The following is a 72,089-nucleotide window of genomic DNA, read 5'->3' as shown; positions in this document are numbered from 1 at the left end:
GCAAGATACAATAACGCAGAAGGAAAGTTGATCGAAAAACTTGCAAGCAACCATTTACAGCTTGCATGAATGAAAATTAGAAAATTCTTGACTAGAATTATGAATGTAGCACTTGCAAGCAGTTATTTACAATAATGCAGAAGGAAAGTAGCACTTACAAACTGCCACGTACAATTTGCATCAATGAAAATACAATATACATTGATAGAATTATGAAAGTAGCACTTGCAAGCAGCCATTTACAATAATGCATCATGGAAGATTAGGAAATACACGCATATAATTATTTCGGTAATCCACCTCCATATATGCCTGCCATATTTCCGACAACGTGTGTGTCCGATTTAGATTTTTAACGTAGCTTTAAAATAAATTCAGTCATATCGCTACGATGCCTGCAATGTGGCAGTTTATAGTGATGTCTAGCACTGGGGCATCATGCTGCAGACATGTAGCATGATGTACCACACAGACACATTATCCTGACACCAGGCCGACCAGTCCTAAAACTAACCTTTTAATGCTGTGCGCCTAGCGAGGTGGCTGTTAGTACCATTTTTGTAAGTCTTTGGCATGACTCGGCCGGGGATCAAACCCACGATCTCCCGCATCCGAGGCGGGCGCTCTAACCACTAGGCCACTGGAGCGGTCCGACAACGCAAGCTTTCAATTTCTAGGTTATCTTTGTCCTTTGACGGTAAGTGAAAAATTAAGAAAACAAAGTCGTAATTACAAAATTTCTAAGTGCAAAAATTGTAATGTTGTTGAAGAGGATTTAGGTAATATATAGTTGTAAGTACGAATTACTGAGTTGTAAGTAAGGGGCTGTAAGTCGCTTCTTCTTCTTCTGTACATTCGCCTCCTGTTCCACATGAAACTTTGAGAAAAGTATTTGAATAAAAATAAAAAAAACCCTAGGTTCCACCGAGATTTCAACTCGGATTGCTGGATTCAAAGTCCAGAGTGCTAACCATTACACCATGGAACCTATCGGTTACAACGGGTCATCTTCTCAAAACTTATTAGTAGGTTGTAGTATATGCGTATTCTTTACTGTTTTGCTAAAACATGTGCATGAGGTAGTAGGAGCGAGGCGATAATACTCAATAGGAAGAGAGCTATTCCAGTATCCAATGGCAAGGACATGCGCAAACCGCAATATGTATGTGTGTGACGGGTTCGCACACACTGGCTGCTGAATGGAAAAGTAAAAATAAATATACACACATTTGGCGGGAAACGCTTTACAACGCAGGTTTGTTCTTTTCCTATCACCATCATATACGTCAATCAGAGGAATAATTTAGCAGTGAGTACCCTGTGGACACAAACTTTTGGTGTCCGCAATATAAAATGTTTCCATCAAGAAGGTTTATGCTTTGAATCCGTGTCCATAACGCATTAAATTGGAATACACAGAGTGGGGGAGAGAGAGAGAGAGAGAGAACAACTATAAAAGAAAAAGATCATATTTGTATAACAACAATGTGATCGTAAAGTGTACCTCTTATAACTTTGCACATTAGTGACATTTATAATAAATGTGTACGAATACAGTTTCTAAGGTATCGAGTGCTGGTCAGTATCAGTGTTGTCATGGTAGAGGTCACGTTATAGAAAAGGGATTCGCTATTTAAAATCGATATCGACTAATATATGCATATATTCATAATGAAACACATATAGTGCAGTGTAATTGACTCCTCGCGGAGAAAAGTGAGAAGAGGTAACGGTCCGCAGCCAATATCAAGACATAAAGGAAATGTGTTTACGTTGCGCAATTCTTTAATTGCAATTAATAAATCAAAGTCGAAATTACAAGATATCTTTGTTTTCAAATCGTAATGTAGTTGCAAAGAATTTGCGAGATTCCCCTTTTTAAGTGCGAATTATTGAATTGTCAGCAAGGAGCACTAGGTTGCAACTCTATTGCGAAACTAGATTCATATTTCGCACTAACCCATTTCCAAGCAATACTGTATGTCGTTAAATAGGTACATACAATGTATCCTCTCATACTCGCTTCTACTATTGTACATTTGTCTTCTGTTCGACATAAAACTTTAAGAAAAGGTATTTTTAGGATTAAAAAGATAAACTTAGGTTCCACCGAGATTTGAACTCGGATTGCTGGATTCAGAGTCCAGAGTGCTAACCATTACACCATGGAACCTATCGATGACACAGGGTCATATTCCAAAAACATGTTAGGAGGTAGTAATATATCAGTATTATATCAGCTTACCGTTGGACTCCCTTGTGTTCATTTATATTACCGATAAGGTGCATTCATGTTGTCAGAGATTTCGTCTTACTTTATTAATAAAACGTTACACACCTGTAATACACACAAACAAACACACACACACAGATTAATATGTATATATATATATATATATATATATATATATATATATATATATATATATATATATATATATATATATATATATATATATATATATATATATGAAAATAATAAAAGTGTATATGAAGATTAAAAGTGAAATGCCTAAAAGATTAGTACTATTACGTTCGAGTGGAATGTATATTAAATTAGTAAGATACATTGAAATATCTTAAAGTGATTAAATAAAATGAAATTATGCTGGCTAATTTAAAATCAAGTTATAAAGTTCACTTATGACTATCAGGCTAAATTTAGGCAGATCAATACTCTATATATAAATAATGATATAGTATGTTTTCCCCGAGATTTTAAAGTTCTAAATATGTCATCATTTAACCATCAAGGCGATATTTCTTCTATATTCCTGTCTACGTGAAAACCTCAGAGTCTGGGACTCTGTCTTGAAATCATATCCAGATGAGTTTCTTTAGGAAGCCCATTGAAAATGACATTATTTTATTGATGGAATTTAAGTCCTTTTACCGTCTTGAGTTTGGAACACTCATTACTAAAATTCGCACCTGACTCTTTGGTGCGGAATTGAAAGCACATGTTTCAAACACATACTGGTCCAGAAAATGCCGCGGCTCATATCCTTTCATCTGCACAAAAGCTGACATCCAGATTTCATCTATACCGATAAATATAGGTTTCATCTATACTTATAAATGTAGGTTTGATTATGAGCACTCACAATCTTTAAGTTGTTGAATTTTAAATATCATGGTGTTTACATAGGTTTACTATGGGAACTGAATTAGTACCGTGAGTTCTGTGGACTGAACACATTTGCTCGTGAGATGCCACAGGCCACTCTTGCTTTGGCAATTCTGGCATTTGTCTCATCATCGCTTTGGACTGCACGCGACTGCTACTGCCAAGACAGGTGATCTTGTCCACTGCCAGGTGGGTTTGGCCATTCACGGTGATGGTATCCTCTTGGTAACCAAAACAATAATTTCCTTTAACTTCGTCTTCGGCTGTAGTCTCCTCAGATTGAAAAACAATCCGGCCCACCGGCATCTGATATCGATATCATTGTCCTTACAGTATGGAGCGCTAGGCGATATGGGTACCGTAATGGCAAAAGATCACGTGATAACCAGCAGGCCGCGCCTTTTAAATTCTCAATTTCGAGGTCAATCCTATTGATCACACCTTGGAATATATGCCGATAACTGCAGTCGGATCACCTCACCTGTTTGAGAAAGAAGGATTGTCCGAAAAATTGCGAATGCATCTAACTACTTTTTCATTCGTAAGCTCTAGGTCAATCGTACAGACATTATCTTCGTAGAAACTGTCGAGGTAGTCCGAATAGATCAGGGTTTATTTGTTGTTTCGGAGACATTTTCAGCGAACAAAATTAAACATTTTTTTGTAAATTACTGACTTGAAAAATCCGAGGAAATATGGAAAGGTCGTTGAAAAATCCAATGACGTATGGTGAGGTCGATGAAAAATCCAAGGGCGTACGGAAATTTCTTTGAAAAATCCAAGGGCTATGGAAAGGTCTATATATGTATCAATAAACAACCATGTACAGCGATTAACTGACACTTACATAGAGACAGAGCTGATGATCCTCCGACAATATGAAGAAATTGTCATACTTCATTTTAGCTTCGAGCTTGTTTTATTTTGAATTTGTAACTCAACAATTGTGACAATTTATTCATACTTTGTTGAACTAACCGGTTTTCAAACTATGTTGTATGACGAAATAGACACACATAGGGATCATATTCGCTTCAATTTGCATACACCCACCTCATCTTTCGCATTAGGATTTACAAAAATAAAATAAAGTCTTTAAATTAATGTAAATAAGAAAGAACTTAAAATAATATTCAAGGTTCCACCGAGATTTGAACTCGGATTGCTGGATTCAAAGTCCAGAGTGCTAACCATTACACCATGGAACCATTGTAGCATGTGTCGACAAGACACTTGTAACAAGTGTCTCCACTGTTCTACGCCAAGTTCTGACAGCGGCCATTTAGTGGCCATGTTCTGATGACTTATGTTATTAGCAAAATCGCTAATTTTACCAGCCAACCAGATGAAGTCTTACACCTTCGCGTTTCGGAGACTGTGCGGTGTGCTAAAGATCGTCGTGGTGGGCCGAAAGATTGGAAATTTAAAATTTCTGAAAGCTGCATTTCCATTGGCTAATTCCAAAATTAGTAGAATATGACCTCTTAGCGGTCGCTCTCAGATCTTCACGTTAAGACAGAGGAGATTTGAATTTAATCAGATTGCCCCAGGCTTGTATCTATCAGTGTACATAGTTGCCTTATCTTATGTATACAGGAAGTGTAACTATGCAGTGGGAACACGTCACGAGTTGTAATTATATTGACACTAAATATGAAAAGAACTGTAACCCGACTGGGAATATTCTTATTCAATTTTTAGAAGGCAAATGAAGTATCTTTGTTGTTTAAGGTATAAAGTACATTCTGATTAACTTTTGTAAAAGAAACATCAAAGAAAACGCTGAATGTGGCTCTAAATTAATTGATTATGATAATGGTATCGATTCACATCTGAGAAGTGTAGATACATGTTCATTATTAGAATTTAGATAAAATTAAACAATGTTACATGTAACTGAGAGATGTGAGTCTTTAGTGCAGTTTCCAAATTTCACCCAGTAATACATACTAATCATCTGTAAACAATATTCTCTTATACATAGTTTTTTATATTTCTTCTATGAAATCCACTAGTAGTACGGAAAAGGGTCTCTTGTCTCATTCAATAACCTATGGGTCCCCGGACACCCATTCTGGCCTCTAACCCTTTGATAAGCTATCCACCACGCGACATATAGCTGTTTGGATACTTTTTCTTGATTTTTCTATGACGTCCATATGGCTTTTCGGATGTCTTCCCTGCTCTCATACGTAGAACCCTTGAGTTGGATCTGTATTCAATATATACACTGTACAAAAATGCTGACTTTTCGGAGAATTTATTTTGCGGGCAATAAAGAAAGTTCCTTGCTCTTGCTCTGAGCAAAAACCCATGAAAATGTTTATATTTTATTTGCTAATTAGTTATATCTGATACATTGACCCTCACAAAACTATTTTATTTATGAACCTGAGATGAAATTCTACATTTGGCCTCTTTCCCTAATGTAATTGTGCCTTCGAACAATGGACAAGGTATATTCCATAATTTAAATGTCTTAATCACTCAGCAAAGAGATAGAGAGAGAGAGAGAGAGACATTCACAAGCAAGTTAGTTTCTTCACAGAATAATAGAAACCACTAGCCAATTTCTGACTGCAGTTGTAAGATATCTGAGCAGAAAGTAACAGCTACTTTATAAGTATGCAAGTCAGTTTAATGTGAGTTATAGGCCACCAAGTAGTATTCCTCAGAGAAGATACAATTCTCGGTTTTAAAAATTAAAGCCACACAAGTACCAGTTTATTACTTTGTGAAAAATGGGTTCATTATGAGAAAATGGCGGCAACCGATGCACCTGCTGGTGAAAGTGTTGTTCCGAAGGCATATGGACAGGACATGCATAGTATAGCCCATAAAACCCCTTAAGCTGGTCATTTGGTGTCAGTAAGACTTATCACAAGATCCTGAATCGTTTTTATTTGCTGAAAATTAAAGTGATGTTTTTAAGTACCTTAGCTCATCTTACACTTGTCAAATGGTAGGAAATCCCAATCAGAAGATATCTAAGACACATCTGCAACCTATTCCTGCATTTGACCATTTGACAAGCCATCTAATAGAAAAATGGTAGACTCTCGGTTCTTTACCTAACACAAAGTCAAGCAAGCAACACTTGTTGACCATAATGTATGCGTCCCCAAGCTTTTCATAGGCAATTCCTTTAAAGAATATTAAAGCAAAACGTGTTCTAAAAGTTTAGGCAATGTTTTAACACTTGTTTGCCTCCCCAAATCTGTCCAGCAAATTTTATGTTTGATTATTTCCAACAACGTATGCAGGAAGTAGACATTCAATAGTTTAATTTTTGTATCTGTCACCCTGAAAGTAATGGGGCTAGCTCAAGACTGTCCGAAAACTCTCTCACCTACCCAGGATACATGTATACCATTATATTGAATCAAACCTTATAAAAGACAGTGATCAGTAAAATCCTGGATTGTATAATTATCGAGTAAGATCAGGAGAGTTTTTTAAAATATATAGTGTATCCCATATTGGTAATTATCACCAAATAAAAGACGCCATGACTACCCTAGGACAGCAAAAGACTGTCCCAAAACAACCTCAACTACCCATGATACATGTAGGCGATTAAATAGAACAAAACCAAATAAAAAGACAGCGATCTGTAAAATTCTACCCTGTATAATTATCGAGCAAGATCATTAGAGTTTATTCTTTTGTTGATACTTGCTGAAGACTGTCCCAAAACACACTCATCGACCGCAACATTCATATTTCAAAATATCTTTAAAGCTTCTTTCTTAAATCTTTAATATGACAAAGAGCAGCTGAATAATTACATCCTAAGAGTCCTATCTTTATATTTGCAAAATTCTTGAACCAAATTATTAATTTTAATTGGTTTGATAATGGCAAGAATTACAAAAAATGAAAGTAAAATCTCCTGTAAAATCTTTTGTCTCTGATTATTTTCAGTTTTAGAGACAAATGTTTTAATGGATGCAAAGTAGTTTTAAAGCTGTTTTTTGTTTTTGTTTTTTATATATATAAATACATTCAAAGGTTAAGGTTCCGTACATTAACAATACAAATTAAGTATTTGGGAACAACTGTACACTAAATCCAATACTTCTAATCGCAAGTAAATACTTTTATCATGATACGAACATGATTTTCCACAGTTTGATTATTTGGGGGTTTTTTTGCGGCAAAATATGTTCCAAAATGAAGATCATGATAAGAATAATAACACCTGTAAGGAATGATTAATTGTTTTTAATGTCATTTTACCTATAAACTTTTTTATGTGCTATTGATGTTGATCTGAATTATTTTATTTTCGCGGGAGCTTATGTACAATATTATCACAGGAAAAGAAAGACGTCTGTGAGGTGCGTCAAAATGGGTGACGTACAATACAATCCTTACAACCAGGGTTCGTCCGATGAATACTCGTTAAGAAGATTACGAGGGAATATATCATTGTCATTTCTGATCCTTACTTTGCTAAAATAACTAATGTTTCCAAGTAATGAGAGATGACACTAAGAAGTAGATTTCTTAAACTTTGAAGGTAAATACTTCAGTGCGTCAAAACTGGGGTTGAAAAAGATGGACCACCCTGTTGTAGTGTATGCGTTTTTGTTTTCGTAAGGTGCTATAAATCGCATAGATCTTCGAGAAAGCATATGGTTTTAGAGACGATTAAAACTGTTGGTAATGTACACCTCAAAAAAGGGGAGTGAAAGAGTTATCGACATAAAATGAATGCCGTAAAGGAAAAAATTTAGAAATTTAGAGAGACACGAGATGGACGACAAAGACGATACTGATAAAACTTAGTATTTACATTGTTGCAGGACCAAATCTGTATGAAAACAGCAGTTGGAATGATGTAATTGTAAAGTTCAGAAACAGAATATACAAAGTTTGTAGTAACTGACATTGCGTTTGTCATACGACAAACTACGGAATCAATTCAGTTGTCGGCAAATCGCAAGATACAATAACGCAGAAGGAAAGTTGATCGAAAAACTTGCAAGCAACCATTTACAGCTTGCATGAATGAAAATTAGAAAATTCTTGACTAGAATTATGAATGTAGCACTTGCAAGCAGTTATTTACAATAATGCAGAAGGAAAGTAGCACTTACAAACTGCCACGTACAATTTGCATCAATGAAAATACAATATACATTGATAGAATTATGAAAGTAGCACTTGCAAGCAGCCATTTACAATAATGCATCATGGAAGATTAGGAAATACACGCATATAATTATTTCGGTAATCCACCTCCATATATGCCTGCCATATTTCCGACAACGTGTGTGTCCGATTTAGATTTTTAACGTAGCTTTAAAATAAATTCAGTCATATCGCTACGATGCCTGCAATGTGGCAGTTTATAGTGATGTCTAGCACTGGGGCATCATGCTGCAGACATGTAGCATGATGTACCACACAGACACATTATCCTGACACCAGGCCGACCAGTCCTAAAACTAACCTTTTAATGCTGTGCGCCTAGCGAGGTGGCTGTTAGTACCATTTTTGTAAGTCTTTGGCATGACTCGGCCGGGGATCAAACCCACGATCTCCCGCATCCGAGGCGGGCGCTCTAACCACTAGGCCACTGGAGCGGTCCGACAACGCAAGCTTTCAATTTCTAGGTTATCTTTGTCCTTTGACGGTAAGTGAAAAATTAAGAAAACAAAGTCGTAATTACAAAATTTCTAAGTGCAAAAATTGTAATGTTGTTGAAGAGGATTTAGGTAATATATAGTTGTAAGTACGAATTACTGAGTTGTAAGTAAGGGGCTGTAAGTCGCTTCTTCTTCTTCTGTACATTCGCCTCCTGTTCCACATGAAACTTTGAGAAAAGTATTTGAATAAAAATAAAAAAAACCCTAGGTTCCACCGAGATTTCAACTCGGATTGCTGGATTCAAAGTCCAGAGTGCTAACCATTACACCATGGAACCTATCGGTTACAACGGGTCATCTTCTCAAAACTTATTAGTAGGTTGTAGTATATGCGTATTCTTTACTGTTTTGCTAAAACATGTGCATGAGGTAGTAGGAGCGAGGCGATAATACTCAATAGGAAGAGAGCTATTCCAGTATCCAATGGCAAGGACATGCGCAAACCGCAATATGTATGTGTGTGACGGGTTCGCACACACTGGCTGCTGAATGGAAAAGTAAAAATAAATATACACACATTTGGCGGGAAACGCTTTACAACGCAGGTTTGTTCTTTTCCTATCACCATCATATACGTCAATCAGAGGAATAATTTAGCAGTGAGTACCCTGTGGACACAAACTTTTGGTGTCCGCAATATAAAATGTTTCCATCAAGAAGGTTTATGCTTTGAATCCGTGTCCATAACGCATTAAATTGGAATACACAGAGTGGGGGAGAGAGAGAGAGAGAGAGAACAACTATAAAAGAAAAAGATCATATTTGTATAACAACAATGTGATCGTAAAGTGTACCTCTTATAACTTTGCACATTAGTGACATTTATAATAAATGTGTACGAATACAGTTTCTAAGGTATCGAGTGCTGGTCAGTATCAGTGTTGTCATGGTAGAGGTCACGTTATAGAAAAGGGATTCGCTATTTAAAATCGATATCGACTAATATATGCATATATTCATAATGAAACACATATAGTGCAGTGTAATTGACTCCTCGCGGAGAAAAGTGAGAAGAGGTAACGGTCCGCAGCCAATATCAAGACATAAAGGAAATGTGTTTACGTTGCGCAATTCTTTAATTGCAATTAATAAATCAAAGTCGAAATTACAAGATATCTTTGTTTTCAAATCGTAATGTAGTTGCAAAGAATTTGCGAGATTCCCCTTTTTAAGTGCGAATTATTGAATTGTCAGCAAGGAGCACTAGGTTGCAACTCTATTGCGAAACTAGATTCATATTTCGCACTAACCCATTTCCAAGCAATACTGTATGTCGTTAAATAGGTACATACAATGTATCCTCTCATACTCGCTTCTACTATTGTACATTTGTCTTCTGTTCGACATAAAACTTTAAGAAAAGGTATTTTTAGGATTAAAAAGATAAACTTAGGTTCCACCGAGATTTGAACTCGGATTGCTGGATTCAGAGTCCAGAGTGCTAACCATTACACCATGGAACCTATCGATGACACAGGGTCATATTCCAAAAACATGTTAGGAGGTAGTAATATATCAGTATTATATCAGCTTACCGTTGGACTCCCTTGTGTTCATTTATATTACCGATAAGGTGCATTCATGTTGTCAGAGATTTCGTCTTACTTTATTAATAAAACGTTACACACCTGTAATACACACAAACAAACACACACACACAGATTAATATGTATATATATATATATATATATATATATATATATATATATATATATATATATATATATATATATATATATATATATATATATATATATATATATATGAAAATAATAAAAGTGTATATGAAGATTAAAAGTGAAATGCCTAAAAGATTAGTACTATTACGTTCGAGTGGAATGTATATTAAATTAGTAAGATACATTGAAATATCTTAAAGTGATTAAATAAAATGAAATTATGCTGGCTAATTTAAAATCAAGTTATAAAGTTCACTTATGACTATCAGGCTAAATTTAGGCAGATCAATACTCTATATATAAATAATGATATAGTATGTTTTCCCCGAGATTTTAAAGTTCTAAATATGTCATCATTTAACCATCAAGGCGATATTTCTTCTATATTCCTGTCTACGTGAAAACCTCAGAGTCTGGGACTCTGTCTTGAAATCATATCCAGATGAGTTTCTTTAGGAAGCCCATTGAAAATGACATTATTTTATTGATGGAATTTAAGTCCTTTTACCGTCTTGAGTTTGGAACACTCATTACTAAAATTCGCACCTGACTCTTTGGTGCGGAATTGAAAGCACATGTTTCAAACACATACTGGTCCAGAAAATGCCGCGGCTCATATCCTTTCATCTGCACAAAAGCTGACATCCAGATTTCATCTATACCGATAAATATAGGTTTCATCTATACTTATAAATGTAGGTTTGATTATGAGCACTCACAATCTTTAAGTTGTTGAATTTTAAATATCATGGTGTTTACATAGGTTTACTATGGGAACTGAATTAGTACCGTGAGTTCTGTGGACTGAACACATTTGCTCGTGAGATGCCACAGGCCACTCTTGCTTTGGCAATTCTGGCATTTGTCTCATCATCGCTTTGGACTGCACGCGACTGCTACTGCCAAGACAGGTGATCTTGTCCACTGCCAGGTGGGTTTGGCCATTCACGGTGATGGTATCCTCTTGGTAACCAAAACAATAATTTCCTTTAACTTCGTCTTCGGCTGTAGTCTCCTCAGATTGAAAAACAATCCGGCCCACCGGCATCTGATATCGATATCATTGTCCTTACAGTATGGAGCGCTAGGCGATATGGGTACCGTAATGGCAAAAGATCACGTGATAACCAGCAGGCCGCGCCTTTTAAATTCTCAATTTCGAGGTCAATCCTATTGATCACACCTTGGAATATATGCCGATAACTGCAGTCGGATCACCTCACCTGTTTGCGAAAGAAGGATTGTCCGAAAAATTGCGAATGCATCTAACTACTTTTTCATTCGTAAGCTCTAGGTCAATCGTACAGTCATTATCTTCGTAGAAACTGTCGAGGTAGTCCGAATAGATCAGGGTTTATTTGTTGTTTCGGAGACATTTTCAGCGAACAAAATTAAACATTTTTTTGTAAATTACTGACTTGAAAAATCCGAGGAAATATGGAAAGGTCGTTGAAAAATCCAATGACGTATGGTGAGGTCGATGAAAAATCCAAGGGCGTACGGAAATTTCTTTGAAAAATCCAAGGGCTATGGAAAGGTCTATATATGTATCAATAAACAACCATGTACAGCGATTAACTGACACTTACATAGAGACAGAGCTGATGATCCTCCGACAATATGAAGAAATTGTCATACTTCATTTTAGCTTCGAGCTTGTTTTATTTTGAATTTGTAACTCAACAATTGTGACAATTTATTCATACTTTGTTGAACTAACCGGTTTTCAAACTATGTTGTATGACGAAATAGACACACATAGGGATCATATTCGCTTCAATTTGCATACACCCACCTCATCTTTCGCATTAGGATTTACAAAAATAAAATAAAGTCTTTAAATTAATGTAAATAAGAAAGAACTTAAAATAATATTCAAGGTTCCACCGAGATTTGAACTCGGATTGCTGGATTCAAAGTCCAGAGTGCTAACCATTACACCATGGAACCATTGTAGCATGTGTCGACAAGACACTTGTAACAAGTGTCTCCACTGTTCTACGCCAAGTTCTGACAGCGGCCATTTAGTGGCCATGTTCTGATGACTTATGTTATTAGCAAAATCGCTAATTTTACCAGCCAACCAGATGAAGTCTTACACCTTCGCGTTTCGGAGACTGTGCGGTGTGCTAAAGATCGTCGTGGTGGGCCGAAAGATTGGAAATTTAAAATTTCTGAAAGCTGCATTTCCATTGGCTAATTCCAAAATTAGTAGAATATGACCTCTTAGCGGTCGTTCTCAGATCTTCACGTTAAGACAGAGGAGATTTGAATTTAATCAGATTGCCCCAGGCTTGTATCTATCAGTGTACATAGTTGCCTTATCTTATGTATACAGGAAGTGTAACTATGCAGTGGGAACACGTCACGAGTTGTAATTATATTGACACTAAATATGAAAAGAACTGTAACCCGACTGGGAATATTCTTATTCAATTTTTAGTAGGCAAATGAAGTATCTTTGTTGTTTAAGGTATAAAGTACATTCTGATTAACTTTTGTAAAAGAAACATCAAAGAAAACGCTGAATGTGGCTCTAAATTAATTGATTATGATAATGGTATCGATTCACATCTGAGAAGTGTAGATACATGTTCACTATTAGAATTTAGATAAAATTAAACAATGTTACATGTAACTGAGACATGTGAGTCTTTAGTGCAGTTTCCAAATTTCACCCAGTAATACATACTAATCATCTGTAAACAATATTCTCTTATACATAGTTTTTTATATTTCTTCTATGAAATCCACTAGTAGTACGGAAAAGGGTCTCTTGTCTCATTCAATAACCTATGGGTCCCCGGACACCCATTCTGGCCTCTAACCCTTTGATAAGCTATCCACCACGCGACATATAGATCTTTGGATACTTTTTCTTGATTTTTCTATGACGTCCATATGGCTTTTCGGATGTCTTCCCTGCTCTCATACGTAGAACCCTTGAGTTGGATCTGTATTCAATATATACACTGTACAAAAATGCTGACTTTTCGGAGAATTTATTTTGCGGGCAATAAAGAAAGTTCCTTGCTCTTGCTCTGAGCAAAACCCATGAAAATGTTTATATTTTATTTGCTAATTAGTTATATCTGATACATTGACCCTCACAAAACTATTTTATTTATGAACCTGAGATGAAAGTCTACATTTGGCCTCTTTCCCTAATGTAATTGTGCCTTCGAACAATGGACAAGGTATATTCCATAATTTAAATGTCTTAATCACTCAGCAAAGAGAGGGAGAGAGAGAGAGAGAGAGAGAGAGAGAGAGAGAGAGAGAGAGAGAGATCCACAAGTAAGTTAGTTTCTTCACAGAATAATAGAAACCACTAGCCAATTTCTGACTGCAGTTGTAAGATATCTGAGCAGAAAGTAACAGCTACTTTATAAGTATGCAAGTCAGTTTAATGTGAGTTATAGGCCACCAAGTAGTATTCCTCAGAGAAGATACAATTCTCGGTTTTAAAAATTAAAGCCACACAAGTACCAGTTTATTACTTTGTGAAAAATGGGTTCATTATGAGAAAATGGCGGCAACCGATGCACCTGCTGGTGAAAGTGTTGTTCCGAAGGCATATGGACAGGACATGCATAGTATAGCCCATAAAACCCCTTAAGCTGGTCATTTGGTGTCAGTAAGACTTATCACAAGATCCTGAATCGTTTTTATTTGCTGAAAATTAAAGTGATGTTTTTAAGTACCTTAGCTCATCTTACACTTGTCAAATGGTAGGAAATCCCAATCAGAAGATATCTAAGGCACATCTGCAACCTGTTCCTGCATTTGACCATTTGACAAGCCATCTAATAGAAAAATGGTAGACTCTCGGTTGTATACCTAACACAAAGTCAAGCAAGCAACACTTGTTGACCATAATGTATGCGTCCCCAAGCTTTTCATAGGCAATTCCTTTAAAGAATATTAAAGCAAAACGTGTTCTAAAAGTTTAGGCAATGTTTTAACACTTGTTTGCCTCCCCAAATCTGTCCAGCAAATTTTATGTTTGATTATTTCCAACAACGTATGCAGGAAGTAGACATTCAATAGTTTAATTTTTGTATCTGTCACCCTGAAAGTAATGGGGCTAGCTCAAGACTGTCCGAAAACTCTCTCACCTACCCAGGATACATGTATACCATTATATTGAATCAAACCTTATAAAAGACAGTGATCAGTAAAATCCTGGATTGTATAATTATCGAGTAAGATCAGGAGAGTTTTTTAAAATATATAGTGTATCCCATATTGGTAATTATCACCAAATAAAAGACGCCATGACTACCCTAGGACAGCAAAAGACTGTCCCAAAACAACCTCAACTACCCATGATACATGTAGGCGATTAAATAGAACAAAACCAAATAAAAAGACAGCGATCTGTAAAATTCTACCCTGTATAATTATCGAGCAAGATCATTAGAGTTTATTCTTTTGTTGATACTTGCTGAAGACTGTCCCAAAACACACTCATCGACCGCAACATTCATATTTCAAAATATCTTTAAAGCTTCTTTCTTAAATCTTTAATATGACAAAGAGCAGCTGAATAATTACATCCTAAGAGTCCTATCTTTATATTTGCAAAATTCTTGAACCAAATTATTAATTTTAATTGGTTTGATAATGGCAAGAATTACAAAAAATGAAAGTAAAATCTCCTGTAAAATCTTTTGTCTCTGATTATTTTCAGTTTTAGAGACAAATGTTTTAATGGATGCAAAGTAGTTTTAAAGCTGTTTTTTGTTTTTGTTTTTTATATATATAAATACATTCAAAGGTTAAGGTTCCGTACATTAACAATACAAATTAAGTATTTGGGAACAACTGTACACTAAATCCAATACTTCTAATCGCAAGTAAATACTTTTATCATGATACGAACATGATTTTCCACAGTTTGATTATTTGGGGGTTTTTTTGCGGCAAAATATGTTCCAAAATGAAGATCATGATAAGAATAATAACACCTGTAAGGAATGATTAATTGTTTTTAATGTCATTTTACCTATAAACTTTTTTATGTGCTATTGATGTTGATCTGAATTATTTTATTTTCGCGGGAGCTTATGTACAATATTATCACAGGAAAAGAAAGACGTCTGTGAGGTGCGTCAAAATGGGTGACGTACAATACAATCCTTACAACCAGGGTTCGTCCGATGAATACTCGTTAAGAAGATTACGAGGGAATATATCATTGTCATTTCTGATCCTTACTTTGCTAAAATAACTAATGTTTCCAAGTAATGAGAGATGACACTAAGAAGTAGATTTCTTAAACTTTGAAGGTAAATACTTCAGTGCGTCAAAACTGGGGTTGAAAAAGATGGACCACCCTGTTGTAGTGTATGCGTTTTTGTTTTCGTAAGGTGCTATAAATCGCATAGATCTTCGAGAAAGCATATGGTTTTAGAGACGATTAAAACTGTTGGTAATGTACACCTCAAAAAAGGGGAGTGAAAGAGTTATCGACATAAAATGAATGCCGTAAAGGAAAAAATTTAGAAATTTAGAGAGACACGAGATGGACGACAAAGACGATACTGATAAAACTTAGTATTTACATTGTTGCAGGACCAAATCTGTATGAAAACAGCAGTTGGAATGATGTAATTGTAAAGTTCAGAAACAGAATATACAAAGTTTGTAGTAACTGACATTGCGTTTGTCATACGACAAACTACGGAATCAATTCAGTTGTCGGCAAATCGCAAGATACAATAACGCAGAAGGAAAGTTGATCGAAAAACTTGCAAGCAACCATTTACAGCTTGCATCAATGAAAATTAGAAAATTCTTGACTAGAATTATGAATGTAGCACTTGCAAGCAGTTATTTACAATAATGCAGAAGGAAAGTAGCACTTACAAACTGCCACGTACAATTTGCATCAATGAAAATACAATATACATTGATAGAATTATGAAAGTAGCACTTGCAAGCAGCCATTTACAATAATGCATCATGGAAGATTAGGAAATACACGCATATAATTATTTCGGTAATCCACCTCCATATATGCCTGCCATATTTCCGACAACGTGTGTGTCCGATTTAGATTTTTAACGTAGCTTTAAAATAAATTCAGTCATATCGCTACGATGCCTGCAATGTGGCAGTTTATAGTGATGTCTAGCACTGGGGCATCATGCTGCAGACATGTAGCATGATGTACCACACAGACACATTATCCTGACACCAGGCCGACCAGTCCTAAAACTAACCTCTTAATGCTGTGCGCCTAGCGAGGTGGCTGTTAGTACCATTTTTGTAAGTCTTTGGCATGACTCGGCCGGGGATCAAACCCACGATCTCCCGCATCCGAGGCGGGCGCTCTAACCACTAGGCCACTGGAGCGGTCCGACAACGCAAGCTTTCAATTTCTAGGTTATCTTTGTCCTTTGACGGTAAGTGAAAAATTAAGAAAACAAAGTCGTAATTACAAAATTTCTAAGTGCAAAAATTGTAATGTTGTTGAAGAGGATTTAGGTAATATATAGTTGTAAGTACGAATTACTGAGTTGTAAGTAAGGGGCTGTAAGTCGCTTCTTCTTCTTCTGTACATTCGCCTCCTGTTCCACATGAAACTTTGAGAAAAGTATTTGAATAAAAATAAAAAAAACCCTAGGTTCCACCGAGATTTCAACTCGGATTGCTGGATTCAAAGTCCAGAGTGCTAACCATTACACCATGGAACCTATCGGTTACAACGGGTCATCTTCTCAAAACTTATTAGTAGGTTGTAGTATATGCGTATTCTTTACTGTTTTGCTAAAACATGTGCATGAGGTAGTAGGAGCGAGGCGATAATACTCAATAGGAAGAGAGCTATTCCAGTATCCAATGGCAAGGACATGCGCAAACCGCAATATGTATGTGTGTGACGGGTTCGCACACACTGGCTGCTGAATGGAAAAGTAAAAATAAATATACACACATTTGGCGGGAAACGCTTTACAACGCAGGTTTGTTCTTTTCCTATCACCATCCTATACGTGAATCAGAGGAATAATTTAGCAGTGAGTACCCTGTGGACACAAACTTTTGGTGTCCGCAATATAAAATGTTTCCATCAAGAAGGTTTATGCTTTGAATCCGTGTCCATAACGCATTAAATTGGAATACACAGAGTGGGAGAGAGAGAGAGAGAGAGAGAGAACAACTATAAAAGAAAAAGATCATATTTGTATAACAACAATGTGATCGTAAAGTGTACCTCTTATCACTTTGCACATTAGTGACATTTATAATAAATGTGTACGAATACAGTTTCTAAGGTATCGAGTGCTGGTCAGTATCAGTGTTGTCATGGTAGAGGTCACGTTATAGAAAAGGGATTCGCTATTTAAAATCGATATCGACTAATATATGCATATATTCATAATGAAACACATATAGTGCAGTGTAATTGACTCCTCGCGGAGAAAAGTGAGAAAGAGGTAACGGTCCGCAGCCAATATCAAGACATAAAGGAAATGTGTTTACGTTGCGCAATTCTTTAATTGCAATTAATAAATCAAAGTCGAAATTACAAGATATCTTTGTTTTCAAATCGTAATGTAGTTGCAAAGAATTTGCGAGATTCCCCTTTTTAAGTGCGAATTATTGAATTGTCAGCAAGGAGCACTAGGTTGCAACTCTATTGCGAAACTAGATTCATATTTCGCACTAACCCATTTCCAAGCAATACTGTATGTCGTTAAATAGGTACATACAATGTATCCTCTCATACTCGCTTCTACTATTGTACATTTGTCTTCTGTTCGACATAAAACTTTAAGAAAAGGTATTTTTAGGATTAAAAAGATAAACTTAGGTTCCACCGAGATTTGAACTCGGATTGCTGGATTCAGAGTCCAGAGTGCTAACCATTACACCATGGAACCTATCGATGACACATGGTCATATTCCAAAAACATGTTAGGAGGTAGTAATATATCAGTATTATATCAGCTTACCGTTGGACTCCCTTGTGTTCATTTATATTACCGATAAGGTGCATTCATGTTGTCAGAGATTTCGTCTTACTTTATTAATAAAACGTTACACTCCTGTAATACACACAAACAAACACACACACACAGATTAATATATATATATATATATATATATATATATATATATATATATATATATATATATATATATATATATATATATATATATATATATATATATGAAAATAATAAAAGTGTATATGAAGATTAAAAGTGAAATGCCTAAAAGATTAGTACTATTACGTTCGAGTGGAATGTATATTAAATTAGTAAGATACATTGAAATATCTTAAAGTGATTAAATAAAATGAAATTATGCTGGCTAATTTAAAATCAAGTTATAAAGTTCACTTATGACTATCAGGCTAAATTTAGGCAGATCAATACTCTATATATAAATAATGATATAGTATGTTTTTCCCGAGATTTTAAAGTTCTAAATATGTCATCATTTAACCATCAAGGCGATATTTCTTCTATATTCCTGTCTACGTGAAAACCTCAGAGTCTGGGACTCTGTCTTGAAATCATATCCAGATGAGTTTCTTTAGGAAGCCCATTGAAAATGACATTATTTTATTGATAGAATTTAAGTCCTTTTACCGTCTTGAGTTTGGAACACTCATTACTAAAATTCGCACCTGACTCTTTGGTGCGGAATTGAAAGCACATGTTTCAAACACATACTGGTCCAGAAAATGCCGCGGCTCATATCCTTTCATCTGCACAAAAGCTGACATCCAGATTTCATCTATACCGATAAATATAGGTTTCACTATACTTATAAATGTAGGTTTGATTATGAGCACTCACAATCTTTAAGTTGTTGAATTTTAAATATCATGGTGTTTACATAGGTTTACTATGGGAACTGAATTAGTACCGTGAGTTTTGTGGACTGAACACATTTGCTCGTGAGATTCCACAGGCCACTCTTGCTTTGGCAATTCTGGCATTTGTCTCATCATCGCTTTGGACTGCACGCGACTGCTACTGCCAAGACAGGTGATCTTGTCCACTGCCAGGTGGGTTTGGCCATTCATGGTGATGGTATCCTCTTGGTAACCAAAACAATAATTTCCTTTAACTTCGTCTTCGGCTGTAGTCTCCTCAGATTGAAAAACAATCCGGCCCACCGGCATCTGATATCGATATCATTGTCCTTACAGTATGGAGCGCTGGGCGATATCGGTACCGTAATGGCAAAAGATCACGTGATAACCAGCAGGCCGCGCCTTTTAAATTCTCAATTTCGAGGTCAATCCTATTGATCACACCTTGGAATATATGCCGATAACTGCAGTCGGATCACCTCACCTGTTTGCGAAAGAAGGATTGTCCGAAAAATTGCGAATGCATCTAACTACTTTTTCATTTGTAAGCTCTAGGTCAATCGTACAGTCATTATCTTCGTAGAAACTGTCGAGGTAGTCCGAATAGATCAGGGTTTATTTGTTGTTTCGGAGACATTTTCAGCGAACAAAATTAAACATTTTTTGTAAATTACTGCGAAGACTTGAAAAATCCGAGGAAATATGGAAAGGTCGTTGAAAAATCCAATGACGTATGGTGAGGTCGTTGAAAAATCCAAGGGCGTACGGAAATTTCTTTGAAAAATCCAAGGGCTATGGAAAGGTCTATATATGTATGAACAAACAACCATGTACAGCGATTAACTGACACTTACATAGAGACAGAGCTGATGATCCTCCGACAATATGAAGAAATTGTCATACTTCATTTTAGCATCGAGCTTGTTTTATTTTTAATTTGTAACTCAACAATTGTGACAATTTATTCATACTTTGTTGAACTAACCGGTTTTCAAACTATGTTGTATGACGAAATAGACACACATAGGGATCATATTCGCTTCAATTTGCATACACCCACCTCATCTTTCGCATTAGGATTTACAAAAATAAAATAAAGTCTTTAAATTAATGTAAATAAGAAAGAACTTAAAATAATATTCAAGGTTCCACCGAGATTTGAACTCGGATCGCTGGATTCAAAGTCCAGAGTGCTAACCATTACACCATGGAACCATTGTAGCATGTGTCGACAAGACACTTGTAAAAAGTGTCTCCACTGTTCTAGGCCAAGTTCTGACAGCGGCCATTTAGGGGCCATGTTCTGATGACTTATGTTATTAGCAAAATCGCTAATTTTACCAGCCAACCAGATGAAGTCTTACACCTTCGCGTTTCGGAGACTGTGCGGTGTGCTAAAGATCGTCGGGGTGGGCCGAAAGATTGGAAATTTAAAATTTCTGAAAGCTGCATTTCCATTGGCTAATTCCAAAATTAGTAGAATATGACCTCTTAGAGGTCGCTCTCAGATCTTCACGTGAGACAGAGGAGATTTGAATTTAATCAGATTGCCCCAGGCTTGTATCTATCAGTGTACATAGTTGCCTTATCTTATGTATACAGGAAGTGTAACTATGCAGTGGGAACACGTCACGAGTTGTAATTATATTGACACCAAATATGAAAAGAACTGTAACCCGACTGGGAATATTCTTATTCAATTTTTAGAAGGCAAATGAAGTACCTTTGTTGTTTAAGGTATAAAGTACATTCTGATTAACTTTTGTAAAAGAAACATCAAAGAAAACGCTGAATGTGGCTCTAAATTAACTGATTATGATAATGGTATCGATCCACATCTGAGAAGTGTAGATACATGTTCATTATTAGAATTCAGATAAAATTAAACAATGTTACATGTAACTGAGAGATGTGAGTCTTTAGTGTAGTTTCCCAATTTCACCCAGTAATACATACTAATCATCTGTAAACAATATTCTCTTATACATAGTTTTTTATATTTCTTCTATGAAATCCACTAGTAGTACGGAAAAGGGTCTTTTGTCTCATTCAATAACCTATGGGTCCCCGGACACCCATTCTGGCCTCTAACCCTTTCATAAGCTATCCACCACGCGACATATAGATCTTTGGATACTTTTTCTTGATTTTTCTATGACGTCCATATGGCTTTTCGGATGTCTTCCCTGCTCTCATACGTAGAACCCTTGAGTTGGATCTGTATTCAATATATACACTGTACAAAAATGCTCACTTTTCGGAGAATTTATTTTGCGGGCAATAAAATAAGTTCCTTGCTCTTGCTATGAGCAAAAACCCATGAAAATGTTTATATTTTATTTGCTAATTAGTTATATCTGATACATTGACCCTCACAAAACTATTTTATTTATGAACCTGAGATGAAATTCTACATTTGGCCTCTTTCCCTAATGTAATTGTGCCTTCGAACAATGGACAAGGTATATTCCATAATTTAAATGTCTTAATCACTCAGCAAAGAGAGAGAGAGAGAGAGAGAGAGAGAGAGAGAGAGAGAGAGAGAGATTCACAAGTAAGTTAGTTTCTTCACAGAATAATAGAAACCACTAGCCAATTTCTGACTGCAGTTGTAAGATATCTGAGCAGAAAGTAACAGCTACTTTATAAGTATGCAAGTCAGTTTAATGTGAGTTATAGGCAACCAAGTAGTATTCCTCAGAGAAGACACAAGTCTCGGTTTTAAAAATTAAAGCCACACAAGTACCAGTTTATTACTTTGTGAAAAATGGGTTCATTATGAGAAAATGGCGGCAACCGATGCACCTGCTGGTGAAAGTGTTGTTCCGAAGGCATATGGACAGGACATGCATAGTATAGCCCATAAAACCCCTTAAGCTGGTCATTTGGTGTCAGTAAGACTTATCACAAGATCCTGAATCGTTTTTATTTGCTGAAAATTAAAGTGATGTTTTGAAGTACCTTAGCTCATCTTACACTTGTCAAATGGTATGAAATCCCAATCAGAAGATATCTAAGGCACATCTGCAACCTATTCCTGCATTTGACCATTTGACAAGCCATCTAATAGAAAAATGGTAGACTCTCGGTTCTTTACCTAACACAAAGTCAAGCAAGCAACACTTGTTGACCATAATGTATGCGTCCTCAAGCTTTTCATAGCCAATTCCTTTAAAGAATATTAAAGCAAAACGTGTTCTAAAAGTTTAGGCAATGTTTTAACACTTGTTTGCCTCCCCAAATCTGTCAGCAAATTTTATGTTTGATTATTTCCAACAACGTATGCAGGAAGTAGACATTCAATAGTTTAATTTTTCTATCTGTCACCCTGAAAGTAATGGGGCTATCTCAAGACTGTCCGAAAACTCTCTCACCTACCCAGGATACATGTATACCATTATATTGAATCAAACCTTATAAAAGACAGTGATCAGTAAAATCCTGGATTGTATAATTATCGAGTAAGATCAGGAGAGTTTTTTAAAATATATAGTGTATCCCATATTGGTAATTATCACCAAATAAAAGACGCCATGACTACCCTAGGACAGCAAAAGACTGTCCCAAAACACCCTCAACTACCCATGATACATGTAGGCGATTAAATAGAACAAAACCAAATGAAAAGACAGCGATCTGTAAAATTCTACCCTGTATAATTATCGAGCAAGATCATTAGAGTTTATTCTTTTGTTGATACTTGCTGAAGACTGTCCCAAAACACACTCATCGACAGCAACATTCATATTTCAAAATATCTTTAAAGCTTCTTTCTTAAGTCTTTAATATGACAAAGAGCAGCTGAATAATTACATCCTAAGGGTCCTATCTTTATATTTGCAAAATTCTTGAACCAAATTATTAATTTTAATTGGTTTGATAATGGCAAGAATTTCAAAAAAAATAAAAGTAAAATCTCCTGTAAAATCTTTTGTCTCTGATTATTTTCAGTTTTAGAGACAAATGTTTTAATGGATGCAAAGTAGTTTTAAAGCTGTTTTTTGTTTTTGTTTTTTATATATATAAATACATTCAAAGGTTAAGGTTCCGTACATTAACAATGCAAATTAAGTATTTGAGAACAACTGTACACTAAATCTAATAATTCTAATCGCAAGTAAATACTTTTATCATGATACGAACATGATTTTCCACAGTTTGATTATTTGGGGTTTTTTTTTTGCGGCAAAATATGTTCCAAAATGAAGATCATGATAAGAATAATAACACCTGTAAGGAATGATTAATTGTTTTTAATGTCATTTTACCTATAAACTTTTTTATGTGCTATTGATGTTGATCTGAATTATTTTATTTTCGCGGGAGCTTATGTACAATATTATCACAGGAAAAGAAAGACGTCTGTGAGGTGCGTCAAAATGGGTGACGTACAATACAATCCTTACAACCAGGGTTCGTCCGATGAATACTCGTTAAGAAGATTACGAGGGAATATATCATTGTTATTTCTGATCCTTACTTTGCTAAAATAACTAATGTTTCCAAGTAATGAGAGATGACACTAAGAAGTAGATTTCTTAAACTTTGAAGGTAAATACTTCAGTGCGTCAAAACTGGGGTTGAAAAAGATGGACCACCCTGTTGTTGTGGATGCGTTTTTGTTTTCGTAAGGTGCTATAAATCGCTTAGATCTTCGAGAAAGCATATGGTTTTAGAGACGATTAAAACTGTGTTGCTAACGTACACCTTAAAAAAGGGGAGTGAAAGAGTTATCGACATAAAATGAATGCCGTAAAGGAAAAAAATTAGAAATTTAGAGAGACACGAGATGGACAACAAAGACGATACTGATAAAACTTAGTATTTACATTGTTGCAGGACCAAATCTGTATGAAAACAGAAGTTGGAATGATGTAATTGTAAAGTTCAAAAACAGAATATACAAAGTTTGTAGTAACTGACATTGCGTTTGTCATACGACAAACTACGGAATCAATTCAGTTGTCGGCAAATCGCAAGATGCAATAACGCAGAAGGAAAGTAGATCGAAAAACTTGCAAGCAGCCATTTACAGCTTGCATCAATGAAAATTAGAAAATTCTTGACTAGAATTATGAATGTAGCACTTGCAAGCAGTCATTTACAATAATGCAGAAGGAAAGTAGCACTTACAAACTGCCACGTACAATTTGCATCAATGAAAATACAATATACATTGATAGAATTATGAAAGTATCATTTGCAAGCAGCCATTTACAATAATGCATCATAGAAGATTAGGAAATACACGCATATAATTATTTCGGTAATCCCCCTCCATATATGCCTGCCATATTTCCGACAACGTGTGTGTCCGATTTAGATTTTTAACGTAGCTTTAAAATAAATTCAGTCATATCGCTACGATGCCTGCAATGTGGCAGTTTATAGTGATGTCTAGCACTGGGGCATCATGCTGCAGACATGTAGCATGATGTTCCACCCAGACACATTATCCTGACACCAGGCCGAACAGTCCTAAAACTAACCTCTTAATGCTGTGCGACTAGCGAGGCAGCTGTTAGTACCTTTTTTGTAAGTCTTTGGTATGATGTGGCCGGGGATCAAACCCACGATCTCCCGCATCCGAGGCGGGCGCTCTAACCACTAGGCCACTGGAGCGGTTCGACAACGCAAGCTTTCAATTTCTAGGTTATCCTTGTCCTTTGACGATAAGTGAACAATTAAGAAAACAAAGTCGTAATTACAAAATTTCTAAGTGCAAAAATCGTAATGTAGTTGAAGAGGATTTAGATAATATATAGTTGTAAGTACGAATTACTGAGTTGTAAGTAAGGGGCTGTAAGTCGCTTCTTCTTCTTCTGTACATTCGCCTCCTGTTCCACATGAAACTTTGAGAAAAGTATTTGAATAAAAATAAAAACCCTAGGTTCCACCGAGATTTGAACTCGGATTGCTGGATTCAAAGTCCAGAGTGCTAACCATTACACCATGGAACCTATAGGTTACAACGGGTCATCTTCTCAAAACTTATTAGTAGGTTGTAGTATATGCGTATTCTTTACTGTTTTGCTAAAACATGTGCATGAGGTAGTAGGAGCGAGGCGATAATACTCAATAGGAAGAGAGCTATTCCAGTATCCAATGGCAAGGACATGCGCAAACCGCAATATGTATGTGTGTGACGGGTTCGCACACACTGGCTGCTGAATGGAAAAGTAAAAATAAATATACACACATTTGGCGGGAAACGCTTTACAACCCAGGTTTGTTCTTTTCCTATCACCATCATATACGTGAATCAGAGGAATAATTTAGCGGTGAGTACCCTGTGGACACCAACTTTTGGTGTCCTCAATATAAAATGTTTCCATCAAGAAGGTTTATGCTTTGAATCCGTGTCCATAACGCATTAAATTGGAATACACAGAGTGGGGAGAGAGAGAGAGAGAGAGAGAGAGAGAGAGAGAGAGAGAGAGAACAACTATAAAAGAAAAAGATCATATTTGTATAACAACAATGTGATCGTAAAGTGTACCTCTTAACACTTTGCACATTAGTGACATTTATAATAAATGTGTACGAATACAGTTTCTAAGGTATCGAGTGCTGGTCAGTATCAGTGTTGTCATGGTAGAGGTCACATTATAGAAAAGGGATTCGCTATTTAAAATCGATATCGACTAATATATGCATATATTGATAATGAAACACATATAGTGCAGTGTAATTGACTCCTCGCCTAGAAAAGTGAGAAAGAGGTAACGGTCCGCAGCCAATATCAAGACATAAAGGAAATGTGTTTACGTTGCGCAATTCTTTAATTGCAATTAATAAATCAAAGTCGAAATTACAAGATATCTTTGTTTTCAAATCGTAATGTAGTTGCAAAGAATTTGCGAGATTCCCCTTTTTAAGTGCGAATTATTGAATTGTCAGCAAGGAGCACTAGGTTGCAACTCTATTGCGAAACTAGATTCATATTTCGCACTAACCCATTTCCAAGCAATACTGTATGTCGTTAAATAGGTACATACAATGTATCCTCTCATACTCGCTTCTACTATTGTACATTTGTCTTCTGTTCGACATAAAACTTTAAGAAAAGGTATTTTTAGGATTAAAAAGATAAACTTTGGTTCCACCGAGATTTGAACTCGGATTGCTGGATTCAGAGTCCAGAGTGCTAACCATTACACCATGGAACCTATCGATGATACAGGGTCATATTCCAAAAACATGTTAGGAGGTAGTGATATATCAGTATTATATCAGCTTACCGTTGGACTCCCTTGTGTTCATTTATATTACCGATAAGGTGCATTCATGTTGTCAGAGATTTCGTCTTACTTTATTGATAAAACGTTACACTCCTGTAATACACACAAACATACACACACACACAGATGAATATGTATATATATATATATATATATATATATATATATATATATATATATATATATATATATATATATATATATATATATATATATATATATATATGAAAATAATAAAAGTGTATATGAAGATTAAAAGTGAAATGCCTAAAAGATTAGTACTATTACGTTCGAGTGGAATGTATGTTAAATTAGTAAGATACATTGAAATATCTTAAAGTGATTAAATAAAATGAAATTATGCTGGCTAATTTAAAATCAAGTTATAAAGTTCACTTATGACTATCAGGCTAAATTTAGGCAGATCAATACTCTATATATAAATAATGATATAGTATGTTTTTCCCGAGATTTTAAAGTTCTAAATATGTCATCATTTAACCATCAAGGCGATATTTCTTCTATATTCCTGTCTACGTGAAAACCTCAGAGTCTGGGACTCTGTCTTGAAATCATATCCAGATGAGTTTCTTTAGGAAGCCCATTGAAAATGACATTATTTTATTGATAGAATTTAAGTCCTTTTACCGTCTTGAGTTTGGAACACTCATTACTAAAATTCGCACCTGACTCTTTGGTGCGGAATTGAAAGCACATGTTTCAAACACATACTGGTCCAGAAAATGCCGCGGCTCATATCCTTTCATCTGCACAAAAGCTGACATCCAGATTTCATCTATACCGATAAATATAGGTTTCATCTATACTTATAAATGTAGGTTTGATTATGAGCACTCACAATCTTTAAGTTGTTGAATTTTAAATATCATGGTGTTTACATAGGTTTACTATGGGAACTGAATTAGTACCGTGAGTTTTGTGGACTGAACACATTTGCTCGTGAGATGCCACAGGCCACTCTTGCTTTGGCAATTCTGGCATTTGTCTCATCATCGCTTTGGACTGCACGCGACTGCTACTGCCAAGACAGGTGATCTTGTCCACTGCCAGGTGGGTTTGGCCATTCACGGTGATGGTATCCTCTTGGTAACCAAAACAATAATTTCCTTTAACTTCGTCTTCGGCTGTAGTCTCCTCAGATTGAAAAACAATCCGGCCCACCGGCATCTGATATCGATATCATTGTCCTTACAGTATGGAGCGCTGGGCGATATCGGTACCGTAATGGCAAAAGATCACGTGATAACCAGCAGGCCGCGCCTTTTAAATTCTCAATTTCGAGGTCAATCCTATTGATCACACCTTGGAATATATGCCGATAACTGCAGTCGGATCACCTCACCTGTTTGCGAAAGAAGGATTGTCCGAAAAATTGCGAATGCATCTAACTACTTTTTCATTCGTAAGCTCTAGGTCAATCGTACAGTCATTATCTTCGTAGAAACTGTCGAGGTAGTCCGAATAGATCAGGGTTTATTTGTTGTTTCGGAGACATTTTCAGCGAACAAAATTAAACATTTTTTGTAAATTACTGCGAAGACTTGAAAAATCCGAGGAAATATGGAAAGGTCGTTGAAAAATCCAATGACGTATGGTGAGGTCGTTGAAAAATCCAAGGGCGTACGGAAATTTCTTTGAAAAATCCAAGGGCTATGGAAAGGTCTATATATGTATGAACAAACAACCATGTACAGCGATTAACTGACACTTACATAGAGACAGAGCTGATGATCCTCCGACAATATGAAGAAATTGTCATACTTCATTTTAGCATCGAGCTTGTTTTATTTTTAATTTGTAACTCAACAATTGTGACAATTTATTCATACTTTGTTGAACTAACCGGTTTTCAAACTATGTTGTATGACGAAATAGACACACATAGGGATCATATTCGCTTCAATTTGCATACACCCACCTCATCTTTCGCATTAGGATTTACAAAAATAAAATAAAGTCTTTAAATTAATGTAAATAAGAAAGAACTTAAAATAATATTCAAGGTTCCACCGAGATTTGAACTCGGATCGCTGGATTCAAAGTCCAGAGTGCTAACCATTACACCATGGAACCATTGTAGCATGTGTCGACAAGACACTTGTAAAAAGTGTCTCCACTGTTCTAGGCCAAGTTCTGACAGCGGCCATTTAGGGGCCATGTTCTGATGACTTATGTTATTAGCAAAATCGCTAATTTTACCAGCCAACCAGATGAAGTCTTACACCTTCGCGTTTCGGAGACTGTGCGGTGTGCTAAAGATCGTCGGGGTGGGCCGAAAGATTGGAAATTTAAAATTTCTGAAAGCTGCATTTCCATTGGCTAATTCCAAAATTAGTAGAATATGACCTCTTAGAGGTCGCTCTCAGATCTTCACGTGAGACAGAGGAGATTTGAATTTAATCAGATTGCCCCAGGCTTGTATCTATCAGTGTACATAGTTGCCTTATCTTATGTATACAGGAAGTGTAACTATGCAGTGGGAACACGTCACGAGTTGTAATTATATTGACACCAAATATGAAAAGAACTGTAACCCGACTGGGAATATTCTTATTCAATTTTTAGAAGGCAAATGAAGTACCTTTGTTGTTTAAGGTATAAAGTACATTCTGATTAACTTTTGTAAAAGAAACATCAAAGAAAACGCTGAATGTGGCTCTAAATTAACTGATTATGATAATGGTATCGATCCACATCTGAGAAGTGTAGATACATGTTCATTATTAGAATTTAGATAAAATTAAACAATGTTACATGTAACTGAGAGATGTGAGTCTTTAGTGTAGTTTCCCAATTTCACCCAGTAATACATACTAATCATCTGTAAACAATATTCTCTTATACATAGTTTTTTATATTTCTTCTATGAAATCCACTAGTAGTACGGAAAAGGGTCTTTTGTCTCATTCAATAACCTATGGGTCCCCGGACACCCATTCTGGCCTCTAACCCTTTGATAAGCTATCCACCACGCGACATATAGATGTTTGGATACTTTTTCTTGATTTTTCTATGACGTCCATATGGCTTTTCGGATGTCTTCCCTGCTCTCATACGTAGAACCCTTGAGTTGGATCTGTATTCAATATATACACTGTACAAAAATGCTCACTTTTCGGAGAATTTATTTTGCGGGCAATAAAATAAGTTCCTTGCTCTTGCTATGAGCAAAAACCCATGAAAATGTTTATATTTTATTTGCTAATTAGTTATATCTGATACATTGACCCTCACAAAACTATTTTATTTATGAACCTGAGATGAAATTCTACATTTGGCCTCTTTCCCTAATGTAATTGTGCCTTCGAACAATGGACAAGGTATATTCCATAATTTAAATGTCTTAATCACTCAGCAAAGAGAGAGAGAGAGAGAGAGAGAGAGAGAGAGAGAGAGAGAGATTCACAAGTAAGTTAGTTTCTTCACAGAATAATAGAAACCACTAGCCAATTTCTGACTGCAGTTGTAAGATATCTGAGCAGAAAGTAACAGCTACTTTATAAGTATGCAAGTCCGTTTAATGTGAGTTATAGGCAACCAAGTAGTATTCCTCAGAGAAGACACAAGTCTCGGTTTTAAAAATTAAAGCCACACAAGTACCAGTTTATTACTTTGTGAAAAATGGGTTCATTATGAGAAAATGGCGGCAACCGATGCACCTGCTGGTGAAAGTGTTGTTCCGAAGGCATATGGACAGGACATGCATAGTATAGCCCATAAAACCCCTTAAGCTGGTCATTTGGTGTCAGTAAGACTTATCACAAGATCCTGAATCGTTTTTATTTGCTGAAAATTAAAGTGATGTTTTGAAGTACCTTAGCTCATCTTACACTTGTCAAATGGTATGAAATCCCAATCAGAAGATATCTAAGGCACATCTGCAACCTATTCCTGCATTTGACCATTTGACAAGCCATCTAATAGAAAAATGGTAGACTCTCGGTTCTTTACCTAACACAAAGTCAAGCAAGCAACACTTGTTGACCATAATGTATGCGTCCTCAAGCTTTTCATAGCCAATTCCTTTAAAGAATATTAAAGCAAAACGTGTTCTAAAAGTTTAGGCAATGTTTTAACACTTGTTTGCCTCCCCAAATCTGTCAGCAAATGTTATGTTTGATTATTTCCAACAACGTATGCAGGAAGTAGACATTCAATAGTTTAATTTTTCTATCTGTCACCCTGAAAGTAATGGGGCTATCTCAAGACTGTCCGAAAACTCTCTCACCTACCCAGGATACATGTATACCATTATATTGAATCAAACCTTATAAAAGACAGTGATCAGTAAAATCCTGGATTGTATAATTATCGAGTAAGATCAGGAGAGTTTTTTAAAATATATAGTGTATCCCATATTGGTAATTATCACCAAATAAAAGACGCCATGACTACCCTAGGACAGCAAAAGACTGTCCCAAAACACCCTCAACTACCCATGATACATGTAGGCGATTAAATAGAACAAAACCAAATGAAAAGACAGCGATCTGTAAAATTCTACCCTGTATAATTATCGAGCAAGATCATTAGAGTTTATTCTTTTGTTGATACTTGCTGAAGACCGTCCCAAAACACACTCATCGACAGCAACATTCATATTTCAAAATATCTTTAAAGCTTCTTTCTTAAGTCTTTAATATGACAAAGAGCAGCTGAATAATTACATCCTAAGGGTCCTATCTTTATATTTGCAAAATTCTTGAACCAAATTATTAATTTTAATTGGTTTGATAATGGCAAGAATTACAAAAAAATAAAAGTAAAATCTCCTGTAAAATCTTTTGTCTCTGATTATTTTCAGTTTTAGAGACAAATGTTTTAATGGATACAAGGTAGTTTTAAAGCTGTTTTTTGTTTTTGTTTTTGATATATATAAATACATTCAAAGGTTAAGGTTCCGTACATTAACAATGCAAATTAAGTATTTGAGAACAACTGTACACTAAATCTAATAATTCTAATCGCAAGTAAATACTTTTATCATGATACGAACATGATTTTCCACAGTTTGATTATTTGGGGGTTTTTTTGCGGCAAAATAACACCTGTAAGGAATGATTAATTGTTTTTAATGTCATTTTACCTATAAACTTTTTTATGTGCTATTGATGTTGATCTGAATTATTTTATTTTCGCGGGAGCTTATGTACAATATTATCACAGGAAAAGAAAGACGTCTGTGAGGTGCGTCAAAATGGGTGACGTACAATACAATCCTTACAACCAGGGTTCGTCCGATGAATACTCGTTAAGAAGATTACGAGGGAATATATCATTGTTATTTCTGATCCTTACTTTGCTAAAATAACTAATGTTTCCAAGTAATGAGAGATGACACTAAGAAGTAGATTTCTTAAACTTTGAAGGTAAATACTTCAGTGCGTCAAAACTGGGGTTGAAAAAGATGGACCACCCTGTTGTTGTGGATGCGTTTTTGTTTTCGTAAGGTGCTATAAATCGCTTAGATCTTCGAGAAAGCATATGGTTTTAGAGACGATTAAAACTGTGTTGCTAACGTACACCTTAAAAAAGGGGAGTGAAAGAGTTATCGACATAAAATGAATGCCGTAAAGGAAAAAAATTAGAAATTTAGAGAGACACGAGATGGACAACAAAGACGATACTGATAAAACTTAGTATTTACATTGTTGCAGGACCAAATCTGTATGAAAACAGCAGTTGGAATGATGTAATTGTAAAGTTCAAAAACAGAATATACAAAGTTTGTAGTAACTGACATTGCGTTTGTCATACGACAAACTACGGAATCAATTCAGTTGTCGGCAAATCGCAAGATACAATAACGCAGAAGGAAAGTAGATCGAAAAACTTGCAAGCAACCATTTACAGCTTGCATCAATGAAAATTAGAAAATTCTTGACTAGAATTATGAATGTAGCACTTGCAAGCAGTCATTTACAATAATGCAGAAGGAAAGTAGCACTTACAAACTGCCACGTACAATTTGCATCAATGAAAATACAATATACATTGATAGAATTATGAAAGTATCATTTGCAAGCAGCCATTTACAATAATGCATCATAGAAGATTAGGAAATACACGCATATAATTATTTCGGTAATCCCCCTCCATATATGCCTGCCATATTTCCGACAACGTGTGTGTCCGATTTAGATTTTTAACGTAGCTTTAAAATAAATTCAGTTATATCGCTACGATGCCTGCAATGTGGCAGTTTATAGTGATGTCTAGCACTGGGGCATCATGCTGCAGACATGTAGCATGATGTTCCACCCAGACACATTATCCTGACACCAGGCCGAACAGTCCTAAAACTAACCTCTTAATGCTGTGCGACTAGCGAGGCTGCTGTTAGTACCTTTTTTGTAAGTCTTTGGTATGATGTGGCCGGGGATCAAACCCACGATCTCCCGCATCCGAGGCGGGCGCTCTAACCACTAGGCCACTGGAGCGGTTCGACAACGCAAGCTTTCAATTTCTAGGTTATCCTTGTCCTTTGACGATAAGTGAACAATTAAGAAAACAAAGTCGTAATTACAAAATTTCTAAGTGCAAAAATCGTAATGTAGTTGAAGAGGATTTAGATAATATATAGTTGTAAGTACGAATTACTGAGTTGTAAGTAAGGGGCTGTAAGTCGCTTCTTCTTCTTCTGTACATTCGCCTCCTGTTCCACATGAAACTTTGAGAAAAGTATTTGAATAAAAATAAAAAACCTAGGTTCCACCGAGATTTGAACTCGGATTGCTGGATTCAAAGTCCAGAGTGCTAACCATTACACCATGGAACCTATAGGTTACAACGGGTCATCTTCTCAAAACTTATTAGTAGGTTGTAGTATATGCGTATTCTTTACTGTTTTGCTAAAACATGTGCATGAGGTAGTAGGAGCGAGGCGATAATACTCAATAGGAAGAGAGCTATTCCAGTATCCAATGGCAAGGACATGCGCAAACCGCAATATGTATGTGTGTGACGGGTTCGCACACACTGGCTGCTGAATGGAAAAGTAAAAATAAATATACACACATTTGGCGGGAAACGCTTTACAACGCAGGTTTGTTCTTTTCCTATCACCATCATATACGTGAATCAGAGGAATAATTTAGCGGTGAGTACCCTGTGGACACCAACTTTTGGTGTCCGCAATATAAAATGTTTCCATCAAGAAGGTTTATGCTTTGAATCCGTGTCCATAACGCATTAAATTGGAATACACAGAGTGGGGGAGAGAGAGAGAGAGAGAGAGAGAGAGAGAGAGAGAGAACAACTATACAAGAAAAAGATCATATTTGTATAACAACAATGTGATCGTAAAGTGTACCTCTTAACACTTTGCACATTAGTGACATTTATAATAAATGTGTACGAATACAGTTTCTAAGGTATCGAGTGCTGGTCAGTATCAGTGTTGTCATGGTAGAGGTCACATTATAGAAAAGGGATTCGCTATTTAAAATCGATATCGACTAATATATGCATATATTGATAATGAAACACATATAGTGCAGTGTAATTGACTCCTCGCCTAGAAAAGTGAGAAAGAGGTAACGGTCCGCAGCCAATATCAAGACATAAAGGAAATGTGTTTACGTTGCGCAATTCTTTAATTGCAATTAATAAATCAAAGTCGAAATTACAAGATATCTTTGTTTTCAAATCGTAATGTAGTTGCAAAGAATTTGCGAGATTCCCCTTTTTAAGTGCGAATTATTGAATTGTCAGCAAGGAGCACTAGGTTGCAACTCTATTGCGAAACTAGATTCATATTTCGCACTAACCCATTTCCAAGCAATACTGTATGTCGTTAAATAGGTACATACAATGTATCCTCTCATACTCGCTTCTACTATTGTACATTTGTCTTCTGTTCGACATAAAACTTTAAGAAAAGGTATTTTTAGGATTAAAAAGATAAACTTAGGTTCCACCGAGATTTGAACTCGGATTGCTGGATTCAGAGTCCAGAGTGCTAACCATTACACCATGGAACCTATCGATGATACAGGGTCATATTCCAAAAACATGTTAGGAGGTAGTAATATATCAGTATTATATCAGCTTACCGTTGGACTCCCTTGTGTTCATTTATATTACCGATAAGGTGCATTCATGTTGTCAGAGATTTCGTCTTACTTTATTGATAAAACGTTACACTCCTGTAATTGTAATACACACAAACATACACACACACACAGATGAATATATATATATATATATATATATATATATATATATATATATATATATATATATATATATATATATATATATATATATATATATATATATATATATATATATATATATATATATATGAAAATAATAAAAGTGTATATGAAGATTAAAAGTGAAATGCCTAAAAGATTAGTACTATTACGTTCGAGTGGAATGTATGTTAAATTAGTAAGATACATTGAAATATCTTAAAGTGATTAAATAAAATGAAATTATGCTGGCTAATTTAAAATCAAGTTATAAAGTTCACTTATGACTATCAGGCTAAATTTAGGCAGATCAATACTCTATATATAAATAATGATATAGTATGTTTTTCCCGAGATTTTAAAGTTCTAAATATGTCATCATTTAACCATCAAGGCGATATTTCTTCTATATTCCTGTCTACGTGAAAACCTCAGAGTCTGGGACTCTGTCTTGAAATCATATCCAGATGAGTTTCTTTAGGAAGCCCATTGAAAATGACATTGTTTTATTGATAGTATTTAAGTCCTTTTACCGTCTTGAGTTTGGAACACTCATTACTAAAATTCGCACTTGACTCTTTGGTGCGGAATTGAAAGCACATGTTTCAAACACATACTGGTCCAGAAAATGCCGCGGCTCATATCCTTTCATCTGCACAAAAGCTGACATCCAGATTTCATCTATACCGATAAATATAGGTTTCATCTATACTTATAAATGTAGGTTTGATTATGAGCACTCACAATCTTTAAGTTGTTGAATTTTAAATATCATGGTGTTTACATAGGTTTACTATGGGAACTGAATTAGTACCGTGAGTTTTGTGGACTGAACACATTTGCTCGTGAGATGCCACAGGCCACTCTTGCTTTGGCAATTCTGGCATTTGTCTCATCATCGCTTTGGACTGCACGCGACTGCTACTGCCAAGACAGGTGATCTTGTCCACTGCCAGGTGGGTTTGGCCATTCACGGTGATGGTATCCTCTTGGTAACCAAAACAATAATTTCCTTTAACTTCGTCTTCGGCTGTAGTCTCCTCAGATTGAAAAACAATCCGGCCCACCGGCATCTGATATCGATATCATTGTCCTTACAGTATGGAGCGCTGGGCGATATCGGTACCGTAATGGCAAAAGATCACGTGATAACCAGCAGGCCGCGCCTTTTAAATTCTCAATTTCGAGGTCAATCCTATTGATCACACCTTGGAATATATGCCGATAACTGCAGTCGGATCACCTCACCTGTTTGCGAAAGAAGGATTGTCCGAAAAATTGCGAATGCATCTAACTACTTTTTCATTCGTAAGCTCTAGGTCAATCGTACAGTCATTATCTTCGTAGAAACTGTCGAGGTAGTCCGAATAGATCAGGGTTTATTTGTTGTTTCGGAGACATTTTCAGCGAACAAAATTAAACATTTTTTGTAAATTACTGCGAAGACTTGAAAAATCCGAGGAAATATGGAAAGGTCGTTGAAAAATCCAATGACGTATGGTGAGGTCGTTGAAAAATCCAAGGGCGTACGGAAATTTCTTTGAAAAATCCAAGGGCTATGGAAAGGTCTATATATGTATGAACAAACAACCATGTACAGCGATTAACTGACACTTACATAGAGACAGAGCTGATGATCCTCCGACAATATGAAGAAATTGTCATACTTCATTTTAGCATCGAGCTTGTTTTATTTTTAATTTGTAACTCAACAATTGTGACAATTTATTCATACTTTGTTGAACTAACCGGTTTTCAAACTATGTTGTATGACGAAATAGACACACATAGGGATCATATTCGCTTCAATTTGCATACACCCACCTCATCTTTCGCATTAGGATTTACAAAAATAAAATAAAGTCTTTAAATTAATGTAAATAAGAAAGAACTTAAAATAATATTCAAGGTTCCACCGAGATTTGAACTCGGATCGCAGGATTCAAAGTCCAGAGTGCTAACCATTACACCATGGAACCATTGTAGCATGTGTCGACAAGACACTTGTAAAAAGTGTCTCCACTGTTCTAGGCCAAGTTCTGACAGCGGCCATTTAGGGGCCATGTTCTGATGACTTATGTTATTAGCAAAATCGCTAATTTTACCAGCCAACCAGATGAAGTCTTACACCTTCGCGTTTCGGAGACTGTGCGGTGTGCTAAAGATCGTCGTGGTGGGCCGAAAGATTGGAAATTTAAAATTTCTGAAAGCTGCATTTCCATTGGCTAATTCCAAAATTAGTAGAATATGACCTCTTAGAGGTCGCTCTCAGATCTTCACGTCAGACAGAGGAGATTTGAATTTAATCAGATTGCCCCAGGCTTGTATCTATCAGTGTACATAGTTGCCTTATCTTATGTATACAGGAAGTGTAACTATGCAGTGGGAACACGTCACGAGTTGTAATTATATTGACACCAAATATGAAAAGAACTGTAACCCGACTGGGAATATTCTTATTCAATTTTTAGAAGGCAAATGAAGTACCTTTGTTGTTTAAGGTATAAAGTACATTCTGATTAACTTTTGTAAAAGAAACATCAAAGAAAACGCTGAATGTGGCTCTAAATTAACTGATTATGATAATGGTATCGATCCACATCTGAGAAGTGTAGATACATGTTCATTATTAGAATTTAGATAAAATTAAACAATGTTACATGTAACTGAGAGATGTGAGTCTTTAGTGTAGTTTCCCAATTTCACCCAGTAATACATACTAATCATCTGTAAACAATATTCTCTTATACATAGTTTTTTATATTTCTTCTATGAAATCCACTAGTAGTACGGAAAAGGGTCTTTTGTCTCATTCAATAACCTATGGGTCCCCGGACACCCATTCTGGCCTCTAACCCTTTGATAAGCTATCCACCACGCGACATATAGATGTTTGGATACTTTTTCTTGATTTTTCTATGACGTCCATATGGCTTTTCGGATGTCTTCCCTGCTCTCATACGTAGAACCCTTGAGTTGGATCTGTATTCAATATATACACTGTACAAAAATGCTCACTTTTCGGAGAATTTATTTTGCGGGCAATAAAATAAGTTCCTTGCTCTTGCTATGAGCAAAAACCCATGAAAATGTTTATATTTTATTTGCTAATTAGTTATATCTGATACATTGACCCTCACAAAACTATTTTATTTATGAACCTGAGATGAAATTCTACATTTGGCCTCTTTCCCTAATGTAATTGTGCCTTCGAACAATGGACAAGGTATATTCCATAATTTAAATGTCTTAATCACTCAGCAAAGAGAGAGAGAGAGAGAGAGAGAGAGAGAGAGAGAGAGAGAGAGAGAGAGAGAGATTCACAAGTAAGTTAGTTTCTTCACAGAATAATAGAAACCACTAGCCAATTTCTGACTGCAGTTGTAAGATATCTGAGCAGAAAGTAACAGCTACTTTATAAGTATGCAAGTCCGTTTAATGTGAGTTATAGGCAACCAAGTAGTATTCCTCAGAGAAGACACAAGTCTCGGTTTTAAAAATTAAAGCCACACAAGTACCAGTTTATTACTTTGTGAAAAATGGGTTCATTATGAGAAAATGGCGGCAACCGATGCACCTGCTGGTGAAAGTGTTGTTCCGAAGGCATATGGACAGGACATGCATAGTATAGCCCATAAAACCCCTTAAGCTGGTCATTTGGTGTCAGTAAGACTTATCACAAGATCCTGAATCGTTTTTATTTGCTGAAAATTAAAGTGATGTTTTTAAGTACCTTAGCTCATCTTACACTTGTCAAATGGTAGGAAATCCCAATCAGAAGATATCTAAGGCACATCTGCAACCTATTCCTGCATTTGACCATTTGACAAGCCATCTAATAGAAAAATGGTAGACTCTCGGTTCTTTACCTAACACAAAGTCAAGCAAGCAACACTTGTTGACCATAATGTATGCGTCCTCAAGCTTTTCATAGCCAATTCCTTTAAAGAATATTAAAGCAAAACGTGTTCTAAAAGTTTAGGCAATGTTTTAACACTTGTTTGCCTCCCCAAATCTGTCAGCAAATTTTATGTTTGATTATTTCCAACAACGTATGCAGGAAGTAGACATTCAATAGTTTAATTTTTCTATCTGTCACCCTGAAAGTAATGGGGCTAGCTCAAGACTGTCCGAAAACTCTCTCACCTACCCAGGATACATGTATACCATTATATTGAATCAAACCTTATAAAAGACAGTGATCAGTAAAATCCTGGATTGTATAATTATCGAGTAAGATCAGGAGAGTTTTTTAAAATATATAGTGTATCCCATATTGGTAATTATCACCAAATAAAAGACGCCATGACTACCCTAGGACAGCAAAAGACTGTCCCAAAACACCCTCAACTACCCATGATACATGTAGGCGATTAAATAGAACAAAACCAAATGAAAAGACAGCGATCTGTAAAATTCTACCCTGTATAATTATCGAGCAAGATCATTAGAGTTTATTCTTTTGTTGATACTTGCTGAAGACCGTCCCAAAACACACTCATCGACAGCAACATTCATATTTCAAAATATCTTTAAAGCTTCTTTCTTAAGTCTTTAATATGACAAAGAGCAGCTGAATAATTACATCCTAAGGGTCCTATCTTTATATTTGCAAAATTCTTGAACCAAATTATTAATTTTAATTGGTTTGATAATGGCAAGAATTACAAAAAAATAAAAGTAAAATCTCCTGTAAAATCTTTTGTCTCTGATTATTTTCAGTTTTAGAGACAAATGTTTTAATGGATACAAGGTAGTTTTAAAGCTGTTTTTTGTTTTTGTTTTTGATATATATAAATACATTCAAAGGTTAAGGTTCCGTACATTAACAATGCAAATTAAGTATTTGAGAACAACTGTACACTAAATCTAATAATTCTAATCGCAAGTAAATACTTTTATCATGATACGAACATGATTTTCCACAGTTTGATTATTTGGGGGTTTTTTTGCGGCAAAATAACACCTGTAAGGAATGATTAATTGTTTTTAATGTCATTTTACCTATAAACTTTTTTATGTGCTATTGATGTTGATCTGAATTATTTTATTTTCGCGGGAGCTTATGTACAATATTATCACAGGAAAAGAAAGACGTCTGTGAGGTGCGTCAAAATGGGTGACGTACAATACAATCCTTACAACCAGGGTTCGTCCGATGAATACTCGTTAAGAAGATTACGAGGGAATATATCATTGTTATTTCTGATCCTTACTTTGCTAAAATAACTAATGTTTCCAAGTAATGAGAGATGACACTAAGAAGTAGATTTCTTAAACTTTGAAGGTAAATACTTCAGTGCGTCAAAACTGGGGTTGAAAAAGATGGACCACCCTGTTGTTGTGGATGCGTTTTTGTTTTCGTAAGGTGCTATAAATCGCTTAGATCTTCGAGAAAGCATATGGTTTTAGAGACGATTAAAACTGTGTTGCTAACGTACACCTTAAAAAAGGGGAGTGAAAGAGTTATCGACATAAAATGAATGCCGTAAAGGAAAAAAATTAGAAATTTAGAGAGACACGAGATGGACAACAAAGACGATACTGATAAAACTTAGTATTTACATTGTTGCAGGACCAAATCTGTATGAAAACAGCAGTTGGAATGATGTAATTGTAAAGTTCAAAAACAGAATATACAAAGTTTGTAGCAACTGACATTGCGTTTGTCATACGACAAACTACGGAATCAATTCAGTTGTCGGCAAATCGCAAGATACAATAACGCAGAAGGAAAGTAGATCGAAAAACTTGCAAGCAACCATTTACAGCTTGCATCAATGAAAATTAGAAAATTCTTGACTAGAATTATGAATGTAGCACTTGCAAGCAGTCATTTACAATAATGCAGAAGGAAAGTAGCACTTACAAACTGCCACGTACAATTTGCATCAATGAAAATACAATATACATTGATAGAATTATGAAAGTATCATTTGCAAGCAGCCATTTACAATAATGCATCATAGAAGATTAGGAAATACACGCATATAATTATTTCGGTAATCCCCCTCCATATATGCCTGCCATATTTCCGACAACGTGTGTGTCCGATTTAGATTTTTAACGTAGTTTTAAAATAAATTCAGTTATATCGCTACGATGCCTGCAATGTGGCAGTTTATAGTGATGTCTAGCACTGGGGCATCATGCTGCAGACATGTAGCATGATGTTCCACCCAGACACATTATCCTGACACCAGGCCGAACAGTCCTAAAACTAACCTCTTAATGCTGTGCGACTAGCGAGGCTGCTGTTAGTACCTTTTTTGTAAGTCTTTGGTATGATGTGGCCGGGGATCAAACCCACGATCTCCCGCATCCGAGGCGGGCGCTCTAACCACTAGGCCACTGGAGCGGTTCGACAACGCAAGCTTTCAATTTCTAGGTTATCCTTGTCCTTTGACGATAAGTGAACAATTAAGAAAACAAAGTCGTAATTACAAAATTTCTAAGTGCAAAAATCGTAATGTAGTTGAAGAGGATTTAGATAATATATAGTTGTAAGTACGAATTACTGAGTTGTAAGTAAGGGGCTGTAAGTCGCTTCTTCTTCTTCTGTACATTCGCCTCCTGTTCCACATGAAACTTTGAGAAAAGTATTTGAATAAAAATAAAAAACCTAGGTTCCACCGAGATTTGAACTCGGATTGCTGGATTCAAAGTCCAGAGTGCTAACCATTACACCATGGAACCTATAGGTTACAACGGGTCATCTTCTCAAAACTTATTAGTAGGTTGTAGTATATGCGTATTCTTTACTGTTTTGCTAAAACATGTGCATGAGGTAGTAGGAGCGAGGCGATAATACTCAATAGGAAGAGAGCTATTCCAGTATCCAATGGCAAGGACATGCGCAAACCGCAATATGTATGTGTGTGACGGGTTCGCACACACTGGCTGCTGAATGGAAAAGTAAAAATAAATATACACACATTTGGCGGGAAACGCTTTACAACGCAGGTTTGTTCTTTTCCTATCACCATCATATACGTGAATCAGAGGAATAATTTAGCGGTGAGTACCCTGTGGACACCAACTTTTGGTGTCCGCAATATAAAATGTTTCCATCAAGAAGGTTTATGCTTTGAATCCGTGTCCATAACGCATTAAATTGGAATACACAGAGTGGGGGGGGAGAGAGAGAGAGAGAGAGAGAGAGAGAGAGAGAGAGAGAGAGAGAACAACTATACAAGAAAAAGATCATATTTGTATAACAACAATGTGATCGTAAAGTGTACCTCTTAACACTTTGCACATTAGTGACATTTATAATAAATGTGTACGAATACAGTTTCTAAGGTATCGAGTGCTGGTCAGTATCAGTGTTGTCATGGTAGAGGTCACATTATAGAAAAGGGATTCGCTATTTAAAATCGATATCGACTAATATATGCATATATTGATAATGAAACACATATAGTGCAGTGTAATTGACTCCTCGCCTAGAAAAGTGAGAAAGAGGTAACGGTCCGCAGCCAATATCAAGACATAAAGGAAATGTGTTTACGTTGCGCAATTCTTTAATTGCAATTAATAAATCAAAGTCGAAATTACAAGATATCTTTGTTTTCAAATCGTAATGTAGTTGCAAAGAATTTGCGAGATTCCCCTTTTTAAGTGCGAATTATTGAATTGTCAGCAAGGAGCACTAGGTTGCAACTCTATTGCGAAACTAGATTCATATTTCGCACTAACCCATTTCCAAGCAATACTGTATGTCGTTAAATAGGTACATACAATGTATCCTCTCATACTCGCTTCTACTATTGTACATTTGTCTTCTGTTCGACATAAAACTTTAAGAAAAGGTATTTTTAGGATTAAAAAGATAAACTTAGGTTCCACCGAGATTTGAACTCGGATTGCTGGATTCAGAGTCCAGAGTGCTAACCATTACACCATGGAACCTATCGATGATACAGGGTCATATTCCAAAAACATGTTAGGAGGTAGTAATATATCAGTATTATATCAGCTTACCGTTGGACTCCCTTGTGTTCATTTATATTACCGATAAGGTGCATTCATGTTGTCAGAGATTTCGTCTTACTTTATTGATAAAACGTTACACTCCTGTAATTGTAATACACACAAACATACACACACACACAGATGAATATGTATATGTATATATATATATATATATATATATATATATATATATATATATATATATATATATATATATATATATATATATATATATATATATATATATATATATATGAAAATAATAAAAGTGTATATGAAGATTAAAAGTGAAATGCCTAAAAGATTAGTACTATTACGTTCGAGTGGAATGTATGTTAAATTAGTAAGATACATTGAAATATCTTAAAGTGATTAAATAAAATGAAATTATGCTGGCTAATTTAAAATCAAGTTATAAAGTTCACTTATGACTATCAGGCTAAATTTAGGCAGATCAATACTCTATATATAAATAATGATATAGTATGTTTTTCCCGAGATTTTAAAGTTCTAAATATGTCATCATTTAACCATCAAGGCGATATTTCTTCTATATTCCTGTCTACGTGAAAACCTCAGAGTCTGGGACTCTGTCTTGAAATCATATCCAGATGAGTTTCTTTAGGAAGCCCATTGAAAATGACATTGTTTTATTGATAGAATTTAAGTCCTTTTACCGTCTTGAGTTTGGAACACTCATTACTAAAATTCGCACTTGACTCTTTGGTGCGGAATTGAAAGCACATGTTTCAAACACATACTGGTCCAGAAAATGCCGCGGCTCATATCCTTTCATCTGCACAAAAGCTGACATCCAGATTTCATCTATACCGATAAATATAGGTTTCATCTATACTTATAAATGTAGGTTTGATTATGAGCACTCACAATCTTTAAGTTGTTGAATTTTAAATATCATGGTGTTTACATAGGTTTACTATGGGAACTGAATTAGTACCGTGAGTTTTGTGGACTGAACACATTTGCTCGTGAGATGCCACAGGCCACTCTTGCTTTGGCAATTCTGGCATTTGTCTCATCATCGCTTTGGACTGCACGCGACTGCTACTGCCAAGACAGGTGATCTTGTCCACTGCCAGGTGGGTTTGGCCATTCACGGTGATGGTATCCTCTTGGTAACCAAAACAATAATTTCCTTTAACTTCGTCTTCGGCTGTAGTCTCCTCAGATTGAAAAACAATCCGGCCCACCGGCATCTGATATCGATATCATTGTCCTTACAGTATGGAGCGCTGGGCGATATCGGTACCGTAATGGCAAAAGATCACGTGATAACCAGCAGGCCGCGCCTTTTAAATTCTCAATTTCGAGGTCAATCCTATTGATCACACCTTGGAATATATGCCGATAACTGCAGTCGGATCACCTCACCTGTTTGCGAAAGAAGGATTGTCCGAAAAATTGCGAATGCATCTAACTACTTTTTCATTCGTAAGCTCTAGGTCAATCGTACAGTCATTATCTTCGTAGAAACTGTCGAGGTAGTCCGAATAGATCAGGGTTTATTTGTTGTTTCGGAGACATTTTCAGCGAACAAAATTAAACATTTTTTGTAAATTACTGCGAAGACTTGAAAAATCCGAGGAAATATGGAAAGGTCGTTGAAAAATCCAATGACGTATGGTGAGGTCGTTGAAAAATCCAAGGGCGTACGGAAATTTCTTTGAAAAATCCAAGGGCTATGGAAAGGTCTATATATGTATGAACAAACAACCATGTACAGCGATTAACTGACACTTACATAGAGACAGAGCTGATGATCCTCCGACAATATGAAGAAATTGTCATACTTCATTTTAGCATCGAGCTTGTTTTATTTTTAATTTGTAACTCAACAATTGTGACAATTTATTCATACTTTGTTGAACTAACCGGTTTTCAAACTATGTTGTATGACGAAATAGACACACATAGGGATCATATTCGCTTCAATTTGCATACACCCACCTCATCTTTCGCATTAGGATTTACAAAAATAAAATAAAGTCTTTAAATTAATGTAAATAAGAAAGAACTTAAAATAATATTCAAGGTTCCACCGAGATTTGAACTCGGATCGCAGGATTCAAAGTCCAGAGTGCTAACCATTACACCATGGAACCATTGTAGCATGTGTCGACAAGACACTTGTAAAAAGTGTCTCCACTGTTCTAGGCCAAGTTCTGACAGCGGCCATTTAGGGGCCATGTTCTGATGACTTATGTTATTAGCAAAATCGCTAATTTTACCAGCCAACCAGATGAAGTCTTACACCTTCGCGTTTCGGAGACTGTGCGGTGTGCTAAAGATCGTCGTGGTGGGCCGAAAGATTGGAAATTTAAAATTTCTGAAAGCTGCATTTCCATTGGCTAATTCCAAAATTAGTAGAATATGACCTCTTAGAGGTCGCTCTCAGATCTTCACGTCAGACAGAGGAGATTTGAATTTAATCAGATTGCCCCAGGCTTGTATCTATCAGTGTACATAGTTGCCTTATCTTATGTATACAGGAAGTGTAACTATGCAGTGGGAACACGTCACGAGTTGTAATTATATTGACACCAAATATGAAAAGAACTGTAACCCGACTGGGAATATTCTTATTCAATTTTTAGAAGGCAAATGAAGTACCTTTGTTGTTTAAGGTATAAAGTACATTCTGATTAACTTTTGTAAAAGAAACATCAAAGAAAACGCTGAATGTGGCTCTAAATTAACTGATTATGATAATGGTATCGATCCACATCTGAGAAGTGTAGATACATGTTCATTATTAGAATTTAGATAAAATTAAACAATGTTACATGTAACTGAGAGATGTGAGTCTTTAGTGTAGTTTCCCAATTTCACCCAGTAATACATACTAATCATCTGTAAACAATATTCTCTTATACATAGTTTTTTATATTTCTTCTATGAAATCCACTAGTAGTACGGAAAAGGGTCTTTTGTCTCATTCAATAACCTATGGGTCCCCGGACACCCATTCTGGCCTCTAACCCTTTGATAAGCTATCCACCACGCGACATATAGATGTTTGGATACTTTTTCTTGATTTTTCTATGACGTCCATATGGCTTTTCGGATGTCTTCCCTGCTCTCATACGTAGAACCCTTGAGTTGGATCTGTATTCAATATATACACTGTACAAAAATGCTCACTTTTCGGAGAATTTATTTTGCGGGCAATAAAATAAGTTCCTTGCTCTTGCTATGAGCAAAAACCCATGAAAATGTTTATATTTTATTTGCTAATTAGTTATATCTGATACATTGACCCTCACAAAACTATTTTATTTATGAACCTGAGATGAAATTCTACATTTGGCCTCTTTCCCTAATGTAATTGTGCCTTCGAACAATGGACAAGGTATATTCCATAATTTAAATGTCTTAATCACTCAGCAAAGAGAGAGAGAGAGAGAGAGAGAGAGAGAGAGAGAGAGAGAGATTCACAAGTAAGTTAGTTTCTTCACAGAATAATAGAAACCACTAGCCAATTTCTGACTGCAGTTGTAAGATATCTGAGCAGAAAGTAACAGCTACTTTATAAGTATGCAAGTCCGTTTAATGTGAGTTATAGGCAACCAAGTAGTATTCCTCAGAGAAGACACAAGTCTCGGTTTTAAAAATTAAAGCCACACAAGTACCAGTTTATTACTTTGTGAAAAATGGGTTCATTATGAGAAAATGGCGGCAACCGATGCACCTGCTGGTGAAAGTGTTGTTCCGAAGGCATATGGACAGGACATGCATAGTATAGCCCATAAAACCCCTTAAGCTGGTCATTTGGTGTCAGTAAGACTTATCACAAGATCCTGAATCGTTTTTATTTGCTGAAAATTAAAGTGATGTTTTTAAGTACCTTAGCTCATCTTACACTTGTCAAATGGTAGGAAATCCCAATCAGAAGATATCTAAGGCACATCTGCAACCTATTCCTGCATTTGACCATTTGACAAGCCATCTAATAGAAAAATGGTAGACTCTCGGTTCTTTACCTAACACAAAGTCAAGCAAGCAACACTTGTTGACCATAATGTATGCGTCCTCAAGCTTTTCATAGCCAATTCCTTTAAAGAATATTAAAGCAAAACGTGTTCTAAAAGTTTAGGCAATGTTTTAACACTTGTTTGCCTCCCCAAATCTGTCAGCAAATTTTATGTTTGATTATTTCCAACAACGTATGCAGGAAGTAGACATTCAATAGTTTAATTTTTCTATCTGTCACCCTGAAAGTAATGGGGCTAGCTCAAGACTGTCCGAAAACTCTCTCACCTACCCAGGATACATGTATACCATTATATTGAATCAAACCTTATAAAAGACAGTGATCAGTAAAATCCTGGATTGTATAATTATCGAGTAAGATCAGGAGAGTTTTTTAAAATATATAGTGTATCCCATATTGGTAATTATCACCAAATAAAAGACGCCATGACTACCCTAGGACAGCAAAAGACTGTCCCAAAACACCCTCAACTACCCATGATACATGTAGGCGATTAAATAGAACAAAACCAAATGAAAAGACAGCGATCTGTAAAATTCTACCCTGTATAATTATCGAGCAAGATCATTAGAGTTTATTCTTTTGTTGATACTTGCTGAAGACCGTCCCAAAACACACTCATCGACAGCAACATTCATATTTCAAAATATCTTTAAAGCTTCTTTCTTAAGTCTTTAATATGACAAAGAGCAGCTGAATAATTACATCCTAAGGGTCCTATCTTTATATTTGCAAAATTCTTGAACCAAATTATTAATTTTAATTGGTTTGATAATGGCAAGAATTACAAAAAAATAAAAGTAAAATCTCCTGTAAAATCTTTTGTCTCTGATTATTTTCAGTTTTAGAGACAAATGTTTTAATGGATACAAGGTAGTTTTAAAGCTGTTTTTTGTTTTTGTTTTTGATATATATAAATACATTCAAAGGTTAAGGTTCCGTACATTAACAATGCAAATTAAGTATTTGAGAACAACTGTACACTAAATCTAATAATTCTAATCGCAAGTAAATACTTTTATCATGATACGAACATGATTTTCCACAGTTTGATTATTTGGGGGTTTTTTTGCGGCAAAATAACACCTGTAAGGAATGATTAATTGTTTTTAATGTCATTTTACCTATAAACTTTTTTATGTGCTATTGATGTTGATCTGAATTATTTTATTTTCGCGGGAGCTTATGTACAATATTATCACAGGAAAAGAAAGACGTCTGTGAGGTGCGTCAAAATGGGTGACGTACAATACAATCCTTACAACCAGGGTTCGTCCGATGAATACTCGTTAAGAAGATTACGAGGGAATATATCATTGTTATTTCTGATCCTTACTTTGCTAAAATAACTAATGTTTCCAAGTAATGAGAGATGACACTAAGAAGTAGATTTCTTAAACTTTGAAGGTAAATACTTCAGTGCGTCAAAACTGGGGTTGAAAAAGATGGACCACCCTGTTGTTGTGGATGCGTTTTTGTTTTCGTAAGGTGCTATAAATCGCTTAGATCTTCGAGAAAGCATATGGTTTTAGAGACGATTAAAACTGTGTTGCTAACGTACACCTTAAAAAAGGGGAGTGAAAGAGTTATCGACATAAAATGAATGCCGTAAAGGAAAAAAATTAGAAATTTAGAGAGACACGAGATGGACAACAAAGACGATACTGATAAAACTTAGTATTTACATTGTTGCAGGACCAAATCTGTATGAAAACAGCAGTTGGAATGATGTAATTGTAAAGTTCAAAAACAGAATATACAAAGTTTGTAGCAACTGACATTGCGTTTGTCATACGACAAACTACGGAATCAATTCAGTTGTCGGCAAATCGCAAGATACAATAACGCAGAAGGAAAGTAGATCGAAAAACTTGCAAGCAACCATTTACAGCTTGCATCAATGAAAATTAGAAAATTCTTGACTAGAATTATGAATGTAGCACTTGCAAGCAGTCATTTACAATAATGCAGAAGGAAAGTAGCACTTACAAACTGCCACGTACAATTTGCATCAATGAAAATACAATATACATTGATAGAATTATGAAAGTATCATTTGCAAGCAGCCATTTACAATAATGCATCATAGAAGATTAGGAAATACACGCATATAATTATTTCGGTAATCCCCCTCCATATATGCCTGCCATATTTCCGACAACGTGTGTGTCCGATTTAGATTTTTAACGTAGTTTTAAAATAAATTCAGTTATATCGCTACGATGCCTGCAATGTGGCAGTTTATAGTGATGTCTAGCACTGGGGCATCATGCTGCAGACATGTAGCATGATGTTCCACCCAGACACATTATCCTGACACCAGGCCGAACAGTCCTAAAACTAACCTCTTAATGCTGTGCGACTAGCGAGGCAGCTGTTAGTACCTTTTTTGTAAGTCTTTGGTATGATGTGGCCGGGGATCAAACCCACGATCTCCCGCATCCGAGGCGGGCGCTCTAACCACTAGGCCACTGGAGCGGTTCGACAACGCAAGCTTTCAATTTCTAGGTTATCCTTGTCCTTTGACGATAAGTGAACAATTAAGAAAACAAAGTCGTAATTACAAAATTTCTAAGTGCAAAAATCGTAATGTAGTTGAAGAGGATTTAGATAATATATAGTTGTAAGTACGAATTACTGAGTTGTAAGTAAGGGGCTGTAAGTCGCTTCTTCTTCTTCTGTACATTCGCCTCCTGTTCCACATGAAACTTTGAGAAAAGTATTTGAATAAAAATAAAAAACCTAGGTTCCACCGAGATTTGAACTCGGATTGCTGGATTCAAAGTCCAGAGTGCTAACCATTACACCATGGAACCTATAGGTTACAACGGGTCATCTTCTCAAAACTTATTAGTAGGTTGTAGTATATGCGTATTCTTTACTGTTTTGCTAAAACATGTGCATGAGGTAGTAGGAGCGAGGCGATAATACTCAATAGGAAGAGAGCTATTCCAGTATCCAATGGCAAGGACATGCGCAAACCGCAATATGTATGTGTGTGACGGGTTCGCACACACTGGCTGCTGAATGGAAAAGTAAAAATAAATATACACACATTTGGCGGGAAACGCTTTACAACGCAGGTTTGTTCTTTTCCTATCACCATCATATACGTGAATCAGAGGAATAATTTAGCGGTGAGTACCCTGTGGACACCAACTTTTGGTGTCCGCAATATAAAATGTTTCCATCAAGAAGGTTTATGCTTTGAATCCGTGTCCATAACGCATTAAATTGGAATACACAGAGTGGGGGGGAGAGAGAGAGAGAGAGAGAGAGAGAGAGAACAACTATACAAGAAAAAGATCATATTTGTATAACAACAATGTGATCGTAAAGTGTACCTCTTAACACTTTGCACATTAGTGACATTTATAATAAATGTGTACGAATACAGTTTCTAAGGTATCGAGTGCTGGTCAGTATCAGTGTTGTCATGGTAGAGGTCACATTATAGAAAAGGGATTCGCTATTTAAAATCGATATCGACTAATATATGCATATATTGATAATGAAACACATATAGTGCAGTGTAATTGACTCCTCGCCTAGAAAAGTGAGAAAGAGGTAACGGTCCGCAGCCAATATCAAGACATAAAGGAAATGTGTTTACGTTGCGCAATTCTTTAATTGCAATTAATAAATCAAAGTCGAAATTACAAGATATCTTTGTTTTCAAATCGTAATGTAGTTGCAAAGAATTTGCGAGATTCCCCTTTTTAAGTGCGAATTATTGAATTGTCAGCAAGGAGCACTAGGTTGCAACTCTATTGCGAAACTAGATTCATATTTCGCACTAACCCATTTCCAAGCAATACTGTATGTCGTTAAATAGGTACATACAATGTATCCTCTCATACTCGCTTCTACTATTGTACATTTGTCTTCTGTTCGACATAAAACTTTAAGAAAAGGTATTTTTAGGATTAAAAAGATAAACTTAGGTTCCACCGAGATTTGAACTCGGATTGCTGGATTCAGAGTCCAGAGTGCTAACCATTACACCATGGAACCTATCGATGATACAGGGTCATATTCCAAAAACATGTTAGGAGGTAGTAATATATCAGTATTATATCAGCTTACCGTTGGACTCCCTTGTGTTCATTTATATTACCGATAAGGTGCATTCATGTTGTCAGAGATTTCGTCTTACTTTATTGATAAAACGTTACACTCCTGTAATTGTAATACACACAAACATACACACACACACAGATGAATATGTATATGTATATATATATATATATATATATATATATATATATATATATATATATATATATATATATATATATATATATATATATATATATATATATATATATATATATATATATATATATATATATATGAAAATAATAAAAGTGTATATGAAGATTAAAAGTGAAATGCCTAAAAGATTAGTACTATTACGTTCGAGTGGAATGTATGTTAAATTAGTAAGATACATTGAAATATCTTAAAGTGATTAAATAAAATGAAATTATGCTGGCTAATTTAAAATCAAGTTATAAAGTTCACTTATGACTATCAGGCTAAATTTAGGCAGATCAATACTCTATATATAAATAATGATATAGTATGTTTTTCCCGAGATTTTAAAGTTCTAAATATGTCATCATTTAACCATCAAGGCGATATTTCTTCTATATTCCTGTCTACGTGAAAACCTCAGAGTCTGGGACTCTGTCTTGAAATCATATCCAGATGAGTTTCTTTAGGAAGCCCATTGAAAATGACATTGTTTTATTGATAGAATTTAAGTCCTTTTACCGTCTTGAGTTTGGAACACTCATTACTAAAATTCGCACTTGACTCTTTGGTGCGGAATTGAAAGCACATGTTTCAAACACATACTGGTCCAGAAAATGCCGCGGCTCATATCCTTTCATCTGCACAAAAGCTGACATCCAGATTTCATCTATACCGATAAATATAGGTTTCATCTATACTTATAAATGTAGGTTTGATTATGAGCACTCACAATCTTTAAGTTGTTGAATTTTAAATATCATGGTGTTTACATAGGTTTACTATGGGAACTGAATTAGTACCGTGAGTTTTGTGGACTGAACACATTTGCTCGTGAGATGCCACAGGCCACTCTTGCTTTGGCAATTCTGGCATTTGTCTCATCATCGCTTTGGACTGCACGCGACTGCTACTGCCAAGACAGGTGATCTTGTCCACTGCCAGGTGGGTTTGGCCATTCACGGTGATGGTATCCTCTTGGTAACCAAAACAATAATTTCCTTTAACTTCGTCTTCGGCTGTAGTCTCCTCAGATTGAAAAACAATCCGGCCCACCGGCATCTGATATCGATATCATTGTCCTTACAGTATGGAGCGCTGGGCGATATCGGTACCGTAATGGCAAAAGATCACGTGATAACCAGCAGGCCGCGCCTTTTAAATTCTCAATTTCGAGGTCAATCCTATTGATCACACCTTGGAATATATGCCGATAACTGCAGTCGGATCACCTCACCTGTTTGCGAAAGAAGGATTGTCCGAAAAATTGCGAATGCATCTAACTACTTTTTCATTCGTAAGCTCTAGGTCAATCGTACAGTCATTATCTTCGTAGAAACTGTCGAGGTAGTCCGAATAGATCAGGGTTTATTTGTTGTTTCGGAGACATTTTCAGCGAACAAAATTAAACATTTTTTGTAAATTACTGCGAAGACTTGAAAAATCCGAGGAAATATGGAAAGGTCGTTGAAAAATCCAATGACGTATGGTGAGGTCGTTGAAAAATCCAAGGGCGTACGGAAATTTCTTTGAAAAATCCAAGGGCTATGGAAAGGTCTATATATGTATGAACAAACAACCATGTACAGCGATTAACTGACACTTACATAGAGACAGAGCTGATGATCCTCCGACAATATGAAGAAATTGTCATACTTCATTTTAGCATCGAGCTTGTTTTATTTTTAATTTGTAACTCAACAATTGTGACAATTTATTCATACTTTGTTGAACTAACCGGTTTTCAAACTATGTTGTATGACGAAATAGACACACATAGGGATCATATTCGCTTCAATTTGCATACACCCACCTCATCTTTCGCATTAGGATTTACAAAAATAAAATAAAGTCTTTAAATTAATGTAAATAAGAAAGAACTTAAAATAATATTCAAGGTTCCACCGAGATTTGAACTCGGATCGCTGGATTCAAAGTCCAGAGTGCTAACCATTACACCATGGAACCATTGTAGCATGTGTCGACAAGACACTTGTAAAAAGTGTCTCCACTGTTCTAGGCCAAGTTCTGACAGCGGCCATTTAGGGGCCATGTTCTGATGACTTATGTTATTAGCAAAATCGCTAATTTTACCAGCCAACCAGATGAAGTCTTACACCTTCGCGTTTCGGAGACTGTGCGGTGTGCTAAAGATCGTCGGGGTGGGCCGAAAGATTGGAAATTTAAAATTTCTGAAAGCTGCATTTCCATTGGCTAATTCCAAAATTAGTAGAATATGACCTCTTAGAGGTCGCTCTCAGATCTTCACGTCAGACAGAGGAGATTTGAATTTAATCAGATTGCCCCAGGCTTGTATCTATCAGTGTACATAGTTGCCTTATCTTATGTATACAGGAAGTGTAACTATGCAGTGGGAACACGTCACGAGTTGTAATTATATTGACACCAAATATGAAAAGAACTGTAACCCGACTGGGAATATTCTTATTCAATTTTTAGAAGGCAAATGAAGTACCTTTGTTGTTTAAGGTATAAAGTACATTCTGATTAACTTTTGTAAAAGAAACATCAAAGAAAACGCTGAATGTGGCTCTAAATTAACTGATTATGATAATGGTATCGATCCACATCTGAGAAGTGTAGATACATGTTCATTATTAGAATTTAGATAAAATTAAACAATGTTACATGTAACTGAGAGATGTGAGTCTTTAGTGTAGTTTCCCAATTTCACCCAGTAATACATACTAATCATCTGTAAACAATATTCTCTTATACATAGTTTTTTATATTTCTTCTATGAAATCCACTAGTAGTACGGAAAAGGGTCTTTTGTCTCATTCAATAACCTATGGGTCCCCGGACACCCATTCTGGCCTCTAACCCTTTCATAAGCTATCCACCACGCGACATATAGATGTTTGGATACTTTTTCTTGATTTTTCTATGACGTCCATATGGCTTTTCGGATGTCTTCCCTGCTCTCATACGTAGAACCCTTGAGTTGGATCTGTATTCAATATATACACTGTACAAAAATGCTCACTTTTCGGAGAATTTATTTTGCGGGCAATAAAATAAGTTCCTTGCTCTTGCTATGAGCAAAAACCCATGAAAATGTTTATATTTTATTTGCTAATTAGTTATATCTGATACATTGACCCTCACAAAACTATTTTATTTATGAACCTGAGATGAAATTCTACATTTGGCCTCTTTCCCTAATGTAATTGTGCCTTCGAACAATGGACAAGGTATATTCCATAATTTAAATGTCTTAATCACTCAGCAAAGAGAGAGAGAGAGAGAGAGAGAGAGAGAGAGATTCACAAGTAAGTTAGTTTCTTCACAGAATAATAGAAACCACTAGCCAATTTCTGACTGCAGTTGTAAGATATCTGAGCAGAAAGTAACAGCTACTTTATAAGTATGCAAGTCCGTTTAATGTGAGTTATAGGCAACCAAGTAGTATTCCTCAGAGAAGACACAAGTCTCGGTTTTAAAAATTAAAGCCACACAAGTACCAGTTTATTACTTTGTGAAAAATGGGTTCATTATGAGAAAATGGCGGCAACCGATGCACCTGCTGGTGAAAGTGTTGTTCCGAAGGCATATGGACAGGACATGCATAGTATAGCCCATAAAACCCCTTAAGCTGGTCATTTGGTGTCAGTAAGACTTATCACAAGATCCTGAATCGTTTTTATTTGCTGAAAATTAAAGTGATGTTTTGAAGTACCTTAGCTCATCTTACACTTGTCAAATGGTAGGAAATCCCAATCAGAAGATATCTAAGGCACATCTGCAACCTATTCCTGCATTTGACCATTTGACAAGCCATCTAATAGAAAAATGGTAGACTCTCGGTTCTTTACCTAACACAAAGTCAAGCAAGCAACACTTGTTGACCATAATGTATGCGTCCTCAAGCTTTTCATAGCCAATTCCTTTAAAGAATATTAAAGCAAAACGTGTTCTAAAAGTTTAGGCAATGTTTTAACACTTGTTTGCCTCCCCAAATCTGTCAGCAAATTTTATGTTTGATTATTTCCAACAACGTATGCAGGAAGTAGACATTCAATAGTTTAATTTTTCTATCTGTCACCCTGAAAGTAATGGGGCTAGCTCAAGACTGTCCGAAAACTCTCTCACCTACCCAGGATACATGTATACCATTATATTGAATCAAACCTTATAAAAGACAGTGATCAGTAAAATCCTGGATTGTATAATTATCGAGTAAGATCAGGAGAGTTTTTTAAAATATATAGTGTATCCCATATTGGTAATTATCACCAAATAAAAGACGCCATGACTACCCTAGGACAGCAAAAGACTGTCCCAAAACACCCTCAACTACCCATGATACATGTAGGCGATTAAATAGAACAAAACCAAATGAAAAGACAGCGATCTGTAAAATTCTACCCTGTATAATTATCGAGCAAGATCATTAGAGTTTATTCTTTTGTTGATACTTGCTGAAGACCGTCCCAAAACACACTCATCGACAGCAACATTCATATTTCAAAATATCTTTAAAGCTTCTTTCTTAAGTCTTTAATATGACAAAGAGCAGCTGAATAATTACATCCTAAGGGTCCTATCTTTATATTTGCAAAATTCTTGAACCAAATTATTAATTTTAATTGGTTTGATAATGGCAAGAATTACAAAAAAATAAAAGTAAAATCTCCTGTAAAATCTTTTGTCTCTGATTATTTTCAGTTTTAGAGACAAATGTTTTAATGGATACAAGGTAGTTTTAAAGCTGTTTTTTGTTTTTGTTTTTGATATATATAAATACATTCAAAGGTTAAGGTTCCGTACATTAACAATGCAAATTAAGTATTTGAGAACAACTGTACACTAAATCTAATAATTCTAATCGCAAGTAAATACTTTTATCATGATACGAACATGATTTTCCACAGTTTGATTATTTGGGGTTTTTTTTGCGGCAAAATAACACCTGTAAGGAATGATTAATTGTTTTTAATGTCATTTTACCTATAAACTTTTTTATGTGCTATTGATGTTGATCTGAATTATTTTATTTTCGCGGGAGCTTATGTACAATATTATCACAGGAAAAGAAAGACGTCTGTGAGGTGCGTCAAAATGGGTGACGTACAATACAATCCTTACAACCAGGGTTCGTCCGATGAATACTCGTTAAGAAGATTACGAGGGAATATATCATTGTTATTTCTGATCCTTACTTTGCTAAAATAACTAATGTTTCCAAGTAATGAGAGATGACACTAAGAAGTAGATTTCTTAAACTTTGAAGGTAAATACTTCAGTGCGTCAAAACTGGGGTTGAAAAAGATGGACCACCCTGTTGTTGTGGATGCGTTTTTGTTTTCGTAAGGTGCTATAAATCGCTTAGATCTTCGAGAAAGCATATGGTTTTAGAGACGATTAAAACTGTGTTGCTAACGTACACCTTAAAAAAGGGGAGTGAAAGAGTTATCGACATAAAATGAATGCCGTAAAGGAAAAAAATTAGAAATTTAGAGAGACACGAGATGGACAACAAAGACGATACTGATAAAACTTAGTATTTACATTGTTGCAGGACCAAATCTGTATGAAAACAGCAGTTGGAATGATGTAATTGTAAAGTTCAAAAACAGAATATACAAAGTTTGTAGTAACTGACATTGCGTTTGTCATACGACAAACTACGGAATCAATTCAGTTGTCGGCAAATCGCAAGATACAATAACGCAGAAGGAAAGTAGATCGAAAAACTTGCAAGCAACCATTTACAGCTTGCATCAATGAAAATTAGAAAATTCTTGACTAGAATTATGAATGTAGCACTTGCAAGCAGTCATTTACAATAATGCAGAAGGAAAGTAGCACTTACAAACTGCCACGTACAATTTGCATCAATGAAAATACAATATACATTGATAGAATTATGAAAGTATCATTTGCAAGCAGCCATTTACAATAATGCATCATAGAAGATTAGGAAATACACGCATATAATTATTTCGGTAATCCCCCTCCATATATGCCTGCCATATTTCCGACAACGTGTGTGTCCGATTTAGATTTTTAACGTAGCTTTAAAATAAATTCAGTTATATCGCTACGATGCCTGCAATGTGGCAGTTTATAGTGATGTCTAGCACTGGGGCATCATGCTGCAGACATGTAGCATGATGTTCCACCCAGACACATTATCCTGACACCAGGCCGAACAGTCCTAAAACTAACCTCTTAATGCTGTGCGACTAGCGAGGCTGCTGTTAGTACCTTTTTTGTAAGTCTTTGGTATGATGTGGCCGGGGATCAAACCCACGATCTCCCGCATCCGAGGCGGGCGCTCTAACCACTAGGCCACTGGAGCGGTTCGACAACGCAAGCTTTCAATTTCTAGGTTATCCTTGTCCTTTGACGATAAGTGAACAATTAAGAAAACAAAGTCGTAATTACAAAATTTCTAAGTGCAAAAATCGTAATGTAGTTGAAGAGGATTTAGATAATATATAGTTGTAAGTACGAATTACTGAGTTGTAAGTAAGGGGCTGTAAGTCGCTTCTTCTTCTTCTGTACATTCGCCTCCTGTTCCACATGAAACTTTGAGAAAAGTATTTGAATAAAAATAAAAAACCTAGGTTCCACCGAGATTTGAACTCGGATTGCTGGATTCAAAGTCCAGAGTGCTAACCATTACACCATGGAACCTATAGGTTACAACGGGTCATCTTCTCAAAACTTATTAGTAGGTTGTAGTATATGCGTATTCTTTACTGTTTTGCTAAAACATGTGCATGAGGTAGTAGGAGCGAGGCGATAATACTCAATAGGAAGAGAGCTATTCCAGTATCCAATGGCAAGGACATGCGCAAACCGCAATATGTATGTGTGTGACGGGTTCGCACACACTGGCTGCTGAATGGAAAAGTAAAAATAAATATACACACATTTGGCGGGAAACGCTTTACAACGCAGGTTTGTTCTTTTCCTATCACCATCATATACGTGAATCAGAGGAATAATTTAGCGGTGAGTACCCTGTGGACACCAACTTTTGGTGTCCGCAATATAAAATGTTTCCATCAAGAAGGTTTATGCTTTGAATCCGTGTCCATAACGCATTAAATTGGAATACACAGAGTGGGGGAGAGAGAGAGAGAGAGAGAGAGAGAGAGAGAGAGAGAGAGAGAGAACAACTATACAAGAAAAAGATCATATTTGTATAACAACAATGTGATCGTAAAGTGTACCTCTTAACACTTTGCACATTAGTGACATTTATAATAAATGTGTACGAATACAGTTTCTAAGGTATCGAGTGCTGGTCAGTATCAGTGTTGTCATGGTAGAGGTCACATTATAGAAAAGGGATTCGCTATTTAAAATCGATATCGACTAATATATGCATATATTGATAATGAAACACATATAGTGCAGTGTAATTGACTCCTCGCCTAGAAAAGTGAGAAAGAGGTAACGGTCCGCAGCCAATATCAAGACATAAAGGAAATGTGTTTACGTTGCGCAATTCTTTAATTGCAATTAATAAATCAAAGTCGAAATTACAAGATATCTTTGTTTTCAAATCGTAATGTAGTTGCAAAGAATTTGCGAGATTCCCCTTTTTAAGTGCGAATTATTGAATTGTCAGCAAGGAGCACTAGGTTGCAACTCTATTGCGAAACTAGATTCATATTTCGCACTAACCCATTTCCAAGCAATACTGTATGTCGTTAAATAGGTACATACAATGTATCCTCTCATACTCGCTTCTACTATTGTACATTTGTCTTCTGTTCGACATAAAACTTTAAGAAAAGGTATTTTTAGGATTAAAAAGATAAACTTAGGTTCCACCGAGATTTGAACTCGGATTGCTGGATTCAGAGTCCAGAGTGCTAACCATTACACCATGGAACCTATCGATGATACAGGGTCATATTCCAAAAACATGTTAGGAGGTAGTAATATATCAGTATTATATCAGCTTACCGTTGGACTCCCTTGTGTTCATTTATATTACCGATAAGGTGCATTCATGTTGTCAGAGATTTCGTCTTACTTTATTGATAAAACGTTACACTCCTGTAATTGTAATACACACAAACATACACACACACACAGATGAATATATATATATATATATATATATATATATATATATATATATATATATATATATATATATATATATATATATATATATATATATATATATATATATATATGAAAATAATAAAAGTGTATATGAAGATTAAAAGTGAAATGCCTAAAAGATTAGTACTATTACGTTCGTGTGGAATGTATGTTAAATTAGTAAGATACATTGAAATATCTTAAAGTGATTAAATAAAATGAAATTATGCTGGCTAATTTAAAATCAAGTTATAAAGTTCACTTATGACTATCAGGCTAAATTTAGGCAGATCAATACTCTATATATAAATAATGATATAGTATGTTTTTCCCGAGATTTTAAAGTTCTAAATATGTCATCATTTAACCATCAAGGCGATATTTCTTCTATATTCCTGTCTACGTGAAAACCTCAGAGTCTGGGACTCTGTCTTGAAATCATATCCAGATGAGTTTCTTTAGGAAGCCCATTGAAAATGACATTATTTTATTGATAGTATTTAAGTCCTTTTACCGTCTTGAGTTTGGAACACTCATTACTAAAATTCGCACTTGACTCTTTGGTGCGGAATTGAAAGCACATGTTTCAAACACATACTGGTCCAGAAAATGCCGCGGCTCATATCCTTTCATCTGCACAAAAGCTGACATCCAGATTTCATCTATACCGATAAATATAGGTTTCATCTATACTTATAAATGTAGGTTTGATTATGAGCACTCACAATCTTTAAGTTGTTGAATTTTAAATATCATGGTGTTTACATAGGTTTACTATGGGAACTGAATTAGTACCGTGAGTTTTGTGGACTGAACACATTTGCTCGTGAGATGCCACAGGCCACTCTTGCTTTGGCAATTCTGGCATTTGTCTCATCATCGCTTTGGACTGCACGCGACTGCTACTGCCAAGACAGGTGATCTTGTCCACTGCCAGGTGGGTTTGGCCATTCACGGTGATGGTATCCTCTTGGTAACCAAAACAATAATTTCCTTTAACTTCGTCTTCGGCTGTAGTCTCCTCAGATTGAAAAACAATCCGGCCCACCGGCATCTGATATCGATATCATTGTCCTTACAGTATGGAGCGCTGGGCGATATCGGTACCGTAATGGCAAAAGATCACGTGATAACCAGCAGGCCGCGCCTTTTAAATTCTCAATTTCGAGGTCAATCCTATTGATCACACCTTGGAATATATGCCGATAACTGCAGTCGGATCACCTCACCTGTTTGCGAAAGAAGGATTGTCCGAAAAATTGCGAATGCATCTAACTACTTTTTCATTCGTAAGCTCTAGGTCAATCGTACAGTCATTATCTTCGTAGAAACTGTCGAGGTAGTCCGAATAGATCAGGGTTTATTTGTTGTTTCGGAGACATTTTCAGCGAACAAAATTAAACATTTTTTGTAAATTACTGCGAAGACTTGAAAAATCCGAGGAAATATGGAAAGGTCGTTGAAAAATCCAATGACGTATGGTGAGGTCGTTGAAAAATCCAAGGGCGTACGGAAATTTCTTTGAAAAATCCAAGGGCTATGGAAAGGTCTATATATGTATGAACAAACAACCATGTACAGCGATTAACTGACACTTACATAGAGACAGAGCTGATGATCCTCCGACAATATGAAGAAATTGTCATACTTCATTTTAGCATCGAGCTTGTTTTATTTTTAATTTGTAACTCAACAATTGTGACAATTTATTCATACTTTGTTGAACTAACCGGTTTTCAAACTATGTTGTATGACGAAATAGACACACATAGGGATCATATTCGCTTCAATTTGCATACACCCACCTCATCTTTCGCATTAGGATTTACAAAAATAAAATAAAGTCTTTAAATTAATGTAAATAAGAAAGAACTTAAAATAATATTCAAGGTTCCACCGAGATTTGAACTCGGATCGCAGGATTCAAAGTCCAGAGTGCTAACCATTACACCATGGAACCATTGTAGCATGTGTCGACAAGACACTTGTAAAAAGTGTCTCCACTGTTCTAGGCCAAGTTCTGACAGCGGCCATTTAGGGGCCATGTTCTGATGACTTATGTTATTAGCAAAATCGCTAATTTTACCAGCCAACCAGATGAAGTCTTACACCTTCGCGTTTCGGAGACTGTGCGGTGTGCTAAAGATCGTCGTGGTGGGCCGAAAGATTGGAAATTTAAAATTTCTGAAAGCTGCATTTCCATTGGCTAATTCCAAAATTAGTAGAATATGACCTCTTAGAGGTCGCTCTCAGATCTTCACGTCAGACAGAGGAGATTTGAATTTAATCAGATTGCCCCAGGCTTGTATCTATCAGTGTACATAGTTGCCTTATCTTATGTATACAGGAAGTGTAACTATGCAGTGGGAACACGTCACGAGTTGTAATTATATTGACACCAAATATGAAAAGAACTGTAACCCGACTGGGAATATTCTTATTCAATTTTTAGAAGGCAAATGAAGTACCTTTGTTGTTTAAGGTATAAAGTACATTCTGATTAACTTTTGTAAAAGAAACATCAAAGAAAACGCTGAATGTGGCTCTAAATTAACTGATTATGATAATGGTATCGATCCACATCTGAGAAGTGTAGATACATGTTCATTTTTAGAATTTAGATAAAATTAAACAATGTTACATGTAACTGAGAGATGTGAGTCTTTAGTGTAGTTTCCCAATTTCACCCAGTAATACATACTAATCATCTGTAAACAATATTCTCTTATACATAGTTTTTTATATTTCTTCTATGAAATCCACTAGTAGTACGGAAAAGGGTCTTTTGTCTCATTCAATAACCTATGGGTCCCCGGACACCCATTCTGGCCTCTAACCCTTTCATAAGCTATCCACCACGCGACATATAGATGTTTGGATACTTTTTCTTGATTTTTCTATGACGTCCATATGGCTTTTCGGATGTCTTCCCTGCTCTCATACGTAGAACCCTTGAGTTGGATCTGTATTCAATATATACACTGTACAAAAATGCTCACTTTTCGGAGAATTTATTTTGCGGGCAATAAAATAAGTTCCTTGCTCTTGCTATGAGCAAAAACCCATGAAAATGTTTATATTTTATTTGCTAATTAGTTATATCTGATACATTGACCCTCACAAAACTATTTTATTTATGAACCTGAGATGAAATTCTACATTTGGCCTCTTTCCCTAATGTAATTGTGCCTTCGAACAATGGACAAGGTATATTCCATAATTTAAATGTCTTAATCACTCAGCGAAGAGAGAGAGAGAGAGAGAGAGAGAGAGAGAGAGAGAGAGAGAGAGAGAGAGAGAGATTCACAAGTAAGTTAGTTTCTTCACAGAATAATAGAAACCACTAGCCAATTTCTGACTGCAGTTGTAAGATATCTGAGCAGAAAGTAACAGCTACTTTATAAGTATGCAAGTCCGTTTAATGTGAGTTATAGGCAACCAAGTAGTATTCCTCAGAGAAGACACAAGTCTCGGTTTTAAAAATTAAAGCCACACAAGTACCAGTTTATTACTTTGTGAAAAATGGGTTCATTATGAGAAAATGGCGGCAACCGATGCACCTGCTGGTGAAAGTGTTGTTCCGAAGGCATATGGACAGGACATGCATAGTATAGCCCATAAAACCCCTTAAGCTGGTCATTTGGTGTCAGTAAGACTTATCACAAGATCCTGAATCGTTTTTATTTGCTGAAAATTAAAGTGATGTTTTGAAGTACCTTAGCTCATCTTACACTTGTCAAATGGTAGGAAATCCCAATCAGAAGATATCTAAGGCACATCTGCAACCTATTCCTGCATTTGACCATTTGACAAGCCATCTAATAGAAAAATGGTAGACTCTCGGTTCTTTACCTAACACAAAGTCAAGCAAGCAACACTTGTTGACCATAATGTATGCGTCCTCAAGCTTTTCATAGCCAATTCCTTTAAAGAATATTAAAGCAAAACGTGTTCTAAAAGTTTAGGCAATGTTTTAACACTTGTTTGCCTCCCCAAATCTGTCAGCAAATTTTATGTTTGATTATTTCCAACAACGTATGCAGGAAGTAGACATTCAATAGTTTAATTTTTCTATCTGTCACCCTGAAAGTAATGGGGCTAGCTCAAGACTGTCCGAAAACTCTCTCACCTACCCAGGATACATGTATACCATTATATTGAATCAAACCTTATAAAAGACAGTGATCAGTAAAATCCTGGATTGTATAATTATCGAGTAAGATCAGGAGAGTTTTTTAAAATATATAGTGTATCCCATATTGGTAATTATCACCAAATAAAAGACGCCATGAGCAGCAGGGAAGTTGTACAGACCAGGTGGCTCAGATAATTTTAACCCTCCTACCAAACATTTATCCGTAGAAGCCTCAGATTTCAAAAATAAACCCTCCTGCGCAAATTAATCCGCAAAATTTCAACCCAAAGTGCATTTTTAGGCATAAAAAAAAACAGCATTTTTTGGGGGGGGGGTGGTAAAATTTGTTTGTGATTGCAAGATTGGGGCTGCGGATACTAATTTTATTTCACATTAAAACAATATCGTTGAAAATAAGATGAGTCGAAAAGTTAGCACAGTTGGAGAACCTCATTCTGCCAGATTAGCGCGAGAGCAATTAGCGGCATTAAAGAAGTTCATTCCAACAAAACGATTATTTAAGAGAAATGTTCGTGGTTACGAAGATATGCAGCATGGAATTTCAGAAACTTCGGCAAAATGGTTGAAGCCAGTAACCGGAACAATTGAGCAGGTTGTATATGGCGACGAAAAAGATCCAGATGCTAGAAAACGTGGAATCTTTCCTATGTTGAAAGGTATTGAGGATCAATCACGAACATTACCCGAGCGATTAGCAATAGCAGCAGCGGCGCAACAACTTGCAATTACTGATGGAGGAAAACCTGGAGATGGAAAACCGGGAGGAAGAAAAATCTCAATGATAAAAGGAAAATATAATATCGATAATTTAAGAGAAAATTTCACCGATGAGGGATGGGAAATAATATCGCAGCCCCTCTCGACATTGTATAATATAGATGAGATTGGCCAATTTGCGGAGGAATATTTTAGTAGTCGAACTGAATTTTTGACTGCAGTGGGAAAAAAAAGATATGCAACTCGCGATAGTTGGTACGATATGGTATATAAAATTTACACACAAACAACATCAATAAGTAAGATAGCGGATCCGCGTTACAGAAGATTTTTAGAAACAGCAAGAGATACACAAAGATTTAATAAGCAAGAGGCGGAAGAAAGAAAACAACTAGAGAAAGAAAGAAAACAACAGGAAAAAGAAGAAAGAAAACAACTGGAGAAAGAAAGAAAACAACTGGAGAAGAAGGAAAAAACTAAAAAACGAGGAAGAAAAGAAACACCACAGGAAGATATTCAACTACAGGAGCCAATATTTCAACCAGAGGAATTAGGAGCTAGACCAAAGGAAGATATTCCACCACAGAAAAAAGAAAGAAAATCAAGAAAGAAAAAAGATCAGAGTGATAAACCAATAATTGTTCCCGAATATGTACCATCACCGGTTAGTAGTTCGTTTGTTCTTAGTCCTAGAATATCTGCTGAAAATTATTTGGATGAAAACATGTTGCATTTAACTCGCAACTATGATTCAACAGTTCAAATGGCTGCGGATAATTCTCCGGAAAATAAAAGATTACTTTTGCGAAAAGATATTGATGCTGATAAAATTGAGGAAATTGATTGGCTAGCAATGATGTATTTTGGTAGTATAGAAAAACCAGTAAAATATGATGATGAAAATTTTAGAAAATTTTCATCAGATGTTATTAAATACAGACTTGCGGGTGCAAAAAAGACAATTTCGCCACCCAAAAGTAAAAGTTCATCACCTAAAAGTAAAAGTTCGTCACCTAAAGATAAAGGTTCACCACCTAAAAGTGATAGTCCTGAATCATTTTCTTTTGATCCTCACCACTCTCCTCTTTTCTCTCCTACATTATATCCAAGGGAACCTTCTGCATTCCCCTCTTGGAGACCCCCACCTGTGGAACCAACAGCGTCAAACTACAGGGGTCCCACTGAAAAACCATTAAGATGGGGAATTCACCCCGGGGAGGGTGCAACACTTAGGGGCGGTACCCCTTCACCTCCACTAGAACAATATTCACCAGGGACGTCGTCAGGGACATCGCCGGGATCACCATCAGAGGAGAATAAATCTTCATCGCCGTCAGACGATTTATTCTACGTAACGCCATTGGAATCTCCAGAAACAAAAAAAACAGGAAGTGGATATTCAGTTTGTCCCGACAGTGTTGTCAACGATGTATCTCGCCTTGAAGTATTAATCGGAGGAAAGCGAGCAGGAAATAATTCCCGTGAGATAGTCAACGAAGCATCAGATATTTGTCAGCGATTATTCCGTGGTGGTATCATCGATTCTCACATTTACAAGGAGTTTGTCGATGAACTCATCGATTAAATCAACACAATTGAAATAATATGATTATTCATAAACATCAACGCAGACCTAATCAGGTCCGCATAGTAAACTCTCGATTGCCAGTGTACAAATATATTCACGGTAATGGATTCGGCGATATCATTGGAAGTCTTGTCACGCGAGTAATACCTAAAATTGGACCAATGGTAAAACAACTAGGATTGAAAGCGATAGGAAAGATAGGTGAGACTGCTGTTTCTGGTATCGGTAATTTGGCCAGTAAAGGCTTCAACGCTATCAAAAATAAAATATTAAGTTTAGTACGTAAAAAGCAGCCTGTCAAATTACCCATTACCAGCGAAATGCCACCCGAAGTCAGTAAGGCCATAAATGATGCGGCAAATAAAAAAATAAATGATCTGGCACAAGAAGCTGCTATAACAAATCTAGTGCAGGAAGTTGCTAAGACAAATCCAGCACAGAATGTTGCTAATACAAATTTAGCAAATACAAGTTTTGTTTCAGGTAGTGGTCTTCGTTTTAGACGATATTATTAATAATAAATGTTCGCACAAGTGTCAAATGAAGTATTTGATATGGACGAGCCAGTAGGTAGGGACACATCAGTGCGAGATTTCCAGTATTTCTCGTACGATGTAGTTGAGCCAGATTCAAGAAATCGGAAGGAAATTCAAGTCCACGATACAACAAGATATTTTCTTCCATCTGAGGCGTATATCGAATTTGTTGGAAAAATTGTAAAGGCAGCTGATGGTACCAACTACGATGCGGATTTTGGTGTTGGTTTTGTCAATAATGGTATCATGGCATTATTCAAGAATGCCACTTACATGATTGATGGAAGAGAGATTGAATCAATTACGAACAACGTTGATATAGCAACGACTATCATAGGTCTAGCGAGATACTCGGATGATTTTACCAGATCAGCCGGTCCTAGTATGATGTTTGCCAAGGATAATTCCAACTACCCTGAACATTTACCATTTGATATCGGTATACCGGTAACCGTTGCTGGCGCCCCCGCTGATATTCGTTCAGCGATGATCGCCCCCAATGGCAATTACAATCTTGGATTTGCCATAAGAAAAAATATGTTGAAGGGAGATGAACGAAAATTCTCCTGTGCAATTCCATTATCTCATATTTTTGGATTTTGCAGACATTTCAGAAAAGTTATTTACGGAGCGAAGCATACGATATCTTTCGTTCGAGATGCCAATGATGACAGAGCCATTTGGAGAGATCCTGGTGATCCTGGTAAAGTTGTCCTTGAAAAAATTACCTTGTGGATGCCAGCAATAGTTCCATCAATGATCATAGAAGAAAAATTATTATCATTTATGAATCAAGGAGGAAAATCCATCATGTCTTGGTTGACAACAATGACTGACTCCAACGAAAATGTTAATTTGGACGGAATATTTACTTGGCGAATTGCGTCACAGCAGGGCTCTTCCGCACCTAGACATATCTTTGTTGCCCTGCAAAGCATGATTAGAGACGATCAATTACATAGTAACATGATATTCGATAGATTAGAGGCAACAAACGTATCGTTGAGAATAAATGGCCAACAGGAGCCATCCGAGGAAATAGCCATCGATTTTGAGAACAATTCGACGGCACGCGCGTATCATCGATTACTAAGTTTTATGGGACGCGATCAAAATATTGATACCGGATTGCAAATATCACAGTTAGATTTTAATACTCTCTATCCCATCTATTACTTTTCCCTGGAACATCTCGATTTGGTAAAGCAGTCTGTCGTTGATATTCATTTCAAAGCCAGAATTAACACAGGAGGACCGGCAAGAGCAATCGCGGTTATTCTTAGTGATAGAACGATGATCCTGGAGGGTATCAGTGGTAGAATGAGAGTTATCGACGCACCCGTAGAAAACATGTAATAAATTCTAAATTTAGATTAAGTGATTATTAATATGCCATACGATCACGTCAGCGTAACTCTGACCCCAGGTCAAATAAAAAAACTTCATGCAGCAACAACAGCGCGACGAGGTTTAAGTTTAACCTTAAAAAGTAATCAACTTCACGGTGGACCTAACAAACTATCGTTAACTAAAAATCAACACGGACATTTCACCAGAGCCAGATCAGCAAATACTGGTATTCGCTTGAATCTCTCGATAGGTGCAATCAGAGATATGATCAAAGTAGGTGGTATTTTTCCTTTATTCGCCGCTATTCCAGGATTAATAGCTGCAGCGGCCCCCATGATTGCAAAAACAATAGGATTAGGTGCACTCGGTGGGATAAGTACCGCATTAGGAAAAAAGATCGTCGGAGGAAGATATCGCAAAAAAAAGGGAGGGATATTTCCGCTTCTTCCCCTTCTCACAAAATTATTACTGCCGCAACAAGGATCCGGCCTTTACCTAAGACGACCCCCGTACGGATCCGGTCTAAGTCGAGCCTACCAACCTCAAATTTAGATTTAATCAGTGAAGCAAAAAAAAAGAAAATAAAATTTTTCAGAGGCGTATTTATGCGAGATCAACTACCGGATAAACCAAATCTCACCGAGACAGGAATAATAAATCTCGATAAAAATTCCGGTGCTGGCACTCACTGGGTTGCGTATGCGATTAATCCTCGCGAAGTTATTTACTTCGACTCATACGGATTAGCACCGCCAAATGAATTTATCAAATACGTGTCAAAACTAAAACTTCCAGTTTGGTATTCAACGCTTCCAACACAAACATTAGCAGATCCACCAATATGCGGTTTAGAATCAATTAACGTCCTTGATGCAATTTCAAAATCATCCAATCCTTATCGCAAAATTTTATTTGAATATACCGTAGATAAATATCATGGTTGACATTTACGGTAGGTCTCTCTTTAGGAAAGAAAAAAAAGATGCAGTCGACATCGATACATCAAAGTTTGCAACCAAGAGTGATATTAATAATCTTTTATCGCTGTCAGAAGTTGATCCTGGTGAAGTTGCTGTATTTCAAAATACAGAAGGGCGATTACAAACTAGCAACGTCAAAATAACTGACATAATCAAGCGAGACGAATACCGCGATCACATTAGTCAATTTACTCGCCAATCGGAGATGGTATTAAAATCTGTTGCTGATATCGCCGATATTATAGCAAAGTTACCCCTGAAGGCCGATAAAGCATTACACGACGATCTTCAGGATAGAATGACAAAAAGACTTAACAGGTTAAATAACGACCTTAAAAAACTTGACGATGTTTTAGATAAATTTAGCAAAAAATTTGACGAGAATATAAAAACATCCAGTGATACTTCCTCCGTATCAGATCAAGCATCACATGACGATCTTAGCGAGAAAATAAAAAAAATCAACGAGGAAATTACTAATATTCTTGCCGAAATTAACGAAGTAAATATCTCGATGAGTCAGAAAATCGATAAAACATCAATCGACGATCTCAACAAAAAAATAAAAAAAATCAACGAGGAAATTACTAATATTCTTGCCAAAATTAACGAAGTAAATATCTCGATGGGTCAGAAATCATCCATCGACGATCTCAACAAAAAAATCAACGAGGAAATTATTAAACTCGGTAATGTTGTTGTTCCTGAATTTACCAGAGGGATTAACGCGATGCAAGTACAAATAAAATCCATCAACGATGAAATTAACGTGGTACGTGAATTAGCGAGTCAAAAAGTCGATAAAATATCACATGATGCAATAACGAAAAAACTCGACAATGTCATTGATGAAGTTAGCCAAAATATCAATAAAATATTTGAATTTATACGTAAAAAACTCGATAAATCAGTACACGACACAGAAATAAAAACTATCAATGATAAATTTCTTGCTGTAACAACAAACGCCAACGAAATCAACACAAAAATATCGTCAATGAACCTTGGAAGATTATCGCGAATTTCGATACCAGAGGAAGTAGAAACAAAAAATCTTACCTGCAGTGTGCCACTTGTGGTAGAGGTACGAAAAGAGGCATGGTGGACACCCGAGAATAACACATTTACATTTAACCCGCCAATTAGTGGATATTATCGAATATTTATTCAATCTATGGCAAATTTTAAGGTAAAATCTAGCCGTAGCATCCACGGAGAAAATTTTAATTATATTATGCACAAAGGTTATGATGATATATTTGTGTTAGAACCACCAGATAGAACCAATATGGGACCAATTGGTTATAGTATAGTTTTCGAATTTTTAGCCGAAGATAGGGAGTAATTATGCAATTGATATCGTAGATTAATAAATGACCGCATCTGATTACCGTTACAATCAGGCGCGATCATGGCAGGATTCGTTGCGAAAACAACTTGACGATTATCAAACAAAAATAAATAAATACCAGCGCAAATTAGTTATCATTGATGTTGCAGTGTACACGGTATCTGCGGTAGTCGCTGGTGCAGGAATAATATTATCCGCGGTAACAATGATAGCGCCAATCGTTGCAACAATAATAATCTCGTCAACAACAACAATTGCCGGTGTTCTTAATATCATCGCGAAAAAGATATCATCGTGCACAAATGAAAAGTTATCTTTGTACAAAAGTAAACTAACTAAGATCAGTGACGCGTACTCGAAGTTATCACTGTTACTTTCTGAAAGTCTCAATGATGGTATTATATCCGATCTAGAATTTTCTTCAATGATTAGTATTTACTCGGAGATTGAACAAATGAATATTAATAATGTCCGAGCTAGCCCAGATCGTGACAAACACGACACCGCCGACAACAACGTTAATATCGCTAAGTTCAACGAAACCCGAGTTTAGTATTAATTTTTCAACACCAATTAGCGTTAACGAGATTGCATTAACACAGTTGCGTGTCTACAACAGCTGGCCTAATGTTAGATCGAAATCATTTGGTAATTTGATGCCAAATAATTCACTTGTTTTTGCAAATAAAAATAAACCCGATGGAACTCCCGATTGGATCGTCGTTGGTATACCAACCGGTAGTTACGAAATTGATCAGCTGAATAATGAGTTTACCACTAGAATATCAAATTTAACCGGCGATGCTAAACCGGGCATAAAGATATCTTCACATGATCCAACACTATCGTCAATGATAGAAGTGAAATCACCGTACGTGGTAGATATTTACCAATCATCGATTAGAAATATATTAGGTTGGCCCGAGGTTGCACCTCTGATAAAACCAAAGAAATCGGATGTTATTATTCCAGGTTGGTATGATGAAACTCTTCCAGAACTACCGGAACCAAAAAAGGAAGATTTTACAACCGACGAAGGATGGTATGGAGATATCAAACACAAACCTTTGATCCACAGCGCCATCAATCTCATGAATAACCACAAATTTAACCTGGTAATGTTCGCTTTCACTTTTATTAACGAAAGAATTCTCTCATGGCTGCCTCTTCCTAAAATCCCCCCAGATGTGAAAATCTTCGACGCTACCCACATTAACAGGATAATAGCCCCCATAGACGGTATCTTGGTAAGAAGAACACTAGACGAGTTTATTCAAGAACACGAATTACAATTAAATTTATTGCGAGGATCATTTCATGAATGCATCCTAAATAAATCTGGTTCATGTAGCGAAATTATAAAACACGTGAAAATTTTAAATCAACTTGCGAATGATATTGAATATTATCATGATATGTTTATTCGGGCGATAGTCGACGATATATCAATTGCCGACTATGTTCTTCCTATTAGCAAATTCGAGTTGATCAAGAACTCGGGTGAGAAACAAAAATTCATGAGAGTATTTGAATTAACCGAGGAAACACTGCCAAAATTTAAATTTCCTAATTCTGATTTTGATGCGATGAGAAAATCCGTCACTGATACCATCGATGATTTATTTCCGAAATTACATGCCGCATGGACCAAAAAAGTACATTCAGAATTGATTCTTAAACACAATAACGATCCTGACAAAGGTGGACGACATATATCGCCGGGTATCGTTAATATAACGGAAGTTATCGCGATTTATCTTCACGCGGATGTTGTCGAGGGTAGTTACAATGTTGATGCGTCAGAATCAAATCAAGCCCATCAGGGTTTTATTTTATATTCATTTTCACCTAGCGCATCTCCTGGTTACTTGATAATCAAGGAGCCAATGAATCCGTTTTACCTGCGATGTCATAATCGATTATTGACAAGAATAAATTTCAAACTAACGGATCAGAAAGGAAATTTACTTGATATACGAGGAGAAACTGTAAGTATCAATCTTTTGGTGAAATCGTGAGAATCTCTGATTTTTAAATCGCAAGTGAGATTTTCCAAATCTGTCTCCGTGGGAAAAATGGGCGAAAAAAATAAATAAAACCCAGGAGAATTTTCAAAAAATTAATCTTTTTTTTTTGTTTTGCGGAGATATTCAATTATTCTTCGTCACTCTCCGAATCAAATATTATTGGTACATAGGAGAATTTGATCCATGAATCAGCATCATAAGAAAATGTTGCGTTGTATTTTCCTTCTGCCACAAATTGTACTGATCGTGGTTCAATAAAGAAATGTTTTGCTGCTGCATTCATCGATGTAAACGCGATTTCCT

General features: G+C 36.0%; 11 non-coding genes across 11 annotated transcripts; all 11 read right to left on the bottom strand.

Moving 5' to 3' along the window:
• Positions 1-2,101: 2,101 nt before the first annotated feature.
• Positions 2,102-2,173, bottom strand: Trnaq-cug (transfer RNA glutamine (anticodon CUG)). Its single transcript has one exon. It is a non-coding gene; the product is annotated as a tRNA-Gln (tRNA).
• Positions 2,174-10,172: 7,999 nt separating this feature from the next.
• Trnaq-cug (transfer RNA glutamine (anticodon CUG)) lies at positions 10,173-10,244 on the bottom strand. The gene has a single exon. It is a non-coding gene; the product is annotated as a tRNA-Gln (tRNA).
• Positions 10,245-18,277: 8,033 nt separating this feature from the next.
• On the bottom strand, positions 18,278-18,349 carry Trnaq-cug (transfer RNA glutamine (anticodon CUG)). The gene has a single exon. It is a non-coding gene; the product is annotated as a tRNA-Gln (tRNA).
• A 2,087-nt stretch (positions 18,350-20,436) lies between these two features.
• Positions 20,437-20,508, bottom strand: Trnaq-uug (transfer RNA glutamine (anticodon UUG)). Its single transcript has one exon. It is a non-coding gene; the product is annotated as a tRNA-Gln (tRNA).
• A 5,882-nt stretch (positions 20,509-26,390) lies between these two features.
• On the bottom strand, positions 26,391-26,462 carry Trnaq-cug (transfer RNA glutamine (anticodon CUG)). Its single transcript has one exon. It is a non-coding gene; the product is annotated as a tRNA-Gln (tRNA).
• A 2,094-nt stretch (positions 26,463-28,556) lies between these two features.
• Positions 28,557-28,628, bottom strand: Trnaq-uug (transfer RNA glutamine (anticodon UUG)). Its single transcript has one exon. It is a non-coding gene; the product is annotated as a tRNA-Gln (tRNA).
• Positions 28,629-34,465: 5,837 nt separating this feature from the next.
• Positions 34,466-34,537, bottom strand: Trnaq-cug (transfer RNA glutamine (anticodon CUG)). The gene has a single exon. It is a non-coding gene; the product is annotated as a tRNA-Gln (tRNA).
• An 8,052-nt stretch (positions 34,538-42,589) lies between these two features.
• Positions 42,590-42,661, bottom strand: Trnaq-cug (transfer RNA glutamine (anticodon CUG)). The gene has a single exon. It is a non-coding gene; the product is annotated as a tRNA-Gln (tRNA).
• Positions 42,662-50,678: 8,017 nt separating this feature from the next.
• Positions 50,679-50,750, bottom strand: Trnaq-cug (transfer RNA glutamine (anticodon CUG)). Its single transcript has one exon. It is a non-coding gene; the product is annotated as a tRNA-Gln (tRNA).
• Positions 50,751-52,886: 2,136 nt separating this feature from the next.
• Trnaq-uug (transfer RNA glutamine (anticodon UUG)) lies at positions 52,887-52,958 on the bottom strand. The gene has a single exon. It is a non-coding gene; the product is annotated as a tRNA-Gln (tRNA).
• A 5,835-nt stretch (positions 52,959-58,793) lies between these two features.
• Trnaq-cug (transfer RNA glutamine (anticodon CUG)) lies at positions 58,794-58,865 on the bottom strand. The gene has a single exon. It is a non-coding gene; the product is annotated as a tRNA-Gln (tRNA).
• Positions 58,866-72,089: the final 13,224 nt, after the last annotated feature.

The sequence above is a fragment of the Sinohyriopsis cumingii genome, chromosome 17 (genome assembly GCF_028554795.1).
Source record: "Sinohyriopsis cumingii isolate HCF-2022 chromosome 17, ASM2855479v2, whole genome shotgun sequence".
NCBI lineage: Eukaryota > Metazoa > Mollusca > Bivalvia > Unionida > Unionidae > Sinohyriopsis > Sinohyriopsis cumingii.
This window is presented reverse-complemented; position numbering and strand designations above follow the sequence as displayed.